General features: G+C 47.0%; 2 protein-coding genes across 2 annotated transcripts in view; one reads left to right on the top strand and one right to left on the bottom strand.

The window, feature by feature from the left end:
* LOC121833880 (P2X purinoceptor 7-like) overlaps positions 1 to 3,537 on the bottom strand; it is a 9,152-nt gene extending 5,615 nt beyond the window's left edge. Inside the window, exons 1-3 of the mRNA XM_042287591.1 lie at positions 3,019 to 3,537; positions 1,993 to 2,214; positions 1,469 to 1,634 (exon numbers count right to left, since the gene is read on the bottom strand). Of these exons, the coding sequence (XP_042143525.1) occupies positions 1,469 to 1,634; positions 1,993 to 2,214; positions 3,019 to 3,260 (630 nt within the window). The 5' untranslated portion in view covers positions 3,261 to 3,537. The remainder of the gene's footprint in view (positions 1 to 1,468; positions 1,635 to 1,992; positions 2,215 to 3,018) is intronic.
* Positions 3,538 to 19,169: 15,632 nt separating this feature from the next.
* On the top strand, positions 19,170 to 60,528 carry LOC120850343. The gene is made up of 3 exons (XM_040222809.1): positions 19,170 to 19,221; positions 20,141 to 23,103; positions 60,448 to 60,528. The coding sequence occupies exons 1-3, from the start codon at positions 19,170 to 19,172 to the stop codon at positions 60,526 to 60,528; spliced, it is 3,096 nt and encodes a 1,031-aa protein (XP_040078743.1).
* The last annotated feature ends 11,392 nt before the right edge of the window (positions 60,529 to 71,920 follow it).

The raw sequence follows: 71,920 nt of genomic DNA, 5'->3' as shown, positions 1-71,920 counted from the left end.
AAAGTCGTCCTCTTGTTCCTCTGACGTCCTTTCCCAGCTCTCGACTTCAACTCGAATAAATTTGAGTAGAGTCTGTAGAGCTCTTAGATGAACATTCTCTGTTGGAGACTCGGGACTGGTGCCCGTCACTGCGGTGGCGTTCTTGGTGTCCTCCAACGACATCTTCCGGTTGTAATCCAGGGACATGTCCTTCGGTAGTGCTCGCAGTAGGAGTGAGTAGAGCATGGCGCAGTAGGATTCCTCGCCCACACCCAGTGCTCCAAGTCCCCAGATGTGCGCCTGAAGACTGTCGTACAAACGACGCAGGGTTCGGGCATTGCCCTGTAGTTGTACCTTCTGGATGTCCATCAGACTTTCCATGTGGTTGTGTACCAGAGTCTCTTGCTTGCCGAACCGCTGCTGTTGAAGGTCGATCGTGTCCGCATAGCATTGAGCGGTTGGCTGTAGTTTCGGATGGCAGCTGATCCATCTCCGGTAAGCGCTGATCTCAGGTAATTGAACTTTTTCGATGGAGTCAGTTCCGGATCCTCGTGGATTGTGGTTTCACTCCCGGAATGCTTGCCAATTCTTCCGGTTGCCGTTGAACTTGATAAATTCTAATTTTGGAAGCTTGACTTTCTACGGCTGTTGCTCTCCAATCGTTCGAGGGACCACTTGCTCGTTGGCTGTTCTCCACGCCCTTCGCCTTCTTTCTGAGCTTCGTGAGGCATGTGACAATCTTGTCAGTATAATCTATGATTTGCGTGAACTCCATTTTCACGTCTCTTTCGGTAATCAAAGGCTCGATCGCGGCATCTACGTGGCCGAGTTGATCCCGAGAGAGGCTTATGCACTCAATCAAAATCTCTAGGTCATCGATGACTGCTGGAGTCAGCTGAAATAATTCTTTTGCCTCACTGAGGAGTTTAGTTACTTGTGTTTGCAGAGTCTTCCGTTTCTTCTTGAGGATGTCCATGATCTTTCAGTCTTGTCTCGATGGAACGTTGCTTCTGTCGTTCGATAGGTATTGCTTCGGTCTACCAGATTCCCTTCGTCGAATCGTTACGTAGCAGGTTTCCGCACAAAATGCATGAACTTCTGGTGGTCATTGTTGGTTACGTTGATGCAAACATTTATTTACACTATGCACAAGCAACAAAGCAGTTCGATCTGACGTGTCAATCTCATGTGTTCCGAGCACAAGCCCTGGGCCATGCGCTCCCAGGCCACTAGCTCCTTGCCATGAGCTCCTTTTCAAAACGTCTCTGGCCCATTTCCTCGTCTCCAGTCTGTGATCGTTGTTACACATTGTTTGTAAAGTAAAAAATTGGTTAGTTTGCAATAAACAGTGAGTTTCCTACATGTCAAATATTGATCTCTTCATTCTAACATTAATTATGTACTGCTCGTGCAAGCTGTTGCTCCCAAGTGCTTGGTAGGAAAAGATACATATTTAGGAGGTTTGAAGGTAGATAGCATGCAAACTTACTCAGCACTTTGACTGCTTGAAGCCCGTGTAGTCTGCAGGGTTCGGGGCGGGGAACTCTTTGCGGACCCTGGTCACCACGCAGCTGGGCAAGGTGACCCGGTTCTCCTTTCCGAGCCTTCCGTGTATCCACCAAACAAATTGGCAGTATGCCGTGTACCTGTACTTACTGCAATGATAACATAATAAAGTTATTTAGTTACACTGCCAGGTATCCACTTGGAACTAGAAGGCATTCATTGTTTTTAGTTCGATGGCCAGCAGCAAGACGCCACAAGCTGTAGTTTCATTAAAACATGCATATTCGAGCGAGCAAGCATGTAATGAATGGTTTGCTTCTAAATTTTGGGTATGTTTTTCAGGCCACCAATAAAAACCTGCCTGTGTCGGAAACTTCGATTGCCAACATTGAGGCACTGCCTTTTCTGGTTCATCTAATGCAAATCTCGCTTTGCATCCTCCCTTTATTTACAAAGCGGTGCACATGATAGTAAAAAAGTATAGTAATTTAGTTTCACTGTACGTACGCATTTATCTCCTTTATGTTTCTTGTGCTGAGAGGCCGGCAGACTCTCAGCTTCTTGTACTCTAGGTCCAGGATATCCCTGTCCAGGCAGTACAGCTCGAAGAGCCTGTGTGCCGTGATGCAGGGAAGGCTCCCAGCCTTCTCTTTGACCTTGCACTGCTCCTTGCAGCACACACTTTCCACTGGTGTGGACATGGTGCCACACCGGGATTCGCAGCAGCACCTGTTTCCCAAAGGTAGAAACATGAATTAGTGCATATGTCAACATTTCTGTAATGCTGTGTGGGCACTGGTGTGGCTACACACTTTGCCTCTTTCTTTTCTCAATCCAATTGTGTCACCCAAACACTGCTCAAGCCTCAGATGCCTTTTGGGAGTATCCACAACCACGATGCAGTCGCTATACAGCAGCTACATTTTTGCGTATAATAATATAGTAATACTTTATTCATATTCCGGAATCTTTGACCCAGGCATAGAGGGCCGCAAAAAAGCAGTGCTGCCCATGCCACAAAGGCCTGAGTGCCCAACCTGGGGCCCAGCATTGCGCAAACACGTGCATAATAAAAAAAACAACAAAAAAAAAAAACGTACAGCGCGCACGTGAGTACTTCGACGGTGTATCGGCACTACGTGCAGGTTCAAGCCCGCACGCAGCTGATGCATCTTCAATTTCTAACGCGCCTTCGCGGGACAGGTGCACGGGTAGCCCCTGCCTTAGCACTGACAGTTTCTAGCAAAAGGAGGCGCATCTTTCTGTAGCCCAAACGATGGAGCCGATAAGTTCAGGTTGGAGCTTACTCGCCGCCGCTCGGCGATACCAAGAGCATGTCAGTCACTAGTACACCTGATAACATAATATATAAAACCCCATTTATCATCGGTTCTTCGAGGCTACAAGTCAACTTCGCGCAACCCCAAAACAATCGGTTCTTCGAGGCTGCAAGTCAACTTCGCGCAACCCCAAAACAATCGCTCTCCCGGGCCTATGCAAGACATACGCTGCGCCATGTGCGCGTGTTCTTACCAGCGTGTGTTGAGTAGCCGCCGCCTGTCACTTCGCGGCAGAGCGTCTGGCGAGGACTCCGCTGCTGGCTCCGTTGGAGTTTCATTACTGTCCGACGTCGCGGACGGGTCGCAGGCGTAAGGCAGCACCTTACGCCTCTTCGCTGGCAGGTGCTCCCGCTCCTCATCCGACGGTACTGCGTCGCTCCCGCTGCAGCTACTGCTGCTGCTGCTGCCGCTCTTGGCGCACGCACGTGTCGCCATAACCACGCCACCGAGCTCGAGGTAAACGCGGCAGGTCACAGGTGACAGCAAACCAACAAAGTTGTGATTTTTCGCGTCTCCTGAGGCAGCTGCGCGAGGTCTCTGAGGTCTTTGACGTCACGAAGCGAGGTTCCGGAGACGCTCACCAGGGGCACCTTAAAATGCTTATTTTCCGGTTTATTAAAATTTACGTGGTATTTTCGCTTTACCAGCGCCAGTAAAAATTAAATGACGTGCCATTCTTGCGATTAAGACCAAAAACGTCGACCCGATTTCACAGTTCAGTATCCCTTTAAAGGGCTACTCCACCGATTTTATCATTGTCTCCGATTTGCTTGAAATTTTGCTAAACTAACCAACAAACATCGCGAAAATAGCATCCCAAATATTAGGTCAAAATATTGTTTTTTCACGAAGTTATTGAATTTACAGTTTTGGTCGTCACCGTGTTTTTTAAACTGAAAGTCTCTACTGGCAACAATGAAAAAGTGACGTCAGTGGAAGGCAGGAGTTCACTCTTTGGGCTGTAGATTTTGTTTTAAACTGATTCGAAGCAGTTTCATGGAGTCAAATGAATGCTTGGGAAGCTCGCTGCAGTACCCGCGCTCCAGCACGGAACAAATGATTGGCATATTCTATTTTTTGGCTGCTTGCTCGACTGGCAAGCCTGCCTGCCACTGACGTCACGGCCCTAAAAAGCGCGCGTATATTTGAATGTTTGTTTTTGCATCATTTTCATTTGCCGATTTCGCAATAATTATTATGAATTTCGCGATTCTAAATAGCATACCGGAGAGAGTAAAGGCCGGAGAGTCAGAAAATATAGTTAGTTGAGGTAGCTCAAAAAATCGGTGGAGTACCCCTTTAAGGGCTAGCAGGGCTAGCCATGTCCGTATGTCCGTCCGCCGTCGGGTGCACGTGCTCCTGCTCGTGAACTCACGCGCTCGCGTGCTCACGAGCACGTGAGCACGTGCTCCCGTGCTCGTGTAGGGCAAAAAAAGAACAAAAAAACAAACAAACAAACAAACAACTGTATCTCCAGGTGGTGAATGATGTTGATTGGGGCGAAGCTCTGGTGGTGCTTGTCTGCGTAGACGCTGAGCCGCAGCATGCCGAGCCTTTCGTTCGTTTTCATCCATGTCAGAAAGAGAAAGTGCGGTATGGAACGTGGTTATATACGCATTTGAGCATTTGACCGCAGCGTGACATGGATGAAAACGAACGAAAGGCTCGGTATGCTGCGGCTCAGCGTCTACGCAGACAAGCACCACCAGAGCTTCGCCCCAATCAACATAATTCATCACGTGGAGATGCGGTTCTTTTTTTTCTTTTTCTACGGACCATTTTTAGCGTTTGTTTATACAGCTATCCGAGTTATACGAGCACTGTCAACTGTAATTCAGCCAAGGGAAGTTGACTCAATCGCGATCGGCCAACTGTCATTGAGCCGCTAACAATCATTGAGTTGAACCGTAGTATAGGGAGTATTCACTGGCGGCCATATCCGTGTGCGCTGCTGCTTAGCGCGTGCTGTCGGCGAGCTTCCGCAGTCCTTTTGGAGCGTGCATTTAGCACCATCAAGGTTGCCGGTCTTAGCAGGCTATTAATGTGAGTTCGTTATGAGCATGCGCTCTAAACATCGCCCTCAAATATAGCGTCCAGTGAATACCTCCTATAGAGGAGGCTATGGTTGAACTGACCTCAGCTAACTGGTGGGGGTTCGCCTCAATAGAGGCAAAGATGGCGGCGCCCGCCGCATGGCTCCGATGACCGGCGCCAGTCCCTTACTATTGCTGCGAATTTGGGGCGGTATCTAGAATGTATCGTAGCAGCAAATATTGTCGAAAGAGACATGATTTGGGGCCAGAGCTGCCGCTAGAACGATCACGGTACGGCGCGAAAGCCCACGCTCGGCGAGCGCGGCCATTGTGATGTCGTTGCCGATAAGACTTTTCGTTATGTCTCTCTTGCTTAAACCTACGCTAAAAGTTCTGATTATCGTAATTTTTTACCCTCGAAATAAGAAAAAACAAAAACATTAATCTTATTTTTGTTAAACCTTTATAAAGAATTAAAAGTCTGCAAATAATTCGTAAAACCTTAAAAAAAAAACAAAAACAAAAAAAAACACGTAATGTGAAATTAGTTTCGGTTTTGTCTCGGGTTTAACTGAAATCAAAAGTTTGGGTCCTTAGGCTTAGGCTGTAGTTAGGCGTATGTGGAACACCTGGTAAGTTCAACTCGATAACAGCTGGTAAATGCCAACAATCGTTGGCTCAATTATCGTTGAAACAGCCTTGTGTACCAGGGGTATTAGTTGACTGTGTTTCATGTAACGGTTGACACTAGTTGATACCTTATTAAACTGAATATGTTTATATTCTATTTCTTGAAATTACTGCCTTCGTTCCTACCGCATATAAATAACCTTTAAAAATCTACGACGTTATACGCCTCTTTTATTGCAAAATTCAGACATGGGTCTTGAAATTTCAATACAGGTACCGACCTCGGCGAAAGCCAACACCAATTCAAAATGTATTGAATACAGAAGGCAAAAGTAGCTATCTATAGCCGGGGTCCCACTACTCACACCCCATCCTACAAAAAACAGTCTGCAAATACGAGTTCTCGGAATATCCGTGGTTCGAATGCCGCGTGCCAAGTTTCCTCCTTGAACTTAATGTCATGCGGCATTTGAAGCACGGATCTCACGTTGACTCCCGTTCGTATCGATATGCAGACTATACTTTTTGATAAATAAAAGAAAATGGCTTTTATGTATGTTTAAACAGCGTGAACTTAGTCTGCCTCAACGGGCGACTTGTGTTTCAGCTGTAGATGAGAACTTTTGCCAGTGCAGTACAGCCGCTATCCTTGGGTCTTCAATGTGCACCATGCAGTAGTGACACACGACAGCACGCAGGTACGATGCTCATCCAGATCAAAACGGGCAGAGGTGGGGATTGGACCCAGGATCCCCTGGGGGTTCAGCAGCGCTAGCTTTCGCCCCACGTGCTCCGAGCGGATGTGCCCTAGTCCACTCGGCCGCCGATCCTCCACTGTCTTTCGTATAGTATATAAGCAGTGCAACCCCGGGTCAAAGGCCCCAAGCGATATTATAATACCGCTGTATGTACGCCCATAGAGAGATGCAACGAGTGCCAGTACCACAAGGCGAAATCGTGCGTTCATTATTGGCTATCAAAAGGAGTAGTGAAACGTAGAATATACATTTTATTTCGGTAGAAAGGTTTGTATGCTTTGATTTCTCTTTCTCTTTAGATTTATCAAATGATTATTTATCTCGCGTATTATAAATAATCTTTATTTTGATTAACTTAATTATAAATTAAACAAAAAATGTTATTTGGCAAAATGCAAAAAAAAAATGTTCAATATGTTCAAGAATAAAATACTGTTAAATTGGTTCGACTTTGTAGATCGACACATAAGAATTTTGGCGGTTGGGGTTGTAGTTCAGGCACGTAGCCAGGGGGGGGGGGGGGGGGGGGGGGGGGGGGGGGGGGGGGGGGCATAGGGCCCGCCCCCTCCCCCCCCCCCCCCCTCCCCGAAACCTTCCATTTTGCTGGGACTTCCTCTCTCCCTCCCCCTCATACAGCATTTTGTCATGAGCGCCCCCCCCCCCCCACGAAACAAAATCCTGGCAAAATCGGATGGTATTGGTGACAATCAATTAGTTACACACTTCTATGTGACACCGAATAAAACGTCGTTCGTTTAATTGTCAGATGTAGTCCACCATTATCCTTTTAAACTTACGAACCACATTATGAGTAATCTTTGCCCCAAAACTTTCGGTAATTTTATTGATTTAATTTCCGTCCGGAGGCTGAGTATCTCTCTCTGATTTTCTTTCTACTTGGGCACTTCACAGGTAAGCCTGATGGTTGAACACTCCGGCCCCTTGCTGCGCACGATGTGTGTGAGGAGTGTGAATGCAGTATGCTGTCGTATCAGCCACAATACATTCAAACTTTGTTTCGCAGGATAGCTGTAAAATAAAAAGAAATACATAAATTATTGTCGTGTTTCATAACTAGCATGAGACGCTTCTCGTCGGTTACTCCACCAAAACCAGCTGCTAAACGCGTTTCCCACTCGTCTTTAAGCCTTTATATCCCCAACGTTCATGATTGTACCTGCTCATTTCAACTTCGTCGCCTTGATGGAGCGCGACTCCGGTGCAATACGTGGCTGACAATGGCTAGCCTGAGCAGCTTTACTCTTCGTATAGTTCGCACTTCAGTAAAACGTGACCTACCCAAGCGAACAAGTGCCGAAATATGCAGAGCGTCGTCGTGGCCGGGTTTAAAGCCAGCGGTGCTATCCAAAGCTATAACTATGCTTGACATCGGCAGCCTTGTTTAACACATGTGTCAATGGGTTTCATCAATTGAAAGGGAGCACGAACACTCGTAAACTTTGAATTGAATTGATGTAACTTTATTTACCACCGCAATGGGAATGGCGGGAGGGTGGGACAAAAGCCACAATGATGCGGCTTAGTTACGGCCCCCCCAACGAACAATATTTGTGGCAAAAAAAAAACACAGAAAGTGGAGGATGTTCTCTTTACCAAATAGCAGGCGCAACACAAAGAACAACAATTAAATCTGAACAACCAACCCCAAAAAAGGAAACAAGGCAGAAAAAAAAAAGATGTAGTGCTCACATATAAACACCTGAAATGGTGCGTGTAACTAAAAGACCCAAACGCGATAAAACACTAACAAAATATGGTAGGTATGGATTGGCGAGTCAGTAAATTGATGTCAATATCACGTGAAGAGACGCTGTTCAGTAGAGCTGTTGGCGTATGTTTCATTCTCTGCCATACGAAGTTAATTTGTGATGGTGGCGTAAGCCATGTTCGTATAATTAATGTGTATATAGTGTGATTTTCCGTGATGCAAGCGAGGTCAAGTAATATGTGATTTTTTTTCCTTTCACAGCATTGACGTAGTTTAAAGGGGCGATGCAACAAGTCTTGCACGTTGCCCAAATAGCGCTTAAAACGCTTGCCTGACTTTAATGATCTATAAAACACGCGGTCATTTTTCACTACACGCCACAGAAGCCGCATACGTAATTAAAGGGACCGTGAAACGATTTTGAAATCGAATTTCACCGATCGCACGTCGTAAAAGGTGTGAAAAGAAAATCAAAGCACAAAAATGGAGAACCAAACAAAATTTTCGGTATAGAACTTTTAAAAGAGAAGCGGCCTCTTTTAACCTTGTTTACATCGAAAGATCTCTGCCTTTTCACTGCAATGCATTCGCGGTGGCACGGCCCGTCAGCCAAATCCACGTCGTCTATTGAATAAGAACCTACTTCACCAGCACCGCGATCATAAACAATAAATATCAGGCGAATGTTTCTGAAAAGTTTTGTTAAAAATATTCTGATCCACAATTAGCGATGTGACGGAAATTCCTGTATTTTATATTGCTCGGAGCTACGTGCCATCTATCGTGTAGTAAACGAAGCAAAAGAAAGATAAGACTGCGCCTGCACTGTATCGCGATTCCTGCTTTCTGCTGAAAAACATGTCGTTGGCAGTGATTATTGACGTGGTCGGCGTGGTGGAAGCTCATCGTCTTCCGTATATCGAATTCTCGTCGCGCGTAGCGATGATAACCCAGCACGTCCTAGAAGGGATGATCCATCTACTCGTGCGGTGATGTCGTGGTGGCACCCTCAAGACAGCGGAAACGCTCGTGCTGTCGTCTTTGCTTACTTCGACTACAGTGGTGCTTTCTTAGCATTTGTCTCCTCGAATATCACGCGGTTTCTCATGTTTCGCATTGCATGCGTGTTCCAAAGTTCAAGCTATTACATGTGCCTACTGTATTTAAAGGCGTGTATGAAGGATTCGAATTTTGACGCGTTTACATCACCCGAGGAAAGTGATTAGTGTTAGCATTCCTTGAACGATCGCAACGTCTATGTGATCACGAAATCATATTTCTACTTTGCTATATCTCTGCTAACATTATATTTTCTTTTGAAATCGTAGAAAAGCCGTGTGGCGAGATTCGTACTATCAGTAAAGTCGTATTTTATAGTCGTGATCGCCCAAAATGGCGTACTGCATCGTTTTTTTTTTTTATCCAGTGTTTTTGCAAGCCTATTCTGACAAAATGAAAGTTAATAAAGCTTGAGCCCCAAAAAAACTGCGCATTTTCTGCTACGCCAGTGAGCGACAGCGCCTTCCCTTCGTTTTAGAGGTACCGAGGAAACGGCTGACAGCGGCGTAAAAGCAGCTGTCGTGCTGACGACCTGCTGCGCTTCGTACCGACGTATGGGACCAGTCCCACGTTGTCGCTGTAGCTGACCATATCTAATTGAATTTTGCTCAGCCGCGATATGTCCATGGCTACCGCGGTGATGAGAGGCCCGGGCCCGATTCAGAAAATATGCCGGTGGCATCGGCGCCACGGCGCCATCAGCGCAGTAACACCCTGTGGTAAAACGTACTGGCACACTGCCAGGTCGCCGCTAACGCGGCCATTCTCCTACTGCCCGGTGCCATTGTATGTCACGACCGTCAATAATACGCCGCGACTTGTTTCGCGGTGAGTTGGAGAGAAAGAAAAACTTGATATTTTAATATTTTTTTGTGTAGAAGTTCATAAACCGTAACGAAAACGGATTCATAATCGGCATTCAGTGAACATTGAAGGTTTAATGCAAAAGTTATCTGGCAAAAGTAAAAACGTCGTTTCAAGGTCCACTTAAAAGAAAAACGAGCGGCCTTCACCCCCTCAAATCGCAGCCAGAACAAGTGGCTCCTTGATCTGGCGCTGGTTGTATAATACCAATGTTGATCATAGCCAAGTGCTGGGGTTGTCAAAGCGCATGAATCGCGCTCAGGTCCAATCATTTTTGATGGTTGGGCTGTTGTCGTCATTGCAGTGATTGGACCACGGGCAATTACCCGAATACTTGTCGAGCTGTTCATTATCACGAGCCTAAATTGTGCTTAAAAAGCACACGTAATTCTCGCGTCAAATCTATGAGCCGCACTAAAATATCAGTATCGGGGGATACTGCAATCCTCCAGGTACGTCATTAAGTTTTGCGAAGGATAGATTGAAAGAAAACGCTTCTTTTTGTCCTTCCAATTACACCACAACAAAGCAGTTTCTTGGTTAGTGGCTTTGCGTGTGAGTATCCTTGAGTCCCACTAGTGCCAGTAAACTCGTGTAAAGTGAAGAACATTCCAAGCGAATATCATTGTAGGGCCTCTTTAAAGCAAGACGCTAGTTCTTGAAACAACATACCTTTCAAACAAGGGCCAAAAGGAATAAATATATGGAACATTAGCGATGATCTCAGCGCCTTTCTCTGAATCAGACTCAAGTGATTGATGTTAGTAATGCCAGGAATGCCCCATACTAATTGCTCGAAACATAAATGAGTATGAAAAAGAGATCTGTACCGCGGGGATTTGACATTGGAGGGTTAGCCGTATCTATGTTTATTCATTACGCCCACAATTCTGCAAAACATATTTCTCATGTATTGCACACGCTCATTCCAAGTCATGTTGCTCGAAAATGTTATGCCCAAATATAAGCATAAAATAAACGCGAATCAGTAACTGCGAGACTGTGATTGAGTAAATACAGAGTGGATGTGCACAAAGTTGGTGTTAATCTGCGCGTTCTAGTCTCCGTCAGGCGGCTCACGCGCCGTACAAAAGAGAGGGTTTACCGTACACCTCATGACAGAACTATGTGCGTGCGCGCATCAAGCATCTTCGCCAAATACATGTTGGCTTTGCACTCGTCCGTAGACAGTTTGTGGATGCCCAATGTGACGGAACTGTCGTAACTTGTGAGAAGTGCGGCCGCGGCTAAAAGAAGCACTCAAGTAGATTCTGAGATCATCTGTTTATGGTGATATGACTCCACCTACTGTCTTTCTGCATAAAAAAAAAAATCCGAAATTACATTTCTTATATTCCTAACGAGCGTGTTGGTACGATCCCCCCCACTAGCCCTCTCCGATAGAGAGATAGATTATCTGAGCCAAGAGCTGTCCGGGGTGATTAGACGACCTCGGTGAGCGGCCCGACCCCAACGAGTCCACGCACCCAGCCGCCTCTCCCACCCTCCCTTCCTTCCTCTTACTTCCCCCTCTGCCTCTGCCCTTTTCCCCCTCTGCCTAAGTCTGCGCAGGGGAACATACGTTCGCACCCCATGGAAATGAAAGAATGTACTCGTCTGTGTTTCGTCCTCTCTCTGTTTTATACTTTCTGTTATCTAGTACATTTCTTGAGGGCCGATTTTCCTATTAAAAATATAATCAAAGATGGTGATACGTCGCTGCTTCTGCGCCTCGGAGCAGACACAGGGAGGCGCCGTCGGATGGTGTTTTCAAACAATAATTTGACGTTTTTTTTTTCTGTTTCTTTTTTTGTCAAAATACAAGTTACGAAGCGCTTAAAGAGAGCAATAATAGTAACGTTCGGAATTTACGCGCAATTAACAATTTACAAAGTTCATGGAGGTGATCAGGACCCGAAAATGTCCCCCGCAAGAGAAAATAGTGCCCGCGTATTTCAATTGCTGTGAGTTTACTAAGATGTTCCCGTAGGTCTCGTTTCCTATCATAGTCCCCCGCGATCGCTGACGCGGCACTCGCATCCCATCAGCGACCGTGCGGGACCCCCAGACGTGACGTCATGTGATGTAACGCGCCGGCTTTAAAGCTGTCTAGGAGGTGTTGCATGTGCCCAGCTCATTCCCAGCATTCTGTGCATCCCTGTCTTTGTGAGCATATCAAGTTGTACTTGTTTTCATCTCAAGAACCGTAGTAAAAAAAAAAAAAGTCCGGTTTCTCGAGGAGTATTACTAATTTCGTCTTTGATATTGATAATTAAAGGGACCATGGAGTAATGTTTTTAACTTCGCCCTTCATAGCTTTCCTCCTCAACGTGGTCGGGATGTGCTTGGGCGCCGTTATGATGACTCCAAGCTTCCACCGTCCTTTTTAAGCGCAACGTGGAACTTCTCATTCGCAAGGTGATAATAAGTGCCGTCACGGCACTCACTGGCCACGAGCGCGAATTAAAATATTCGGCGACGGATTCATTTTTGACGAGCGCATATGTACGAGTGACGTAATGCTCGTGTCCAACGCGGGAGCTGCTGGGGTAGGCTGATGTGCTTTGGGGAAAACGCGGAAAGCTCTCGAAGAAAGAAGGGTACGAAATAGTCCGCTGTATTTTCGAACTTTTGTACCGAAAAGCCACTCTTTTGCCTTTCTACTCTTTTTCTTTTGGCCCACTAAACAATATGCGATTAGTTTGATTTCAATCTAAACTAATTTATCCTACACAAATATTCATTTCATTGCCACTTTAAGATATATGCAGGTACATTTCAGACTAGATATATGTTATCTTATCAAGACGTACGCGTTTCAAACGCTGAAAGTATCCCTCCATGCTCTGACAACCAAATCTTATAAGAACTAGTTCGCGCGGCGTATGATCTGCGTAAAACTTACTTTCTGTTTTTAAAGTAAAAACAAGTATAGTGTTTTTTATTGTTTTATTTTAGATATGGCTTCAATGAGGTTTTCGCAAATAACTTGTTATCAGAACAATATAACTTTGAGGACACAGGGGGCGGTTTCACCAATGCAGGGTGAATATTTATCGGAAGTTAATTATGCGTATTCAATCTCATAATGAACAACGTATTTCTATCCAGCGAGCACACCCCGTCGGAAGAAAAGCGAAAAAAGCAAAAACTCAAGCACTGCAACTCAGTCTCGTAATGAGAAGGAAATGACAGTACTCAAGTACCTCATTTCGAGAGCTGAACGAGCCCATTGGCAGAAGTATCGTGCGGGGCCATACAACTGGAGATGGAAGCTTTTCATCGACTTAACGGCCTGTTAAGAACAGGAAGAGGAAGGAACCTCGTTTATGACATCTCGTAAAATTCCACCAGTGGCAGTCTGCCAGCACCAAAGCTCACGTTTTACGTCAGGCAAAAAAAAAAAAAAAGTGCAAATAATAATTAAAAAAAGAAAATTGGACAAGGCCGTCTACTTTAGATAAATGGTGCTCGCAAAAAGGAGTAGCGTGGGATCTGGGGAAAACGAAAACCCCACACTGCACTAGCATGAATGCTCACAAAGTTAAGGAACAGCTTTAATATATACATATATATAAGAAAAATGTAAAATCTTATCGTAAAGAAATGCAGTCGAATTTTAGATTAAAAAATGTTTCTATAGCAACGCGATTAATGTTCTATGAACAGACAGAAAGTGAAACTCAAGGCGATGTAACGATTTATGTACTTGGCGTATATACCCCTTAGTACGAATCCCTCAATTTAATGAGCTACCGTACACGCGTTCGTTTTTCACCACACGCAATAGACATTGCGAAAAAAAAAATAATAAAGACGAACAGCGTTAACCCCCTCAACTCGCAGTCAGAGCAAGCAGTCACGTGATCTGGAGCCGATTATAGGCCGCCAATGTTGATCCTAGCCAGGCGCTGGAGTTGGCAAAGCACAGGACGCGCGCTGAGTTCCAGACATTGCTATGGTTCGGCTATTGTCGTCATTGCAGCCATCTGACACGGGCCACTACCCGAAGGCTTCTCGAGCCGTCGATTATCACGAGCCCACATCGAGTGCTCGCGCAATGCTCGGGTCCATTGTATGAGGCGCATTCAAATATTGTCACCGGGGGATAGTGAGACACCGCAGCTACGTCATCAAGTTTTGCGAAAGGGACATAGTAAGAAAACGCTCGTTTTTGTCCTTGAAATGGCGCCGCACGAAAGAGTTTCTTGGTGAGTGGCGTTGCGTGCAAGCATATACTTGGGTCCCACTAGTGCCAGTAACTTGCTCGTGTAGACTGAAACATATTCGAAGCGAATATCGTTGCACGGCCTCTTTAATACTGTGAAATAAACATAAATATTGCATAAACATGGGGTGTTTTTATTTTCGTATTTATTAGTTGTGGTGGGTCCAATCAGTATATCCTGAGGGTGTAGTGACATATCTAGAAAGGCGAATTGTTTTCTTGTTTCACGTAAAGGAACTACATCGCTGAATCCTGATGCACTCTGCGATTGCTGATCTAACTGTCAGATTAAGAAGCCAGAAATTTAAATTATTGAATTCAAAAGATGAAAACGTTTTTTTTTTTAAATGTACGGCAAGAATAATATTTTATTTTGTTTTGGTGCTATGTAAGCGCTAATCATCTTCATTTATTAGCAGTCTCCACAGGTCGCCATTTTCTTACATTTATTTCGCTTAATGTTAGGTTTCGTCTGCGCTTTAAACGTCACAGAGAGTGCACAGTCCAGTCTGTGTTCAGGAAACAATAGGCTGTCTCCTTTCTGCATACCCTCTGAAGGCCACGCACGCTTCCTGCAGAAAAGGACCGCAGCGCTGGTTCCGTTTTTTCGGTTTTTATTTTTTCGAAATTCGGCGTACTTTTTTGTTGTTTAGTTTAAAATTCAATTTTAGTCTTTCTACGGTGTATATTTATTCCCAAAAAAGGTTGACCGTTTTTTTTTTTTCGGTGAATATGAATTAAACACCATCGACACCGGATCAGTTCATCCCTGTAGCAGTAATATTTGTGATCACTCAAAGAATAACCACATATATACATAAGTGGCCTTCGCTGCAACTTCCGCCAGGACAACCTCAAAATCGCGGAATTTGCGGGCATAATCTTCAGCGTGCTTCTTTTCCCTTCCCATTCTGACGACGTGACCGCCTGAAATGATGACCGTACAAAAACCAGCGAAAAACACAATTCATTGTATTTTTGTCTTTAACCACAAGGAAGTTCGAGAGAGGGAGTTTAAGAAAGGTATTAACGGCTTTCCTTGATGTCCTCTGAAGTGCATGAAGCGAAAAACCTTGTACCAGGGGTGGCCAGGCTGACCTGGCCTAAGAGCCCCAAACAAAACCACCAAACTTCCAAGAGCCGCGGAAAAGGGGGGGGGGGGGGGGGGGGGGGAAGGGGGGGCAACTGCTGTCTAGAGCAATACACGAAACTCAAACTACTTTCAATCTATCCGAGTCAAAAGCAGTCCAACTGCACGTAAAATATCAGTAGCACAAGACTATATCGTTTCATCTTATGTTGTACCGCAGCGAAGGCTAGAAGCGCGAGCTCTTAGCGTTGGCAGCGGCTCTTAGAGCTTGTGCCGCCGAGATGTGCCCCATAGAAAGGAGCCTTTCCTGCGGTACATCATAAGGTGAAACAGAGTATACAAAACCGCAATTCTATTTTTCGATTTACAATGCGTTCCGTTTATCTTTTTGGGGAAGTGCTCGTGTGACCAGGAGGGAGGCGGAAGAGTGTGTGTGTTTGGGGGGGGGGGGGGGGGGAGGAGTAGGAGCCGCGAGCCGCACTTTAACACGCGAAGAGCCGCATGCGGCTCGCGAGCCGCAGCTTGGCCGCCCCTGCCTTATACTAGTCTATACACCACATCCCGAATTTTTTTTTAGGACCGGGAACTTGACACGTTAAGCCCGATCATAGAAACGACACAGATGTCCCGCGAAGGCCAACCCAAGACCTCCTTTGTTGCATGTTGAACTTTCGAAGAGGGTTATCACGAAGACGTCAAACAATGTCGAACCTTGGAAAGCCCTCTCTCCCTCTCTATCCCCCTCGCACCCCCCCCCCCCCCCCCACCCACCTTGACGCGGCCCTAAAACAGTGACCTTTTTCGGACAAAACTGAATTTTAAAAACGGATTAGACGTACTTTTATCGGTTTTTCACGGTTTAAAACGAAAACGCTGAACATACAAACTAGCCTTATTTGGTAAAAACCGAATTTCCGAAAATGAATTTGGCGTACTTTTATCGGTTTAAAGTGAAAACTCCGAACCCTACTCATTTCCTGCCTGAGCCCCGCAATGGCCTCCGATAGATGACGTAGCAGATCCAGCAGTAAGGCCGTGTTAGCTAGGCCGGCAATTCGCGCCATCTTGAGTGGTTTTCGGGCGTTTTCACGCACGGTGGGCTAACCGAACCCACGGGAATTGCCGTTTTGGAGACACCACTAAAAGCTCCCTGGACGCTCATCTTCCCATCGGACTCCTCCATCTCTTGCCGGGACAGACAGCCAAACAGCGCAAGCAGACAACTTCTGGGCCGGTGAGCTCATCAATGCGGCCCCTCTTCCGACGGCTAACTAACCCGCAAGAAAAATATTTTGAGGTCACGTGATCAACTCCGTGAGGACACGAAAATAAGGATACCTATAGGCAACCTGCAATGCTGTTTGGTTTGGCGCTATCAGCGGCTGAAGCAAGAAATATCGGGTATGCCTGAGAGTGGCGGCTGCGTTGTTCAAACGTGAGCTATTACTCTGGTGGCGGCGTTTATCCCAGTGTATGAAGCAAGAAATGCTGGGTAGTCTAGGAAGCCGTGATCGCGTAGCATGCCAGTAGGGCGGAAGCTACGGCCCTGGTGGGTCAATCGGAACGTGACTACGTATCACCGGAGTGCGCATTTACCGCGAACATTTATCAAGCTTTTCGCTGCTTCATGCTCCACTATGTGTGCTTTGCGCTTGTATACGTAGCGCATCTTGAAGCCATCGGCATGCAACGTGTATCAGAAGTGAGTTGCTTATTTCTCACGCGTACTCACAGAGAGACAAAGAAGATACTCGCAGATTGAAAAAGAAGCAATGGCGGTTGTATATGGATGCGAAAAGTTCCATCACTTCGTGTATGGGCGAAAGGTGATTTTCGATACCGATCACCACCCGCTGATAGCAATCTCGCTATAGGCAATTGGTGACATGCCGCCGCGACTGCAGCGGTTTTTCTTTTGTTTGCTGAAATACGATTTCCACCTCCAGTTTATTCCAGGAAAACAGCTGGTGTTGGCGGACATGTTGTCATGAGCTCCAGTCAGCAGGCCACAGTAAGACGAAACCAACGAGGACGTGGAAGTACATGCCATGAGGGTGGCGTCCTCACTCGTCAGTGAAGCGACTCGGGTACGGTTATCGCAAGAAACGAATAACAACAGTTATTTGAAGAGCGTCATGGAATGTCTAAAAGCCAACCGTCCGGTAGAGGGACAGCGTAGGCCCTTCTCACAGGAATTATCAGGGGTGAACAATGCGTTTTTTGAAGGTTGCAAAGCGGTGATACCAACCAGCATGCGTCCTGAGATACTGCGCAGAATACATGATGGGCACATGGGACTTAACAAGTGCAAATCACGAGCACTCCGTGTCGTCTTTTCGCCTGGTCTTAATGCAGACATTGACGACCTTGTGAGCAAGTGCGAAGTTTGCAGAAAGTACGCTTACAAGCAACCTAGTGAGCCTCTCATGATACGCCCTGTTCCTGAGTACGCGTGGTACAGATATGGTGTTGACATTTTTGAGTATGCCAGGAGGTCTTACCTGTGCGCGTACGACGCATTATCAAACTTCCCAGAAGTAGAATTGCTGCGCGACACATCATCCGCTACAGTCATCTATAAACTAAGAGCGATGTTCGCAAGGTATGGCATCCCAATAGAAGTGTACCTATGGCGGGCCGCAGTTTACGAGCCGAGAATTTGCTAGATTTGCAAAGAACTACGATTTCAAACACACCATTTCCAGCCCTAGGTTTCCTCGCTCGAACGGCCTAGCGGAAAAGGGGGTGCAGGTGGTTACAAGAATTCTTAAGTAAACTACCGAAGGAAAAACGATTTCTGGCTTGGACTGCTCAGTTAAAGGTCCAGTCCTTTGGAAGACGGCAAGTCCCCAGGAGAGCTGCTTCAAGGTCGGCAACTGCGGACGCCAATACAAGACTTCAACGAAACACCACGCACAGTGGTGGAAAAGCATCATCACACGCAGCCGAAGAGGAGCCGTCTTCCAGCATTGCAAGAAGGAAAAGTGGTCCGCATCAGGGGCGACACATGGGCAACGAAGGCGAAGGTAATCAACAGGACGCGGCCCAGGTCTTATTAGGTCGCCACAGAAAAGGGCAACGTTTTACGACGTAATCGCCAACATCTGCTAGCAACGAAAGAACAGTTCAACCGTTCCGAAGAATACTCGTTGGATGACGAAAACTCAAGCGACGAGACACCGGAACAACGTCAACGACCCGCAGGCAGCGTGGCCACGATAGCACCAGTGCTGAGAAGGTCCACACGCTCCTCCAGAGCGGCTAGGCTATAGCGAGAACTTCGTTCAAGGCTCATGACAAGTGTTCCCGCACCGAGTGTTGAGCTACTACGCCGTCGACATGCTGTACTTACCTTTGTTTTTCATTCCTTTAAAGAAAGGAAGATGTATCGTGTTTGCTGTGTCACGAGACACGCGCCGAACTTGGTATCAGCGCTCACACTCTGTTATCGTGACGCACGCTCTGTAGCAACTTCATCCTTTCCCTCTTCTTTACCTTCTTTCCATAACACCCTACAAATACGATAACTGAATAAACAAACGTCTTCTTATTCTTTCCGGAACTGGCTCGTTTGTGTCTTCAATCGAAACACAATGCAAGGCTTATCGTTCGCCCTTTGCCAAATTATAACGAGACAGGGTATAACTGTGTGCTATCATTCTGCTGGCGCCACCTGGCTGTTGACGGCTGGCAATGCACGCTTTCCACACGCGCCAGATTACTGACCGTATCATGTCTTACCGAGATGTCGAGCCACTGAAGCGGGCGTTGACGACCATGCACAAAAGCTGAAGCCGAAGAGAAAGACACTGATTAGAATCAAAAATGTCAATAACCTGTCTCGGTGCTCTAATCTGGACACTTGGCCAAAACGTCGGCGAGAAACCAGGCGGCCGTGATTGGCCGGCACTAAGTTCAAGCGCGGCGCCGGTCAATCATGGTCGCCGGTTGTCATGGTTTTGTGGAAGGAAGAACGTGAAGGACGAAGTGACGGGTGCGAAAAAGGTGCGTGAAGAGCACGAGCCGCGACGTTCGGCAGCTGCTTCAAGGATCTGACCGGCTGTGTCCCGGTATCGACGACCTGAACCAGAACCCGCCGCTACGCACGGTGTGAAGGGAACAGCGGAGGCACGGGCATCTACGCCACCTCAACACCGTCCCTGGGCTGAGCGTCTACAGAAGCCAGGAACCAAGCCTCGTCACGACATACGCCGGTGAATCTCTAGGACGATAGCCCCGTAGTTCGAACTGCGCATTTCTTTCTTGTGACTTTACTTGTATTCTTCTTACAGTTTTTTTTTCCTTCCATACTGATATTTCTTTTGTTTGTGCAAATATATGCCCTGTTTTTTTTTCTAACTCTCTGTCTCCCGACCCTTTTCTTACCAACCCCGGACGAGCTTGTGACAATTTGGCGAGCCTGCCAGGATGGCGCGGCCCATTACATCCTAGTTCGTTTTCCGGGAGGTGAGAGAGGAGACGGAGATTTGAGACTGGTGCATTACTATGGAGCTCGATAGAATAATCGCGGCAGCTAAGGAATTGGGGTATACTGGGGACGAGTTAAAAAAATGGGTTGATGAGGAAAGAGCGCGTAGTAGAGCTGAGAGAGCTCAAGAGCGCGATAACGCTAGGGAGGACCGTGAGGCGGCTCAAAGAATGTTAGCGGCCGAAAGCGCTAAGTTGGATAAGGAACGAGAGGTCCTGCAGTTGAGGATTGCGGCTCGTGAAGGGCGAGGTGAAGGTGCCGCAAATTCGGAAAGCGGCCGCGGGGAAGGGTCAGGCCAAGGGAGTCACGGAAGTCCCCACAAACTGATTCCACAGTTCAATGAACGAAGGGACGATCTAGATGCCTATTTGCAGCGCTTTGAGCGTACCGCAACAGGGCTGGGTTGGCCAGTGGAGAAGTGGGCCACGACTTTAGGCTTATGTTTGACCGGAGAGGCGCTGACGGTGGTCGGCCGACTGACACCTGAAGATGCTCTAGACTACGCCAAGGTCAAGCTGGCGCTGTTCCAGCGATTTCGTTACACTAAAGAAGGATACCGCGAGAGGTTTCGCGACGCCAAACCCGAGGACGGCGAAACGATGAGACAATTTGCTGCTCGACTCGCAGGGTACTTTGATAGATGGATCGAGATAGCGGGAGTTGAGAAAACGTTCGAATCACTGCGAGACATCATCCTAGTGGAACAATTTCTGTTGACATGCTCGAGCAAGCTGACGGTCTTCCTGAGAGAGCGCGACTGTCAGAGGTTGGATGACGTAGCAGCTAAAGCTGACCTCTTCTTGGAGGCCCAGGTGCAGCATAGCACGGGTAAGCAAAAGCGAGACGAGGCGACAAACAGGCAAGACGCTGGAAACGAAGATAAACACGCAAGGGGTGGTCTCCGAAAGAGTATCCGCTGCTTCCTTTGTGGGAAGATTGGGCACAAGGCAGAAAACTGCAGAAGTAACGGCCAAGCTATGAGGTCACTGACATGTTGGAATTGCGGCCGTAGTGGTCATAAGGCAGAGAACTGTAAGGGAAGGCAGAGCGAGAAACATCAGGCGTCGTGCTTGTACACGGTGCCAACAGATAATTGCGAAAACGCCGATGATTCCTATGTCACCCTGGATAATGGTGACAAGATCCCGGTAGTGAATGCGGTCATGGGGAGAGCCCCGAAATTTCTGTCAGAGAACATGCCGGTAGTGGAAGGACGACTGGGAGAACACAAGATAACGGTGTTAAGGGACACCGGCTGCAACACCGTGGTTGTTCGCAAAGAACTAGTCCCTCAAGAGAACCTAACTGGAAAGTCGAGTCCTGTGTTTTTATTAGATCGAACAGTTCGGTACCTGCCGGAGGCGGTTATTGTGATACAAACGCCCTACTACACGGGAAAGGTAACGGCGAAGTGCGTCAGTAACCCCCTATACGACTTGATACTGGGAAACATACCGCAAATGCGTGAGGCTAATGACCCTGACCCAGAATGGGAAAAGAACAATGAAGACAATCTCGGCGACTGCCTAGACAAGCCGAAGAAGAGATACGAAACGTGTTCGAACGCCATCGGAGTCAACGTGGGCTGTCGCAGTGCAATGGAAGCAACCAAGAGCATCGACGAGCTCCCGGATGAGAAACCAGCCGTAGCTGCGTCCGCGAGCGAGGGGAGAGAAGCTGGAAGTCCAATAAGAAAACTAGAACGCCCTCTGAAAGTCGCGCAGGTGTCAGTAACCGACACAACAGCCGAGGAACTCGGAAAGCAGCAGAAAGAGGACGCTACTCTTACGAAGTGTTTCAACGATGTAGGGAAGACAACGAAGAAACATAATTCCAGGACAAGGATTCAGTTTCTGCTGAAGAACGACCTGCTATACAGGAGCGTCGTATACTCATCCGGCAGAAGATCAGAACAACTGGTTCTCCCAAAAAGGTTCAGGGCCGCTGCTGTAACTATGGCACATGACAGCGTTATGTCCGGACACCAGGGGGCGAAGAACACCCTCAATCTGGTGGCGGAAGAATTCTTTTGGCCATGTATGCAAAGCGAAATCAAAAGGTACGTTCGTTCGTGTGACGTGTGCCAACGCACCGTACCCAAAGGCAAGGTGGGCAAGGCCCCCTTAGGAAGCATGCCAATCATCGAGACACCTTTTCAAAGAGTCGCGATAGATATCATCGGTCCTATAGTGCCTATCGCAAGCTCGGGGAATAGGTATATTCTTACAATGGTTGACATGGCCACGAGGTATCCTGACGCAGTAGCGTTGAAGAGCATTGGGTCCCAGCAGGTAGCCGAGGCGTTGGTTCAGATGTTCACGCGGTATGGAGTACCGGCAGAGATCCTTAGCGATCGCGGCACCAACTTTACCTCTGAGCTAATGGGAGAGGTGAGCCGGCTTCTATCGATGAAGCAACTCTTAACCACTCCCTATCATCCCATCAGCAACGGCCTGGTCGAGAGGTTTAATGGCACCATCAAGCAGATGCTAAGGAGGATGTGCAAAGAAAGACCAAAGGATTGGGATAGATATCTCCCAGCTTTGCTTTTCGCCTACAGAGAGGTGCCCCAGGCTAGCCTCAGGTTCTCGCGATTTGAACTGCTATACGGGAGAAGAGTACGAGGACCACTGGCCATCCTCAAGGAGTTGTGGTCGAACGAAGCCCTGAAGGAAGACATGAAGACGGCATATGGATACATCTTGGAACTAAGGGAAAAACTAGAGGAAACGTGCAAGCTGGCGCACGTATGCCTGCATGAAGCAGGGGAGAAGTATAAGAAATACTATGACAGGAAGAGCTGCAACCGAAATATGAAGCAAGGAGACCTGGCGCTCATTCTGCTCCCCACCGATCTGAACAAGATGATCATGCAATGGAAAGGTCCCTTCCCCGTAGTCGCAAGAAAGAATGATGTGGATTACGAGTTAGACGTAGGAGGCAAGAAAAAGGTGTTTCACATCAATATGCTTAAAAGATATGAAGAAAGAGAAGGAAGTCAACAAGGTAGACAACATTGCGGTATGGTAATGGATTCTCAAGAGAAAGATGAAGTCGCAAGCGAGCTAAGTTTTGAAGATACAGAGGGAATTCCTACGCCAAGCTGGACGAGGCAGCAAGGATGGGAAGACGTCAACATAAACGAACACTTGGAATCCCAAAAGCGTGATGAGGTACGAGAGCTGATTGAGGACTTCAAAGATATATTTTCGAACCTTCCAGGCAGGACGAGTCTGCTGACCTGTGACCTTCAACTGACTACGTCCCGACCAATACATGTGAAGCAGTACCCACTGCCGCTGTCGGTTCAGGAAACAGTCGAGCAAGAAATCGACGAGATGTTAGAGCTGGACGTGATTGAGAGATGTAACTCATCATACAACGCGCCAGTGGTAATGGTAAAGAAAAAAGACGGGTCAAACAGGTTTTGCATTGACTACAGGAGGCTCAATGACGTGACCAAGCCCGATGCGGAACCAATACCACGGATCGACGTCACGTTTGCTAAGGCGGGACAGAAGCGCTTCTTCTCGAAGCTTGATGTAGCAAAAGGGTACTGGCAGATACCTATGAAAGAAGAGGCCAAGGAAAAGACTGCCTTCTCTTCGACGAGTGGGCTTTACCAATTCAAGGTCATGCCCTTTGGTTTAAGAACGGCTTCTGCGACATTCACGAAACTGATGCGAAAATTGTTAGACGGCATCCCAGATGCACACCACTACATCGACGACATCCTGATCGCCACAAGCTCGTGGAGAGAGCACGTTGATACGCTTCGCTGCATTTTTAGGCGCCTGCGCGAGGCTAATATTACCGTAAAGCCAAAGAAATGTGAAGTGGGCTTTAAGGAGATCAGCTTTCTGGGACACGAGATCGGAATGGGAAGGATATCACCGGACCCTAAGATCATTGAACGGATTCAAGACGTACCAAGACCGCGAACGAAGCGACAAGTAAGATCGTTCCTTGGACTCACGGGGTTCTACCGCGAGTTCGTAGAGGACTATGCGGGTCTTGCCGCGCCGTTAGTAGACCTCACCAGAAAAGGAGCCCGCAATGAGGTTGAATGGGGGCCGGAGCAAGAGGAGGCCTTCAATGAACTAAAGACCAAGCTGGGACGTCCTCCCATCTTGCTGGCGCCAGACCCCGAGAAAGAGTTCGTGCTAAGGACAGACGCGTCTGACGCGAGTCTGGGTGCAGTGATGCTTCAAGAAAAGGATGGAATGCTACATCCCGTGGCGTACGCCAGTAGAAAGCTCAGCACCGCAGAAAGGAACTACGCAACGATAGAAAAGGAATGTCTGGCATTGGTATGGGCCGTTGCCAGATTTAGGTTGCTTCTGTACGGCAGAACTTTTCGAGTTCAGACCGACCACCAACCACTGGAATTCCTAAACAAAGCTAAGCATACAAATAGGCGAGTGATGAGGTGGAGTATGGCTTTGCAAGATCATAGCTTTCACGTGGAATACATAAAGAGCAGGGATAACGTGGGAGCAGACTTTCTTAGCCGCATTTAGACGTTTATTTTTCTTTTAAACTACGATTTTTGTTAGGGATAACTAGTCGAGACCCCGAAGAGGATGGGTTCCCTTAATGTATATATCTTTTTGTGTTGTATGTGCCAATGTCTTTTGTCAGACTTAAGACGGGGCCTTTGCATATGTGTGTGGCTACAGTGAGTTCTCACAAAAGAAATCCTCGATTTGAATGTGGATAAAGAGGGCCCTCCGGCCAAGTGTGGTGCGGTGCAACCGGACGTCGTGTTAAGGTCATCGAGAAGGTCGTGTCGTGAAAGTGTCTTGTAGGAGAATTGTGGGGGTGGCTTGTGCTCGGTGACGTCAAGATGGAGTTCTCGGAAGTACCAGGCATCAAGAAAGAAAAGTTTATCTTATAAACTTCTTGAAGTTGGGGGGTGTCATGGTTTTGTGGAAGGAAGAACGTGAAGGACGAAGTGACGGGTGCGAAAAAGGTGCGTGAAGAGCACGAGCCGCGACGTTCGGCAGCTGCTTCAAGGATCTGACCGGCTGTGTCCCGGTATCGACGACCTGAACCAGAACCCGCCGCTACGCACGGTGTGAAGGGAACAGCGGAGGCACGGGCATCTACGCCACCTCAACGCCGTCCCTGGGCTGAGCGTCTACAGAAGCCAGGAACCAAGCCTCGTCACGACATACGCCGGTGAATCTCTAGGACGATAGCCCCGTAGTTCGAACTGCGCATTTCTTTCTTGTGACTTTACTTGTATTCTTCTTACAGTTTTTTTTTCCTTCCATACTGATATTTCTTTTGTTTGTGCAAATATATGCCCTGTTTTTTTTTCTAACTCTCTGTCTCCCGACCCTTTTCTTACCAACCCCGGACGAGCCTGTGACACCGGTCTTCTCGCCGTCTTTTTTGCCAGGTGTCCAGATTTGAGCGGCCCGTTGTGGTAATGATAGTGTGAAGTTAACATAATAAGAGGAAACGAAAAGTGAGGGTCAGTTATGTCAGCGCCAATGCACAGTTGCCTCCAAAACTTTCTGTGGAATTTTGGATGAGATTATGTGTGCACGTGCAATGGTTCAGTCCACGCTTGAGCACGCGAAACCCTAATCTTGAAGGCATAGCCACACAATGTTTCCCGCGACTATTGTCGAAGCGCGCCCAAAAGCGTCGTTGTGATCAGCCTTCCATGGTTAGCCGAACGCTCACTATGACGTATTGAATAAGATTATTCCTGTTCTCATCAACGGAAATAAGAGCAACGTCAGACTCTCGAACCCGGATCATGGTGATTTGGGAACGTGACGCCTAGGCTTCCACCGCGCTTTTTATGCGCCATCAAACTTGTCCCTCTCTACTAATTATCTTGGTCGTACCATCAAGGGTAGGGCGCCACCGAAACATTTCGTCGACAGTAGCGTTCCATGCACATGGCTGCAGCAAGGTCCTCCTCTTTACAATTATGCGGAGTGCAAGTTCGTCTGCGTCTTGTGCATGGTGGCGGTGACGGCAGAACGCCGAGTTCCAATTGGTTCTGATTGGAAGGGTAGTGGGTAGGCCTCAAGGCCAGCTGCCTTGTCGTCTACCGACTATTCTTCAAATCGAGCCAGTCAGAGCTCGGCGTTCTGACGCAACCACAACCCGAGTGCAAGAAGCAGACGAACTTGCGCTGAACATAAAATTCGACTTTTCGAGCAGAAAAAAAATGGAAGAGGCTTGAAAGGTAAGTGAAATAAACTGCATTGGTGTAGTTTAGGAGCGACAAATAAAGTTATAGTTGGGAAAGGTTGTGTCAAGTGAGAATTGAAGAAAATGACAGGTAACAGTTACATCTGCTGAGCAGATTCGGTTTTAACACTAGATACTTTGTCCCCGCGTAGTATTGTGAAAGTCTACGACACACCCGTACCACGTTTACGAGAGCGGCGCGTGCCCCTGGCTCACGTCGACCAAAGCACGCTCTCGCACCGACCGGCGGCTCGTGCGGGAGCTTCGGAGAACTCGGCTCTCGAGACAACCTTTGTACAAGCTGGGTGTCCGTGTCTGTGTGTGCGTGTGGATGACTCTTCAGCGAGCGAGCCACCACGCCGAGAGACCGGCCACGAACTTCTTCGGCATTGGCTGGCCGTTGGCACACGCACTTCTTCCGCATTGGCTGGCCGCTGGCACACGCACTTCTTCCACATTGGCTGCCGAGGACCACGTAGGTCCCTGCGATTGGACAAGCCAGTGGACGGCGAGATGGCGAGGCGGATATAAAAAGAAAGGACACCCGTGAAGTTGTTGTGGTACGAACACTGAAAGGATGTTGTAATTAATGTAAATATAGTGTGTTCTGTTTTGCTGAGCTCGTCGCCTCTCGGCTCCTCGTTCCTGTCTCCTACCCGGCACAAAGTAGTGTCGCCGGGCTGGGAGCCTTCGTCGGAACGCTCAATCACGACAGTAGCCTGTTATGTTGCCTTGAAATTCCTCTTGTGGGTGAGTTAGACGCCGTGAAAGATTTTCGCAACGATCAGCGAACCGGGCCTAAAGAGTAAGCCCATTTCTAGCCTTCTTTGTGTGATGAAATATTGGGAAGCCGACCAAGAGTCCAAAGCAGGGAAGAATAAAAACTGAGCATCCGCAAGAAAAGGCTCACAAATAATTTTGCTGGGGGGCTTGGCACATCATTTCGAGTAGAGATGTAGCCTCACGGACGAAGAGTACATAGCGCGGAAGTGTTAACGCAAAAAAAAGCAATAACCGTTTTTTTTATATATATATATATATTTTTTTTTAGAATTGAAGGATTGTTTTTGAAACTGCTAGTCATTCGGAAAGTGCTTATTTGGGGCACAAAATTACTCCGTAAAACGTGATATTCGGCGACGCCCTTTTTACAAAAACAATCGATGCCACGTTTGCGCCACCAGCATCACGCAGTGTGCATCCAAAACAACGTGAACGCACGACCACGTGGTCTCACGCGACCTTTGATCACGTGACACCATAAAATAGTTTAGTCACCTGGCACTACACCACGGGACAACGGGACTGCAGTGAGAGAGATAGGTAGGCGTTATTTAAACAATGGTGTCAGCCAGCGCCTAGTGCTTGTTTGCTACATTGAGAAATGAACAGAAGCGAAAATCCTAACAGTAGAAGAGAGAAATGTAAACGGAAAATATAGAGAGAGAAAGCACACAAAACCAAAGTATTGAAAGATGAATAAAAACAAATTCATGAAAATGTTTACCGGAAAGTGTCATTGCCCCATTGCTGTTCATCTACTCCTGTACAGTTTCTTCTGTAAACGAGTAGCTGTTAGAAATTTCAGCAGAGCTTTCGTGGCTTATACCCTTCAGCAGCAGAAATCCATGGACCAAGCAGAATACTAATGCTTACGTCTTGTTCATTTTGTAGCCTCGGGTCTGTCTTCGTAAGCTTCCTTTCACGGCTGTACACCTTGCATTCACAGAATACATGTGCTTCGCTGAATGGATCCTTTGTTCATTGGAGTGTTCGGTAGGAGAAGCATTTTATTTTGTCACCGGCGGGTCTCATCAGAATGGCTCCTCCAAAACCAGACAAGTGTAAAGCCGGGGTAACACAAAAGTCACTGGATCCTAAGAAAGTAGAGCAAAGCTCCCCGTACGGTACCCATTTTGTCCCTTGAAATGAGCTGTTTCTCCTTGGTCTCTCCATCCTTGGCGAGCCAATGTAAATTCGCTGGTGACGGGTAGCTTTGTAACGATGTTTCTTGTATAAAGATATTTTGGTATCCACACACCGGCGAAACAAGCGTACACCTTCGTACCGCCACCACATGCGGTGTCGGTGCTTGGAGGCACTGAAAAATAATTTTCTTGTCTTGAACTATGCAAAAAGAACAATATCATTGTAAGAGATCTGTGGAAATCGGTATGATTGATAAGTTGATTGCATGCACAGTGCCAAAGACGTTTATATTGGCGAGGAACGCCTTCAGTGCGATGATGCTCCATGGCAATCTTGGTGTAGCTGGTTTAGAACGACCTTCGCGAAGCTTCGAAGATTTTGAACGGGCCGAAATGGCGATTGCCATGGCAGCGGACAGCGATCAGCCTTTCGAGGGTTTTGAATCGTCTGTATGTTAGCCTACATTTGTGTCTGGCTAGAAGGCAGGGAAGTCAATGGCACGTCTGCAAACACGAGTCGCCGGAATATCCGCGGGCCGAAAGCTGCGTGCCAAGTTTCCTCCTTGAACTCATTGCCATGCGGCATTCGAAGCCCGCATCTCGCGGTGATTCGCGTTTGAATTTGTATGCAAACTGTCGTTTGTTTGATGTATAAGCAGTGTGACTCCGGCTTTAGGCATTCACCGTGGTTGCATGGAAACCAAGCACGCGTATAGGTAGCGAGAAGTATCGCAGATGTTGAGGTATTGCTAGATCGTCTGCTATGGCATGAGGAAGATTTGAGGTTCGGAAGTGTTCAACGTCGCAGTCATTGTCTTGGCAATTATTTATGTAGATTGCTGTTCGAAAGACTGTGGAAAGAGGTAAGTTGACATCGACATATTTTCAACTGCTGTCTCATTGCCAGTTTTATTTACTTTTTACGTAGCAGGTGCTCCGGGAGAGGATTATACTTCGTGAGAACTTTTTGGGCTATGTTGATATGTATGCCTAGCTTCGCGAGCGCATGCAAATCAGATTGAAGAGCACGATACAAGAAACACATTTAGGTAATGACATCCACCGCTTTCACGAGGTAGAAGGAGTGGACGGAATGTGTTCTAAACTAGCCTAAAACCCCGACTGGTCTGCTTCATACCGACCTCCAGGGCGCAGCGACCAAGAGGCCCACAGTGAAATAGAGAAGATGCGAAAGAGTTCTACGTTCGCGAACGACGAACTGCGAACGGCGCGATGATGCGGCGAAGGTGAGCAGACCTCCCAGAAAGAAACTCTCGATGCTGATACAACGGGGAAGAAGCGGATCGACAGGTACTCTGATTCGTGCGAAATCTATCCGCGTTCAAGAGGAGCGCCAGGCGCTCTGAACATAATCTGGACGCTCAGTCGGATCGCGGGACACCAACTGAATGTGTTTCTTGCATCGTGTGGAGGACAAAGCACCGTTCTTTCGCAGCAGCGCGGGGTAGCAATACTATCGAATCTACGCGCTAGTCTTGACAATGTTCCACAATATAAGTTACGCCGAGTATAGGCACTTTCCGGAAATTCACAGAATTGTCACAAGTACACCTAATTTGACCGCCGTTGCGTTGCCCTTCAAATTTAGCGGATGATGGACGCGCGGTGTCATCGTCATGTTATCACGTGACCGCCGTTCGCCAATGCATGCGGGCGATGTCTAGCCCGCTAAATCTAGCTGATCTCGTTGACTTGGTATATTTCAAGATTTGGGAGTTGTTGCAATTGAGTTACCAACGCGCAAGGACTACCTCGTGGGTACCACCTGACACCCATTGGCTGGTGTAAGCGATAGTCTGGCCCCCCAAACAATTAATGGCGTTCTGGTTGGAAGTCCTGCCATAGACAAGATCTACTGGCCCAACATCTTGTGCGCATGTCGGCGTTTGCCGATTTTTTTTTCAGTTGTGACCAAACTACTGACTTAGTTTTTCAATAAGAAAGTCCGTAAAATGCGGATGTTTGCATTGTTGCCTTTCTGATCCACCTTTGTTGTATTAGAGTATTAGTGGGACGCAGAAAAATGTTAATGATGGGATCCTACTAACTCCAATATATTTAGTATGATGTTTGTTACTTTTGACGTATAAAAGTAAATGAACGAATCAGCTAATTGCGAATATTCCACTCAGGTATTTCTCTTTAATGATAAACGTGAAAGTTGCAGTCAGAACAACGTCTTATTTTTGCAGTTATCTACTGAATTTTCATATCAAAAATCTGTCTTGTTTTCTTCAGGGTAGGCAGGTGCTTGGATAGCCGTCCGATTATAGAGGCATGCTCCTCAAATAACACTCTTTAATTTGCCATAGACTCCTTCATTGATTTTTACTACTTTATGTTATACAACGCGGAAGGTATAAAGTCCCAATTTAACCTGCGAATGGGAAGCCCGGTGTAAGGCGCGTGAAACAGCTTAAATTCAGGTGGAAAATCCAACATGTTTCACAAAAGAGAAATAAAACAGTTTATAGACGGAAAATGCGCGTTCACCCGCACGGCCGAGCACACTGGGGAAAACAATCAGCTCCTAGGCGACGGCGACACAGCGCCTTCTGCATAAATCAGGTTCCGAAGGAAAAAAGCACAAAGGAGGCGGGGAAAAATCCCATTTCCCGGAAAAGCCACCCCAAAAGAAAAACAAAAAGTAAAAAAAAAACAAAGAAGCACCAAGGTAAGAAGCACGGATAAGCAAATCTCGTGATATGAGAACGAGGCTCTAAAAAAAGAAAGAAAAAAGGACGGACAGGAAAGACAAAAAGCTAGACCTAAAGTTGAATGATCAGCGAGGAAATGGGACCGGCGACTACAACTACAATCATGCAAAAGGTGGAAGGGATAGACAATTAAGAGGAGCAGACAATAGAGAGGAAAATACGTGGACAGCGAATCAAATAAAACGAATAGGAGAGAAATCTCGTGGTTCGCGGAGGCCAGGGACAAGAGAAAGAAGAAGGCGTAAAAAAAAAAAAAACACAAAAGGAGCAAACTTGTAAAACACGGAAATAAAAAAAAAAAAAAAAAAGAATTGAGGAGGCCAACGAACACGGAGGAGGGTGCAAGAAGAAAGAAGGATATGTGCGAACGATGCAAGAAAACGGATCAGGCTTGAACGGGCCAGAAATTGAGCGAGGACGGGATATCTCGCCTTCGTACAAAAGAGAAAAAGAAAAAAAGAAAGAAAAAGAAAGAGCAGCCGCGAGAAGAGGGACAGATGGCGACCTCCCCATCGTGCTGCACACGCCGTGGCCTCCCGACTCCATCTTCGTTTCGCCGAGAGTTGGCAAACAGGGAACGCTACTTGTCTCCACGAGCCACCCGGGGCGACTGAGAGGAGCACGTGATAACACTCTGTAGGACAACATGTTTCCACGTACCTCCCTCCGATGCGGTGATTGGCTGACTTGAACCGCAGGGTTCGTTGTTTGCTAAACTACAGCGAAGCGGAATGCGTGATCCTTTCAGCCCTAAGCTGAGAGTGCGCTCGAAGCTACGACCAGTCGTAAGTCAGTCTTCTGTCACGTTATCACTCTCCCGCTCGTAATCGCGCGGAGTGCGCCAGGTTAGGGGATGAATGGAAGGCGATTGATTGGTTCGGCGAGTGCGCAGCTCCCACCGCACTCTCAGCTTCGGGATGAACGGAGTATAACGAGCTCGCAGCTCCTTTTTATTTCTTAATCTTTTTTTTTTCTTCTTCGCGGATGAGATGACTGAAACACGAACCCTGAACAGGCAGAAGCCCTCGGAGCTGGCTGGTGGATCGTCGAGGCAAGCGGTGTGAGGGGGCAAGGCGCGCGCCAACGGAGTCCGATGGGGGGCGTGTGGCAAACGGCTGGAGGCACGTCTTTCGAACGGCGGATCTCCAGCACGCGTTTCACGCCTTGCGCCTTGGCATAGCCTCCTATATGCTGACAAAGCCTGGCAGATCGCCACGAGAAGCGGCCGCCGAAATTGAAAAGGTGGAGCGGCCAATAAGGGATGAGATGAGAGCCACGTGACTGACGCCCCGCTGCGGCGAGACGCCGAAACACACTTCTCCCGAGCAAAGAAGTGTGATTTCGGGTCCTCGCCGCTGCCAAGGCTGCGCGCTGACGTCCAGGCTTCCCGAGAAATGGATCTTCGATGCCCTGTGCTACCAGATCCTCGCGCTTCAAATCTGCGACCGTGCACTCTAATGGCTCCTTCGTCGAACTGCCGGGCTTCGTGAGTATAGAGGAGGATATGGCGTGATTTTGGCTGCGCGAACGCGCTTGATGTGCACGAGACCCCGAAGCGTCTTCGAGGATAGGAAAAGTTGGCCCTGGGCCTGGAGGCGAGACAACGGAAGCCCCTCCCCGCTGTTTTTCACCCTGTCAGCGACAATAGGAGAGTAAGTTGTACTTTATAGCGGTGTGAGCCTCGGAGAACGCATGCGCGTCGCGCTGCTCCACGCCGTCGAGCTTTCGTGCTTCGAAGAGAAAGAGGGCTTCCGCCGTGGCACATACAAAATTTGCGTAGACATCCGAGACCTGCTGTCTCGCGCTTCCTCTGACCGGGGCTTTCACGTCAATAGATAACAGCAGCTACCAGTCTTGATTCGAGAATTTACAACGACCATTATGATATGCACTAATTAAGAAGGGGTGGTTTAAACTTGTTTAGCATTAATTCACCAGTCGGTTAAGGGAGTGAAGGAGCTACAGTTTTTATAAATTTTCCGTGCAAAATCTAACAGGGAAACTGATCTGGTACACAGTTCACGTGATGTCAACGCTCCCGCTAAATGTAGCGGGGGAATCTGAATTGGTGTAACGGGTCACGTGACGTCAGGTCATGCGATATCAATTTCCTCGTCAAATTCAGCGGGAAACGGAATTGGTGTATAGGTGACGGGACTTCCATTTTTCCCCCTAGATTTAGCAGGGAAACCGACTTGGGGCTGTAGATGTCGTGAGGTCAGCTCACGTGAAATAATTTTTTTTTGTCCAATTTAGCGAGGAAACTGAATTGATGTATAGGTAACGTGACTCCACTTTTCCCACCAAATGTGGCGCGGAAACTGATCTGGTCTGTAGATCGCGTCACGCCAGGTCACGTGACATAAATTTTGCCACTAAATTTGGAGGCGGAACTGAATTCATGTATAGGGAGTATTCACTGGCGGCCATATCCGTGTGCGCTGCTGCTGAGCGCGTGCTGACGGCGAGCTTCCGCGGTCCTTTTGGAGCGTGCATTTAGCACCATCAAGGTTGCCGGTCTTAGCAGGCTATTAATGCGAGCTCGTTCTGAGCATGCGCTCTAAACATCGCCCTCAAATATGGCGTCCAGTGAATACCTGCTATAGGCGGTGTGACCTCAATTTTTCGCTAAATTTAGGATAAAACCCTATACATGGTTAAAATAAGCGAGCAACGTGAGGAAACTGTAGAAGAGAACAGGAGACAGGATAGACGCTGAGCTCACAACTCCATATTTCATCCAGAAGATAAGAAGAAAGAAAATTACATATAACCAACATGCACTTGCTCATGGCGCGCGAATTCTGGGGCGCGGGGCAATGACTTATGCACATGGAAGTGTTTAAAAACAAAACTTCCTTTTCAGATAAAGTAACAAACAGATGGCTCACGCAGTGCTGCCCCAGACGTACAATATACACCTCGTAAATTTGTATGGAGAGTTTTTCCTTATATCGACCTATGATAGCGGTGTTGGACAGATTTCGAGTATATGTACAGGCTTGACAAAGGCAGAGGCAAATGGTCCCCCACCGTCGACCTCATTGACAGGTTATGTTCACGTAGCCTATCCGGCAGTTTGATACTTTAGACCGATGTTACGGGTAAAAAAAACAGGACGCGGGATGGCCAAAAGAACATGCTTTTCGTGCAAGGCTCGTCAAATTATGAGGCGCTTGAGAAATGCAGCATTCTGCGTTAAGTCCTTATTTCGAACTCTTTTTGTTCGCCTTCCGCCCATTGAAAAGCATGCGGGAAGGGCCTTAGAACGCACCTGGTATCGCTGCGCCGCAGCGTTCTTCCGCGTCAAAAAGTTCGCCTGCTTTCCTCGCCGTCACCATGGCAACGAACGCCGAATGAATAGAAGCACGCACGGTACCGCCGCGTGAAGCCAGCAACAGCTGACGCCATTTTACGAACGCCGTCTGCTAGCCACAGCCGAACGCGGTGTGTCAGATCAACCGCCTCCGCCGGTGCGCCGCCAGCAAAGACAACGAGGCTAAGACACGCCGACGGCGATCGAGCAAGCAACAACACCGCGGGGCGACTGCAACGGCGGCATTTATTCGGATCAAAGGCCGCCTTCGCCGGTGCGGTGCTAGCAAAGACGACGAAGCTGAGGCACGCCGACGGCGAATGGGCGAGCAACAGCACCGCGGGACGACTGCAACTGCGGCATTTATTCGGATCAAAGGCGCGAAATAAGCAAGAACAATTTTTATTTGAATCATAACACCCGATATCCAAGTTGAGGACCACATATGTTTGCAGGGTCTTTCCTGTCAACTTTTTACAGAGACACGGGGTGCCGCATTCAAAACACAGCTCCATTTGCAAAATATGGGGCCCCTGAAAAGGACCGTTTAGACCGCTACCAGAACCTATAACTGACGTAACGAGCACTTGACGAGCGGTCGGCGTATAAGTCATCTTTATGCACGCAGGCGGGCGACGTGCTCAGCGCAGCGGATCACTCGAAGTCACCGGGGCCGTCCGAATCCTCGCCCTGTCTGCGTCGGGGCTCTAGATTTTGGCGGCCGCGGCGACGAACGACTGGAATCTATCAGTGTTTCCGCGCGCTTTGTCTCTCCTCCAAAATATGAACTTCGCAAGGTGACCATTGAAATGGTGGCTCTTGCGCCGTCCAGATGGAAGAGAGTATTTGACGTGGGCCCAGGTGCAATCCACCGTATTGGTGTGCGCACCAGTGTTCGCGTCGACAAAGTGCAGCTTGTGGTTGACGGTGAGGTGCGTGAAGCGAGCGTCATCTGCAAGCTTGCGATAGCCAGCCCAACAATCCGTGATTATTCTTGTTCCAGGGCGGACCCACTCGGCTATTCGCCCTTGCAGGGTTTTAGCGTCACGGGTCTCTACGGGAACAAGAAAGCAGCACCCGCTGCAACGCGCCACACCGCCGAAAACCCACTGGCCAGGCCTTAAATTCCCGCGATGGTACTTGTGCCGACCGAACATACTCTCGTCTAGTTCTACAGTCTCACGCCTTCGTCGCCAATCATGTCTGAATGCTTAAAGACGGCATTTACCACAATCTCCCGACAAAGGCTCGCCCAATCAGTTATTGTCTTACTTGCGATAGCAGCCTCCCGCTGAATGACGGCGCACGGTAGGTTCTGGCATCCGGAGGATGATTTACACGAGTTGGAGAAGTGTCAGGTGGCGATCCTTGGAAAAAGGAACCGCTCGGTACAGAGACCTCGCCCCGGCACTGAACTTTGACCGGCTTCCTCCTGGGCACCTCACGAGTCATCCACACACCGCACCTCCCCCCCCCCCCCCCCCCCCCCCCTGTAGCCATCCGCATGCAGATCTAGCGCGGACTTGCAGCTTGTCATCGCAGCTTCGCACTCTGGACACGCACGAAAACCCAGGAGCCAGGGGCAGGCCAAAGCGCTAAAGCAAATTAATTGCTTCAAGAGGGTCTCTCATGGCGCCATGAAGACGGCACAAGTTTAACGCCATGGCACTGCGTTGCTCGCCTCTGGAATAATAAAGCGCCGAGGGGAAACTGCGCGCTTCTTTGCATTTATTATTTTTATTTCATCCGCCATTTTATACCTCGTGACACAATTCTAACAAACTCATTGGTTGAACGGTCGGACCACACCATCGCGTGAAAAAACAAACGCCAAACCAGAGTCCTGCCAAACGTATGTCCACAGACGGCATCGTCACAGAAAAGGGAGCAGTCGAACCCAACAACAAAATAAAGTAACAAAGTTAATAAAAAGAAAAAAAAAATAAGAAAGGAGCCGTTGGAGTTTCGGACGGCGTCTTTGATGAGAGGAGCTGCTCTGGCCAGGGCGGCCAGAGCAGCCGTGCTGCTCTGGCTGCTCGGAATATTCCTTCATTTTTTTTTTCTTTTTTTACTCTGCAGGGTGCCACAACCCTTATTTGAAGCTGATTTGTTGAATTAATAACAAACAACGCGTTGGAACGGAGGAGGTAGAGAGTCGTGGCGTCAGAATTTGACGTGGTGGAAAAGAAAAGAAAAGAACGAATGCACAATACATACCGTATGCCAAGACCGTTATACTCTGCATGCACTTCGCGAGGCCTTTCGACGCCGCCGACGACCGTTAGGCTCTTTATTTTGTTTCTTCAGATTTTTATCGTGACGACTACTCCACTGTGCCTCGGAGTCTCCAGCGGAGATCTGGCAGTTTTTAATAATAATTGTTATTGTCGTTTGAAGGGCGCTCTTTCTATGCTGCTTCGTTCCTGACGCCATAAAAATATTCTTTATGTTTAGATTATAGGCGCGAAAAATCCTCACTGACTGGGGCCTGAGTAACAACTCTGCATTACTCAGGGTCTAGTCCGTGTGGATTTTTCGCGCCTACAATCTAAAAACAAATAATGGCTGTGGGGATTGTGATCCCTCAACATTCTGTCGCGTCAGCGTTTTGGCGCGCCGTGGCGGCCGCGCTGGCGTAGCGAGAGGCGGCGCTGCTTACCACTGTGAGTGGCTTCCTCCTCTCCCCCCTTGGGGCGATTTCCGGAACGAACCCCCGCACAAAGGAGATCGACGTGTCGCTCCTTGATTGGCCACTTCGCCCCCGCCGTTATCTTAAAACCAGCGGTCAACAGTTCTCCGCTCTCTTCTTCCTGGGATTCGGCGGCGGCGACAACGGGGAACCTTCCGGCGCACCGGTGAGCGTTTACCCCGTCCTTTGTACATTTGTGAACGACCGTTCGGCCGTGGGCGATCTCCACACCGACGGCGTTCACCAGCTTATAGCCGCTGTGTTGTTGTTATTTGTTTCTTTGTAAATAAACAGTTTATCACCGTTACCAACGTGACTGGTGTCTGCGCTCAACGAGCAGCATGCCACGCGAGTACGAACCCGCTTCGCGGTAGAGCGTCTCGCCGCGAACGTGGTACTCCCAAAGGCAGTGGCCCCAAGGAGAACCACATGGCATACACACACATCACAAGCGCACGCACTCAAAGTTGGTCCAGAAGTCCAGTGTCCCCGACGTGTTTTTGTATCGCTTTCAAAACGATACACTGATACCACCAAGTGTTCCCCGCCCAGGATTTTGGTGACATTAAATAGTCTACTTGTTGTCTCCCTTACTTCCTCCCTGTCTTGCGGCGCATTTTCTCAAAAGTGGTCTGTGGTCCAGCAGTTGCAGCGTTGTTCTCGTGTCTTCTCGTTGGGTGTTGTTTTTCACGCATGCTCATAAGAGATGCTAATAATGAAGCTAAATAATCGTATTAATCAATTTTTGGACTAATTTTATTGGACTAATTGTATCCACAAACCAATCCGACCATGAACTAAACTTTTTTTTTTTTTTTTTATACGTGGTGCAAAGTAATCCCGCCCCGTATTTTTATGGCGTCAGGAACGAAGCAGCATACGAAGAGTGCCCTTCAAACGACAATAATAATAATTATTTAAAACTGCTGGATCTCCGCTGGAGACTCCGAGGCACAGTGCAGTAGTCGTCACGATAAAAAATCTGAAGAAACAAAATAAATAGCCAAACGGTCGTCGGCGGCGTCATAAGGCCGCGCCAAGTGCGGAGTATAACGGTCTTGGCATACGGTATGTATTGTGCATTCGTTTTTTTTTTTTTTTTTTTTCTTTTCTGCCACGTCAAATTCTGACGCCACGACTCTCTACTTCCTCCGTTCCAACGCGTTGTTTGTTATTAATTTAACGAATCAGCTTCAAATAGGGGTTGTGGCACCCCTGTAAAGTAAAAAAAAAAAAGAAAAAAAGGAATATTCCGAGCAGCCGGAGCAGCTCCTCTCATCAAAGACGCCGTCCGAAACTCCAACGGCTCCTTTCTTATGTTTTTTTTTCTTTTTATTAACTTTGTTACTTCATTTTGTTGTTGGGTTCGACTGCTCCCTTCTCTGTGACGATGCCGTCTGTGGACATACGTTTGGCAGGACTCTGGTTTGGCGTTTGTTTTTTCACGCGATGGTGTGGTCCGACCGTTCAACCAATGAGTTTGTTAGAATTGTGTCACGCGGTATAAAATGGCGGATGAAATAAAAATAATAAATGCAAAGAAGCGCGCAGTTTCCCCTCGGCGCTTTATTATTCCAGAGGCGAGCAACGCAGTGTCATGGCGTTAAACTTGTGCCGTCTTCATGGCGCCATGAAAGACCCTCTTGAAGCAATTAATTTGCTTTAGCGCTTTGGCCTGCCCCTGGCTCCTGGGTTTTCGTGCGTGTCCAGAGTGCGAAGCTGCGATGACAAGCTGCAAGTCCGCGCTAGATCTGCATGCGGATGGCTACACGGGGGGGGGGGGGGGGGGGGGGGGGGGAGGCGCGGTGTGTGGATGACTCGTGAGGTGCCCAGGAGGAAGCCGGTCAAAGTTCAGTGCCGGGGCGATGTCTCGGTACGGAGCGGTTCCTTTTTCGAAGGATCGCACCTGACGCTTCTCCAACTCGTGTAAATCATCCTCCGGATGCCAGAACCTACCGTGCGCCGTCATTCAGCGGGAGGCTGATATCGCAAGTAAGACAATAAGTGATTGGGCGAGCCTTTGTCGGGAGATTGTGGTAAATGCCGTCTTTAAGCATTCAGACATGATTGGTGACGAAGGCGTGACTGTAAAACTAGACGAGAGTATGTTGGGTCGGCACAAGTACCATCGCGGGTACTTAAGGCCTGGCCAGTGGGTTCTCGGCGGTGTGGCGCGTTGAAGCGGATGCTGCTTTCTTGTTCCCGTGGAGACCCGTGACGCCGAGTGGGTCGGCCCTGGAACAAGAATAATCACTGATTGTTGGGCTGGCTATCACAAGCTTGCAGATGACGCTCGCTTCATGCACCTCACCGTCAACCGTCGACGCGAACACTGGTGCGCACACCAATACGGTGGGGGAGGCACTCACTTGATCGAATGACGTTTTAGCGAACGCCCACGTTTCATCGAACGACACTTTAGCGAATAGTCGGACGCCGCGAAGCGGCGTTTTCGGGTGGGCCAAGTGAGTTCATATTTTTGTAATGAGTTGCCGCAGACTGTCGCCGCGAAGCGGCGTAAAGCGCAGCGCGACGGATGGGTTAACGCGCGCCCCCGTTATTCGCTAAAAGGACCATTCGCTCAAATGTCGCCGTTCGCTAAAATGTCATTCGCTCTTGTGATATGGACCCATACGGTGGATTGCACCTGGGCCCACGTCAAATACTCTCTTCCATCTGGACGGCGCAAGAGCCACCATTTCAATGGTCACCTTGCAAAGTTCATATTTTGGAGGAGAGACATAGCGCGCGGAAACACTGATAGATTCCAGTCGTTCGTCGCCGCGGCCGCCAAAATCTAGAGCCCCGACGCAGACAGGGCGAGGATTCGGACGGCCCCGGTGACTTCGAGTGATCCGCTGCGCTGAGCACGTCGCTCGCCTGCGTGCATAAAGACGACTTATACGCCAACCGCTCGTCAAGTGCTCGTTACGTCAGTTATAGGTTCTGGTAGCGGTCTAAACGGTCCTTTTCAGGGGCCCCATATTTTGCAAATCGAGCTGTGTTTTGAATGCGGCACCCCGTGTCTCTCTAAAAAGTTGACAGGAAAGACCCTGCAAACATATGTGGTCCTCAACTTGGATATCGGGTGTTATGATTCAAATAAAAATTGTTCTTGCTTATTTCGCGCCTTTGATCCGAATAAATGCCGCAGTTGCAGTCGTCCCGCGGTGCTGTTGCTCGCCCATTCGCCGTCGGCGTGCCTCAGCTTCGTCGTCTTTGCTAGCACCGCACCGGCGAAGGCGGCCTTTGATCCGAATAAATGCCGCCGTTGCAGTCGCCCCGCGGTGTTGTTGCTTGCTCGATCGCCGTCGGCGTGTCTTAGCCTCGTTGTCTTTGCTGGCGGCGCACCGGCGGAGGCGGTTGATCTGACACACCGCGTTCGGCTGTGGCTAGCAGACGGCGTTCGTAAAATGGCGTCAGCTGTTGCTGGCTTCACGCGGCGGTACCGTGCGTGCTTCTATTCATTCGGCGTTCGTTGCCATGGTGACGGCGAGGAAAGCAGACGAACTTTTTGACGCGGAAGAACGCTGCGGCGCAGCGATACCAGGTGCGTTCTAAGGCCCTTCCCGCATGCTTTTCAATGGGCGGAAGGCGAACAAAAAGAGTTCGAAATAAGGACTTAACGCAGAATGCTGCATTTCTCCAGCGCCTCATTATTTGACGAGCCTTGCACGAAAAGCATGTTTTTAGACCGGAGTTTGGAGATAGTTTTTTTTACAACAACATGGGTCTAAAGTATCAATGTGCCGCCTATCCTTAATACATCTTATTGTCTGTCCCACGTACGTCCTACCACATGTTAGGGGAATGCTGTACACCACGCGCGAGGTACAGGACACAAACTGTATAGCATGTTTCTTTTTACATTTCATTCAAGCTACTTTGTCGAGCTTTAAGTGCACCTTGGAACAAATGAAATGTACTTTAAAATAAATGCAATGTAAGAAGAATATGCTATACAGTTTGAGCTCTGTGCCTCTCGCGTGGTATACAGAATTCCCGTAGCATGTGGTAGAAGGTACGTGGAACAGACAGGAAGATGTTTTGATGATAGGCTACGTGCACAAAACCTGTCTATGAGGTCGACGGTGGCCTCTTCAGCACCGCTATCATAGGTCGATATAAGGAAAAACTCTCCAGAAAAATTTACGAGGCGTATATTATACAAGGTCTGGGGCAGCACTGCGTGAGCCATCTGTTTGTTACTTTATCTGAAAAGGAAGTTTTGCTTTTAAACGCTTCGATGCGCTAAAGCCATTGCCCCGCGCCCTGGAGTTCTCATGCCACGAGCACGTGCCTGATGGTTATATGCCATCTTCTTTCTTCTTCTTTCGATGAAATATTGAGCTGTGAGTTCAGCGTCTATCATGTCTCCTGTCTTCTTCTACAGTTTCCTCACGTTGCTTGCTGACTTCAACCAAGTATAATACTTACCAACTATAGCCCAGCTCACCACCATTCTACAGTTCATTAGCTTGAAATGCACGAACGGAGGAACGGGCAACTCTTTAAAATTAAAGAGTGCCGATAAAAAAAATATGCACGCTTTAAGAGGAAAACGGCCGAGCACGTCCAGCCGTTCCGATTACGTACAGGCTGTCGGCACCAAGGTCGTTGAAGTTTCGCGGCGTAAGATGTATTTCCCTATTAGCGATGTGCGTGGCCAAAAGCGTCGCTGTGGGCAGCTTTCCACGATTGGCCAAACCATGGGCATATGAGCACTATCAAATTGTCAACTTTGACGGTGTTAGTTTCGGATCGCGATGGCTCCTAGCTTCTACTGTGCTTTTTAAACACACCATCAAACTCGTCGTCGCTCCCGATGGTAAGTAGCCAGAATGACAACTGGTGACGTCACGGCGAGGCAATCCCAGTCGTGACGTCTCGGAGGGAAACCATAAGAGGGCATCACCGAAACATTTTGGCGCTAATAGAGAGTATTCACTGGCGGCCATAGCCGTGTGCGCGACTGCTGAGCGCGTGCTCAGGACGAGCTTCCACAGTTCTTTTGCAACGTGCATTCCACACCATCAAGATTGCCGGTCGTATCGACCTAGAAATGTGAGTTCGTTCTGAGCATGCGCTCAGAACGAACTCAAATATGGGTTCGTTCTGAGCATGCGCTCAGAACGAACACAAATATGGCGTCCAGTGAATACTCCTTATTAGCCCCGTGCGCGACCGAAAGCGTCGCTGTGGTCGGCCTTCTACGATTGGCCGAACGCTGACTATGACGTAGGAAAGGGGATTTATCATCGACGGAAATAAGAGGAATGAAAGAACTTTAATTTTGACGGTGTTGGCAGTGTTGCTTTAAGAGCTCAATGATTTCAAGCTTCCACCGTGCTATTTACGAACACCATCGAACTTGTTTTAGCAAGGTAATGACGTAACAAGGGGGAACCATAGGAGGGCGCCACCAAAACATCTCGCCGCTAAGGACGCCATATTTTAGGGCGATGTTTAGAGCGCATGCCCAGAACAAGCTCACGTTAAAAGGCCGCTAAGACTGGCAATCTCGATGGTGCGGAATGCACCTGGCAAAGAAACTGTGGAAGCTCGTCGTCGGCACGCGCTCAGCAGTCGCGCACACAGCTATGGCCGCCAGTGAAGACAACTATTCACTCGCGGCCATAGCTGAGTGCATGGCTGCTGAGCGCGTGCTGACGGCGAGCTTCCGCAGTTCCTTTGCAACGTGCATTCCGCATGATCAAGTTTGCCGGTTTAGCGGCCGAATAATGTGAGCTTGTTCTGGGCATGCGCGCTATCAATCTCACCCTCAAGTGCGGCATTCTCATTGTGTCCTGACCCTGGAGTTCTTATTCTGTCAGTGACCAAAGTAAACTATTTGGTCGCGTATGGAGACGTGTTTGTTATCGAAGCGATGCTCCCAGAACCCTTAGAAAAATTATCAATGGGTTTCAAATGAGTTTTTAATGTGTTCCTATAGAGTCAACCGGAACTCGATATAAACTCCACGTCTAATGAGTTTGATCATAAGAAACTCAGTATCGATTTTGTTGAATTCACTCACTAGGAATGCAATCGAGTTTGGTCATTAGGAACTATGTTCGTTTCAATTTACTCCTTAAGAATGGAATATAGTTTGTCCGTGTAGAATGCAATATATATTATTTTGAATTTACTCATTCAGAATGCAATTGAGTTTGCTCATTATGAACGCAGTATATTGTCCTGAGTGGCAAATTATGAGGCGGCGAATTACTGAAGAAACTAAACGTTTATTGGGGCGAACTTGTGCCCAAAACAAGTTAGAAAAAGTTCAACGATCCAGGCGTAGGTGTCGGCGGTACAGCAGAGTCGAGCGCTGGGGCGAGACTGACTGCTGCTCGCCACGCGGAGCCCCTTTTGTACACGCGTGGGCTCCTGAAACAATCGGCGTAAAAGGTTCGGCACGGAGAGCATTCGGGCCTCGAACTAGCAACAGGGTTCTCGAATATACCAGAACGCGACATTAAGAAAAATGAGAAAACTTGTGCGTTTGCTACCAGGCATCGAGCGTCGGCTCGCTTTGCGCAGGAGCTAAGAGCGCTGCCGACTTGGCTAGCTGCGCACGCGGTAATATATTTTTGAATTCACTCATTAGAAATGCAAACGAGTCTTATCATCAAGAACTCAATGTTGATTATTTTGCATTTTCTTATTACATTTGCAAATGAGTTTCATTATTAAGAGCTCAATATTGATTATTTTAAGTTTACTCATTAAGTATATAAATGACTTATGTCATTCATTATTTTGAGCTTAGTCACTGGTCATGCATTTGAGTTTTATTCGTTGTCATACATTTCTTTATTTTCTCATTAGATACTCAAACGAATTTTTATAATTGAGTCGTTTACATTGGCTGGTCTCCGTCCTTTTCCGTTGAGGGCAGAGCTGCAAGATAACCATGAGTGCACTTATGTCTCTCAGAATAAATATATTTGCTCAGATTCATTTGTGCAAGAAATGGAATCCAAAACGTTTGACACCTTCGAGAGCAGAGCGTGCAACCTAATATCTCTAACGTCACTGACAAGGTGACAACAAGAGAGAGGAGCTCCGCTTGTCTACCCTCAAGCTTGAGTCTCCCCTTCTAAAATGCTCCAACGTCTGGCGCACATCAAGCGTGCGCGCGCGCTGTGAATGGATGGTGGAAGGCATGGAGCTCGTGCTGAAGGCCGGGTGTTTGAAAGACATGCCGTGCCCTTTTTACTCTGTCAGGGACTATAGTGAAATCATGGAGACTATTATACTAGTCACTTCGGAGAGAAAAGAAGCAATAAAATATTTTAAAACGAGCAACTACTGTGCCTCCTCTTGTACTGAGTGTAGTTATGCAGAGAAGCGATAACATACCTGCTAGGAATCGCTTTTGTGGATTTAATGACTGCACCGAACGGGTATTGATTGTAGCAATGTTGTTTTACTGAGGGATAGAGTCCAATGACGTCGAAACACTGTTTATCATTTATCAGACTTTTGAGTAGGGGGCATCATAATGGGAACCTTAATAAATGGAAAGGTGGTCACCCGCCAAATGAATAACTTTCATATATAGGTTATAAAATGCGGTAGGGTAGTCAGGGGGAATGATTAGTGTGTTGCGAGTGCTTTATGATGTTTATGTTCGTTTCCTTCGGGTGCTTAGTTTCTTCCATGCTCCACGACTTAAGCAATTATGAAATGAAAATTCCCAAGAAGTTGCAGGATTTCTTGTAACGCAAGTTGCGAAAAATTCTATGGAAACACAGCTGCAAAAAGTCATTTGAAACTAAATTACGAAAATTCTATTAAACTCAATTGAGAAAAATATGTTGAAACACTAGTTCCGAAAGTGCAATTCCCAAAAATGTTCTTAAAAGACGGTGGCCAATATCCTGCGACAATTCAATACGAACTCATAAGAAAAACCAATTGAGTTTCAACTGTGCACACTCAACGCGGCGTATTGAGTGAATCCTTAACACTTCCAATTAAAACTCGTTTTATTTCTGCTGTAGAAAAACAAACCAAGATATCTCTGCGTGCCTCTTTGCCTCGAAATTGTTTTAAAGGGGTACTCCACTGGTGTCTTTAGCTGCCCAAACCAATCTTAACAATCGGAATCTTCTTGGCATGTTACTCAGCACTTCTAAGTTCAGAATGGGCATTGAGAAATCAGAAAATAAAGATAATGCCAAAAAAACATTAAAATTTCGTGACGCTTTCCAGCATTGTGACATTACGCGTTAGAAAATTTGCAAGTCAAGAGACAGTTTAAAAAAAAAAAAAAGCTTTCTCCTGCTGATCTTATAGTGCTGCAGTGATCTACCACAGCATTCATTTAGCATAATTAAAAGTTATCGTAATCAGTTTAGAATAAGTTTCACTGTCCAAATAATACGCCTGTACTCACACCTGTAGTCACTTTTCATTTTCCATTTTTTTCAGTTTTGACGGGCTCGTTAGCGCGCTAGAACTTCATTCCTAGGATTAATGGTTTTCGGGTGTTCATAGTACGCTTTCATAAAGCACTTTAGAAGAAAAAAATCTAGCGAAGAGAAACTGAGGGAGAAACAGGAATCGTGCGTTTGACTCTCGGAGTCGCGCGCGTTCGACAAATACAGTGGCGACAAAGGTAGCCTTTGTCCCCACTGCACTCCTCCAACGCGTCAGAATGCGGAACGCCAGCGTCCGGCGTTTGGCTCTCGCATCCGAACGCCTTCGACGAGAGCAGTGGAGGATAAGGCAGCTAGCTTTAGGCCTACCCACTAATCATTCTAACCAGAGTTCGGCGTTCGGACGTCGCCGCTAGCTCTCGTCTCCTCCTTCCCCTCAATTTCTCGGCGCATATGCCGGGGGTCGTCGGTGGCCCTTTAAGGAGCTTGAGCTGATTGCCCGCCCCGGAGCAACTTTATGCCCTAACACTATGACGAGAAATATGCCCTCGAGCCCAGGCTGTAGGCGGCCGCCTACCAAACAAACAAACAAAAAAGAGAGCCAGGTTTGCCTTCACGCGCACCCCGTAACAAACGAGGTAACCCGGCGTTCCGCAAGACAAGGGAGGCTCGTCGGCAGGCGGTTGCTACAGAGACGACTTTCCTCTGCAACGTGGCTAATTGGAGCGTTTTTGTTTTTCCCCTGTGCTTATTTTGGGCCTCGAGTCGTGCTCTTGTCTCGAGTGAGCTCTGCCCCGATGTTAACGGGGATCGCCGCAAACACGTAGCGGAAATACAAAAAAAAAGTTAAAAAAAATAAAACAGCGTTGCTTAGTTTGCGAAATGGAATCGCATCCTTGCTTCAGTTTGGCCCCGCTAAGTTGGAAGCATCTATCAATACCGTATAGAAGAGAAGGCCTGCGCATGACGTCACCGATTCTACCGGGTGAAACAAGGAGACGGTAGGCTCTTTAAATTGACCGGAAAATTCGGTTTCTTAACCTATCGCGCTACGACTTTGTGCAGCGTCGCCCACAGATGGTGCATTTTTTTTTGTAAAATTTGCAAAGAGCGAACTTACCTGAGGAAAAAGTAAAGAAAGAAAAAGGCTTAGCTCCTATGGAAACGCAGCGACGTCACCGGTCTGCAATCAACACGGCGCCGTTTTGCATGGTAGACAAGAGATGGCGCAACGAACGCCGCCAACGAATGAGCATACGGCGCCGAGAGCCAGCGTTTTTAGCAGACGATCTTTTCGAATCAAAAGCGGCGCGCGTTCCGCAAACGGCGACAGTTGCAGAAACAAAAACAGGCGCGGTAACAACAAGCAACTGCAGTTCCTTGTCTGCTAAAAACGCCGGTTCTCGGCGTCGTCTGCTCGTTCGTTGGCAGCAGTTGGCGTCGCGACCGCTTGCGCCATCTCTTGTCTACCGTGCGAAACGGCGCCGTGTTGATTGCAGACCGGTGGCGTCGCTGAGTTTCCATAGGAGCTAAGCCTTTTTCTTTCTTTACTTTTTCCTCAGGTAAGTTCGCTCTTTGCAAATTTTACGAAAAAAATGCACCATCTGTGGGCAACGCTGCACAAAGTCGTAGCGCGATAGGTTAAGAAACCGAATTTTCCGGTCCATTTAAAGAGCCTACCGTCTCCTTGTTTCACCCGGTAGATCCTCGGCCCTCACCGAGCGGCAAAAACGCCGAGGCTCGACTCAGGTCGCCACAAAGCGGTAGGCCCCCGTATACCGTCTGGCTTCGCCGCGTGCTAGCGCCGCGATGGTTATGAGACGCTGCAAGACGAGCTCGCGGCGAAGCTGATCATAAGCTCCTCTATACTCACAAAGCCTGGCAGTTCGACGACGGAGCCATATAGTGCCCGTGGTCGCAGATTTGGAGCACGAGGATCTGGTAGCACAGAGCATCGAAGAGCCGTTTCTCGGGGAACCTGGACGTCAGCGCAGAGCTTTTGCAGCGGCGACGACCCGAAGCACACTTATTCACTCGGGAGAAGTGTTTTTCGGCGTCTGGCCGCAGCGGGGCGCCAGTGACGTGGCTCTCCTCTCATCCGTTGTCTGCCGCTCCACCTTTTTTTTTATCTCGGCGGCCGCTTCTCGTGGCGATCTGCCAGGCTTTGTCAGTATATAGGAGGCTTTGGCACTGCGTGGAGACGCCAGTGGGGAAGCTTGACGTTTGGGGCTGAGGCGCGGCCCTTGTCTTCTAGGTGGTATTGCGCCTATGCGGAGCGCAAGTTCGTCGGCATCATTTGCAGGGGTTGTGGGGACGTCGGAGCGCCGTGCTCTGATTGGCTCGGATTCAAGGATCGTGTGTGGACCAAGAGGCAGCTTGCTTTGAGGTGTACCTACTATTCTTCAATCAGGGCCAATCAGAGCTCGGCGTTCTAACGTCCCCAGAAGCCCTGCAGAAGAAACAGATAAACCTGCGCTCCGCGAACATATTATAGATGCCACATAAAAAAAAAAAAAAAAAAAAAAAAAAAAAAAACAGAAGTATAAACGGTTGCTTGATACTGACGACGGAGCTGAGGTGCGGGGCCATGTGCTTTTTTGTTTTCTTCTTTTTTACAGCTCGTTAAGTGTTAACACGGAAGGATTTTCCCGCTCTATTCTGTGGGGAAATAAAATGTTCCACTTTTTAGTTGCAATAGCTGGGGGACATTGTTTTACAACCTCAGTCTCTAGTCCAAAAAAAAAATAAGCCGCTAGTAAAAAAAAAAAAAAAACTACTAAAGCCGTTTTCGATAATTATACATATTCGGATCACATGACCAAAGTTGGCGCCCCTCTATGATATTTCCTGGGAGCAGTTCCAACGAACAGTTACCAGTGCATGCTTCCTTTTAAGCAAAAAAGTTGTAATCAAAACGACTAACGTGGTGGAATCTGATTACATTAAACCATAATTGACGTTAGAAAATGTTTTGCTCGATATTATTCTTTCCAAAATATCACCGATAGGTTTCACGCTTAAAAGGGTACTCCGGTGATATTCGAGTTTTCCAAACAAACTTTATTTTTTGAACACAGGCCCTTTACTTTTCGTGAGTGCTTTTTAGTACCTCTGAGTTCAGTTATTGTGAAATTGGCAAAAGAAGGCGATACGAAAAGCAATATTCAAATATACTCCCGCTCTTCAGTGGAATGAGGTCGCTAGCAGGTAGGATTGCAGATCATAAAGCGCAAAAAGAGTATGACATGCATTTGTTTCGTGCTGCTGCGAAGGCTAAAACGAACTTCCAAAGCGTTCATTTGACACACATCTTGTAATCAGTGAGGAAGAGATTCTACAGCCCAAAAAGACTCGAGGTACACCTAAGCACTTGTTATGAGTTGTGAATGCGAAAGCATGGAAGCCGCGCGTTCGCTCCCTTTTTCGTCTGCTGCCTACTCTTCGTCGGCGGTCAGCGCGCACGCTCTCCTGGGCGCGCTGACCTTGGACGCTTCGTGATAACGGCGCGCTGACGGACACGCAGCGCCATGGGGTGAGGGGTCGTTGAAACTGACGCGCAGCGGCCCTTGGGAGCCTCGTCGACGCGCGCCAGCCAATGCATTGGTACCGAAGCGGAGAAACTAGGTGCCGGTGCTGTCGTCAGGTTTTTCGCGTGGTTTCATAGCTGGGAGCTGGCTGCACTTGGAGAAAGGATTTAAGGGGCCATTTGAAGTGTGATGACGTCGGCTCGCTCCATATGACCACTTAATGCTTTCGCATTAAAAAAAATGAACACATGTCTGCCGCTGGGGTCACATTATCATTGTTGACTGTTTAAACTCGTTTTAAAAAAATATGAGGACCAAAATTAAAAATGTATTAAATCAGTTCGTAAATTATTTTTGTAGGATATTTAGCCTACTGTGTTAGCAATGCGTGTTGGTGCGATAAGTATATCTTGAGGAAAATTGGGTATATAAAAACAAGTCGACCTGCCGTACAAGCGTGGTCAAGGCTGTGGTAACACTGAATGGAATGTGTTAGTGTAAAGAAGGCGTGAAAACAACTGATCTGTATTGCAGTAGGCTAAATCGACAACAGGGAGCCCGACGGTGGAACCACCGGCAGCTATCGCTCGACTCCAGGCACATGCAAGTCTATGGGAGGAACGAAAAAAATGAAGTTTTTGAAGTATGTTTAAAGGGTCTTACAAAGGCATTTTTATAAGGTTTTGCAGGAATAGCAAGACAGAATTTGCAGTCGTCACTAACTGCTGAGAGGGTTATTAAATTACACAGAGTGCCAATCTCTGTCGTCTGCTGCCATCGACGCCATCCGTCTGCTCGACTGTTCCGAATCGTTGTCGTCATGCTTCAAAACCCCCGTTTTTGCTTAAAATAACTCGCAACACGAACACACTTTCTTATAAAAATGTTTAAAAGAGAAGTTCCTTTAGCGAGCACGAGTTGATTTTTTCATTTATTTATTTATTTACTTTGATGCCCTCAGGGCCCAGGGGTGTTAAAAGAGGGTTCGGTACAAGATGTTTACAAAATGCACAAAAAGTAGAATATTCAAACAACAACAGCAAGCACGCACGCACGCACGCACGCACACACACGCGCGCACACACACACGCACACACACACATACACACACGCGCGCGCGCACGCACGCACGTTTGCGCGCACACACACGCACGCACGAACGTTTGCGCACACGCACACGAACACGCACACACACGCACACAAACACACACATACACACACACACAGTTCCACTCTAAACTGGTCTTCGAACGATATGAAAAGAGTCCATGTTGCAATGATGAGTTATAGAAGAAAATTATTTGAAAAGAGAAAGACGGGAAGTATTTTTTTCGCTATTGGGATTCGTCAGCCCAAGATTAGATTTTGTTAGTGAAAAGTTAATTAGACATCGATTGTTTTAATTTAAAAACAAAAATGATGCTGCAAACGCAATCCACAACCCTTCGTAAGTAAAAATATAAAATTAAGCACGGCATCGAATCATACCTTTCCGGCTGCTTGCATGACGGCGTGGCTCCCACTGGCTGCTCGTGGGGTACGTGGAGCAAGTCAACGGAATATTTAAAAAAATCATTATTTCATTTAAAACTTCGGAGTAGGAAGTATTGACATCACAATACCAACATGTCTCACCATTTCCAGAAAACGTGGTTGAAGTTTGGACGTCCAAACTATAATGCAATTACCAGAAAGCTCACTTTATTACGTTTTTCCTGAAGGGCTCAGTACATTTGCTGGCGTCAAGTAATGGCCGCCGGTCGTGATACTCGACCCCAGCAAAACAAGCCTCGATCCGTGATCCAGCCTACCTCAACAGACAGAAGTGGTGAGCGCTGCGTGGATGTCTTTTACTTGACCTGGTGCAGCGTGAGACGCAATAGGCGGATCTTGCGGATAACATAACAATTGGAACGCGGCAAGGCCGAGCAGAGGCCTGGCATGAGCTCGCGGCAAAAGCGAACCAAACGCTGAAAACTACCTCAATCCGTTGCAGCAAAGGAATGAGCCTCTTTTTTTCCTCTCCGCTTTCTGTAGTTTTTTTCTTCCGTTTTCTCTTTGTGGTAGGAGCGCGCTCCTTTCAGGGAGCAGAGGGCCGCTGTATATCTGGATGCGTGATGTTTTACCTCCGCCGGGAATAACACGGCAGCACTCGTGGAAGAAGTCTGGATGGCACTTTTGTCCAATCAGTGAGAAGACGAAGTTTGAGCGTTTCGCTTGTCAGTCTGCCTGTCGACTTCCGTTGCTGGCAACGAATCGGCTATGGTTAGCAGTTAACCTCATACATCCCTTCTGCACTAAAAGAAAAAAAAAAAAAGAAAGAAACAACGCAGGAGCAGATTTTCATGACAAGAGAGCCGCGTCAACGTGCGGTGTAAACTTCGGTCGAACAACGCGAAACGTTGAACAAATTCTATAATGGCGATAGCCAATGTTTGTAGAGAGATTGTTTTCGTAAAGGGGCGTGCTAGTTGGTCTGCATCTTGCGCACCTTGTGCGTTTGTTTACCCCCCCCCCCCCCCCCTAAGAAAAAAAAGAAAAGAGCGCCACGTGTTTTTGTTTGCCCCCTACCTGAACGCAATTACGTCGCACGCTTATGGCTGCCTCGTTATCGCGTGTTCCCCGAGGCCTTCTTTATGTTGCCCTTTAATTGGCGTGCTCCTGCTTGCACTCAGATGCGCCGAGGACGCATTTTGGAACACTTGCTCGTCGTATTGTCGAGCGCCCAGCATTGTCGCCGCTTTATTGCAATGACAACTTTTTTTTTTTTTTTTTTTTTTTTTTGCGTTTTAGCGAAGTAAATATGTTCGTTGCTGCAACTCTTATCTCTGGATGATCGTCCGCGTGCTCTTGGCTCGGAAAATTTACGGGGGTTGCCAAAAGTGCGTCGTCATGATGCTAGACACTCGGTCTTTAATTCTTGTGGGCGTGCTATTACCGAAGAAAGTAATCACGCACGGGGAGCGTGCCGCGATTCTTGCCTTTTTCTATGCGTGATTAGTTTAGCCGGTAATAGAAAACGCATAAAGACAACAAGTGCCGTGACGATACACTTTTGACGCTGCTTCGCTCCATCGGGACGTAAAGTAAAAAAAATAAAAATATATATATATAGAATGTAAAACCTGCTCTGTATTTTTAAGGAAAATTAAAGATTCGCTATCCTTTGGCGCACACAAATGAGCCGAAACAAAAAATATACCTTCACTGAAATACTTGTAGTCTTCGGTCATAAAGGGGGAGGAGAGGTAAGGTGACAGTTATGCTCTCCACTGGAAACACAAAGCTTCCTCCCAAGGGCTGTTTTTTTATTTTTTTTCCTGCAGACACATTGGTGTCTTTTCGCTTAGTCTATTTCGATCGTCGCAGGGGGCTCTAAGCCGATCATAATAGAACTGATAAAGTCCAGCCTTCAATCCGACTCACCAAACGAGAGTTCGAAGGGATCAAGCTGGATGTCTACTCATCTCGGATAGCCCACTCAAGATACACTATTTTGGCACTGCCGAAAGAAATGTTATCGCGTGAAAGAAATTACGTCGAGAATGAATGAATAAATAACTATTACGAAAAGTCACACTAAGCTTCCTTGACTTCGGTCATCTTGGTCGAACTGTTGTCTATCAACTTCCTCAACACTGGCTTATCACCAAGTTCTAACCCATCCGTTGCAGTTCCTAGCGGCACTGAAGGCTCAAACAAACTCCATGGAGCGAATATTCGGCAAAGAGCCGACGAACTTCGCCTCGGTGCGCGTTCGATTGGCGCGTGGTGCTACATCCACTCTTCTGACACCACGCGCTGAAGGAACACCACCGGACAAAATTCGTCGCTTTTTTTTGCTCCATAAAATTCAGTCTTAAATGGGTACGGAGCCGCAATTGTTCACTCTCATTTATTTGTTTAGATGTGGTCTATATTGTGGCGGCAGCACACAAAGACTAGTCTAGACTAGTGTTCCTGGGCTGCCAACAAGAAAGTTAAGAATAAAAAAAAAGAATAAATTTCAAGATTGCGCCTAAAGGCGGTCTGTTACGTTCCGTTCAAATGCCGCCGCGTCATCGGCCTCTAAAAGCAGCGCCAGGTCTCTGCAGTGCGGCTCGCTTGTAGAGTTGCTTAGTCCCGAATGTGATTTGACGGATAACGCTGACGCGTTTACTACGTGGAACATGTTAAAGCTTCCACAGTGCTTTCGCAACGTGCATTCCACACTATCAAGATCATCGTTTTTTGAAGACGTTAGGTAGGAGCTTGATCTGAGAATGCGGGAACCTCTGCCAGGCCAAACATACTCTCCCCCCCACACACACGCACACACCTTGGAATGCGCTGCAAATAACGCGCTCAAGTATGGCACCCAGTGACTGCCGCATATACATAGCTTGCGGGTGTCGCCATTGCTAGCTACTGACGGTTCTTTTTACATGCTGGTTCATTCGAGCTGCTGCGTGAAACTAACTCGGTGAACCGAACACTCGTGTCACATAAAACACCGGCATGGCCGAAAATGACTTTACGGGGAAGCTATGTATAGGGCCTAGAGCGTACAGTCCTCGGATGTTACCGCTTGGCGAGATGGTTAAAGCCCCTCTATCCTAGGAAAAGTTGCGCCATTCATTGTTGTAGAAATGCTCAAGGCACGTGCCGCGCGCCACTTCTGGGAAATTCATGGCGTCAGAAATCCAGCTCAGTGCTGCGCTGTGCCGCCATGATCTTCCCAAGGGCTGCACGTTGCACGTTCCTCGTTCATCGACGAACCTTACGCTACCTTTAGAGATGGTTAGAGTTCCTGTATAAGCTCCCTACGGGAGCCAGAGTTGCGCGTTCATGCATTTCATGTGGATACAGCGGGGAACGTACGCCGGGGCGCGTGGAACGTCTACTTTGCTCCACGACACTTGATACGGCTCCTCACGTGATCCGATCTCGGCGAATAGCGGCAAGGGCGGCACGCGGCACGTGGAATCAAACGCGCAACTCTGGCTCCCGTAGGGAGCCTATACAGGAACTCTAGAGATGGTCACCCGTTGACGTCACCAAGCGGCAACGCTCGCAAACTACAGTACCCTTGGCCGTGCAGAGGCCCTTGACGTCACGAGCGCAATACGCATTGCGCTTCTCGCTGGCCGATTTTAAAGCGAGAGGGACAGAGCTTGTGGCCACGTCATTTTGTTTCCATCCCCTTTGAAGAAACGAACAACACGGTGCCTGCAACGCATATTCTTCTGGTGTGTTTACCGTCCTATTCCTTCCATGCACCAATATGGTCCCGAAGTAGGAACGAACTGCCTGAGAGGGGCCGGCGCGCGCTGTTGAATGTCGCGATTCTGGCAGTTGGTTTCAGAAGCGCTGGCGAGAAAGGCGAGCGAACGCGAAGGGCGCTGTCGCCGCGGCGTTCCAACTTGTACTTTTTTGGTTTCCGTCCACTGTCCGGCTGCAGGGCGACCCGCAGCAGAACAGGCGTGCGCGGCACACACCTCGGCCGCTGTAACGCAACAAGGATCGCGGCCCGCGACAGCATGACATAATGTCAACAGGCGGAAATCGAGGGACTAACGTTTGAGGACGCCGGTAAACACACTAGTCGGAGACGCACCCAAAGCACGCAGTATAAGGATATACCGCTGAATGAGAGGCGCCCGTCATCCCGGCGACGATGGCGGCGTATCGAACGGTGCATAGAAGTCTCCGAGTGCACAGTACCGCCCGGACTGGCGGGAGGCTCAACGACCGGCCGTCTCTAGAAGGGAGCACCTAGTACTCGCTCCGTCGATTTACTAACGACCCCGTTTTTGGCGGCGCATCCAAGGTTTCCTTGTGGGCGTCTGCTGGGGCCTTACGGTGGCGAACACAAAGCGTACAAAGTGGAATCCGGCAGAAAAACCACCAATCGTTCAAATCAAGCGCATTTCGATAGACGTCTTCGAATAAACTTTTGAGGGTGCTCTTCCGAAAAAGAATTGAATGAGTTTGAGGGGCTGTATAATGGTGCTAGTCCGAAGCCGCACTTTCAAATTAATCCAAGCACTAAAAGCGCTTCCACCCTTAATTATTGAAAAAAGGTGTTCGAGAATGTTACACGCACGGCTACACCTTTTTCAACACTTTTTTTTTGAATATATCATTTATAATTCGAAAGAAGGGCACTGTTTTATGGAGTACCCTTCTTTTGTTGAAAAGTGTAAAAAGGTGTGTAAAGAGGTGCGCTAGGACGCGGAGGAAACTTTAGCGATTACATCAAATTATTACTGTGCCAATGATTTTTGCTAATATACTGCTTGGACCTCAATAAAATATATAGTAAATGCAATATATATGTAAATAAGACAGCGTTTCTATTACTTCATTAATAATTAAGCACTCACCGGCGTTATGATTGCTTTTCAGTTGCAAGTGTGTAAGGCGGAGGAGCAAGCGGTCAACATGGGTCTCGTGCGTGCTCCGATCAATTCTGGTTGTCGTGTTTGTGCGAGGGACTTGTGTATGTCATGTGCAAAGCGTAGACATGTGACATATGTATGTCACACCTGTGTGTGGTGCGTATTGTTTGTAAACATGCTATCTTAAGAAAGAAACAAGAACTCTAGGACGCCGCTAGGATCGTCAGTCATTTTTATTATGCTCGCCAGCACCCCAAGCGTGCTGCTGTAGCACCCTTGGTGTCTTGGCCCTGGGTCAGGTTGATATACAGGCTTAAGGTTGTAAAAATGCTTAGTCTGCATATGTCATCCTGCCTGTAAAAAACAATTTCTATTCAGGTGTGTGATTCAGGATTCCGGAAATATTTTACAACCAAAAGGCAAGGTGTTACAAGTACAACCGATGCTCTATACATCTAAATTACAAATAGCGCCGAAAGTTCACATTTGTACATTGAGACTTTAAACATTTACGTTACCTTATTTCGAACTGTTTATCGCAAGTTAAACTCAATATAATTACGTCCAATCCACCATAACGCGGGTTACATTTTGAACCGAATACCTCGGCCTCATCGAAGTCGTTTTAATTAAAACTCCCTCCGATGTGAACATAGCGGTCAGGTCTCCTTATTGTCTTCAGCCTTTTCTGTCTTCACCTTCATGTCAACGAACTGTTGACGACAGAGATCAACGCGAACTGTGGTGCCCTGCAATATGGTGACACATGAATTGCAAAAGTTTGTATTTAATACTCGACTCAGAATGGCTGGTAGGCTCCCCTAATATAGAGGGCTGTCGAAGTGCAGTCCTTCAGCGTGAACATGCGTACTGAAGGTCTGCTTTTCCTTGTGCCTTGTTTCACTGGTGTCTTTCCCACCCTGGGGCAGCCGTGGAGGACATCCCAGATAGCACAATACTTGGAGCAAAAATTTGAATTTTGTCCTAGGTATTAGGCATTGAAAAGAGCCTGAACAAAAAAGTTGACCTTTTTTGTTCAAACTTCTTGGTATATTTGCTCTAAATCGCCAAAGCAATGCCAATGTTAAGCTTCTGTCTTGGTTGTTCGGTTTTGATATGCCAACTTTGGGACAAAATGGACAAAAACGTGCCAGAATTATGTTTCACTGCTCATTGTTCAGTTCAGTGGTTTTCAAATGGGGGTCAGCGGAGCCTGTGCGGTCCGCGAAGTCATTCTAGGGGTCCGCGAAGCCCTGCCTCCCCAGTCAAACCCAGCAATAAAAGTCGTCTTTTTTCAGATAGAGAACTTTTTTTTTTTTTTTCAATTTTCGGGCTATTTTTGTTTTTTGTGTGTATGTCAATAAGAGAAGCTTAGTTCACACTATCCTTTAGTTATATCTATTATTATATCATTATTTTATTTAACCTTGTGGGGTTTGTCAGCCCACCTCTCGTCGACAACCGGACGCCGGCGCCTGAAAACTCGTTTTCGGATGTCGCCGTGGCGGAGGCGGCGCCTTTTAAGCTTGGTGCCCGAGAACCTCCTGCCTCGGGACCCATCTGGAAGACGTTGGCGGCGTTGGCGGTGGACATCCAGGACCCCCCCTCCCGGACAGCGTCGGCGCCCGAGGCCCTGCACGTGCTACGGCAGAGCCAGACGAGGAGCTCCAGCGAGAGACCGCCCAAGATGGGAAACAAGAGCTAGGCCCCCGCCGGTCTGGTGCGCGGCGACGGCGGGAACGGGGGAAGCTCGGACGACGGCAAATAGGAAAGGGACTCTTGCGCGGGAAACGGGCCACGACGGACGTGCGCGGTGGTGGCGACCGCGACGTCGGCTCGGGCGACGGCCCGGTGACATGGTCCGGATTTAGACTCCGGATTCGACCCTCGACGGCGACGTCCACAGGATGTGGTGTAGACTAGCACCGCACGGACGATCGGCATGCAGCATACAGTGGCGGCGCACCCCCTCAAGGCTTCCTCGATCGCCTGTCCCAATCCCGAAACCCCCCAGCAGAATGTGACTGGAATAAACCCCTTCTGCCGAGAGCTATGCGTTGCTGTGTCACGTTCATCCGGAGACAGGGGCCCGGGGAATCGGACGAGAACCCAACAACCTATACCTTTTCTCTCCCCTCGCCACGAACGGGATCCTCCATCATCTCGGCAGATCCACAAGGGGTCCGCGAAACATCGATGATTGAGAACCACTGGTTCAGTTTATACGTGGCATCTGTGGCTCAAAGACCAATGAAAGCCACAGCAAAGTAAAGAAAAAGTACTTTGGCACTATCAATCATCTTGGAGCAAAACCTTATTGGGTTTCACTCCAAGGGCAAGGGAAAGTACTTTTGCACTATCAATCCCCTTAGAACAAAACCTTATTGGGTTTTTCTCCAAGGTCAAAGAAAGTCAAGAAAAGTACTTTGGCACTATCATTCACCTTGGAGCAAAACCTTGTTAGGTTTTGCTCCATGGGGATTAATAGTGCCAAAGTACTTTTTCTTAACCTTTCTGTGGCTTTTATTAGTCCTTGAGTCAGAGATGCCACGTATCAAGTGAACAGCCAGCAGTGAAAACAAATTCTGGCACGTTTTTGGACATTTTGACACGAAGTGGGCGCATAATAATTTGGCCCGAAATAGACATTTGCCGAATTCAGGCCAAGTAAGTCGTTTCTCTAGCATACTGCCTGAGATACCTTGATGATTACGACTGAATGAAACATACACCCAGGTCTTCAGAACCTTTACAAAGGTTTACTTTCCTGTGCAATATATTACATATGTATTGGGCCTCTGCGAGCGTTGTTCTTTTCAGCCTTCACCGAGTTGGCTATAACAGAAACAAGAGCAATGATATACGAGATATACACAAAATCTAGATATCTACTGTAGCTATTTTCCTCGTGACCACCCCGCCACGTAGCAGGAAGTTTTTTTTTTTTTTTTCCACTCCTAAAAGAAGGTTGCAAGCGGAGTTCTCAATCTTTTTGAAACGATGGGCTGCGTTCATTATTTTTGAACAACCGTTTTCCCCTAAAAGTAGAACGTGTCAGGGACTTTAATATCTTTCGACCGCCGAACGTTGTCAGGACGGACACCGGTCTTAGCATACCTGAAGCTTTGGTGGTGAATCCACACTAAGAGATTTTACATCCTTAAGGTGGCAAATTAGCTTGTCATTGGGCTAACACCTTAAGTCCTAGCGCCAAGAGCCTTAGGATATGCTGTTGAAGAAACTAAAAGTAGAATGGTACTGCTCTTACCAGCATTCTAAGGATATTTTCCCTTGCAAAAAGTCTACAAGACACAGGCAACACCTGCAGTTCTCACACGTACGGAAACAGGAAATACTGAAGGAATAAACTTTATAGGATAAAGCATTTTTACACCCTTAAGCGAACAAATTGTATTAGTTTTTGTTCCCTTAAACGCTGCTCTCGGTGTTGTGTGGTTTTGTCACGCGCATCTTGACAACGAGAAACTTCCAGCTGAATAAACTAAATTAATACTCTTAATTCTCCTCAATTTGCAGATGTCTCGGCTAATTAACTTAAGTACAAAAAAAAATGAATTTTCAAATCAACGAGTTGCCTGAGAACAAGCCAGCCAATTCAATTAGATGAATGATTACAAGCCCTTTATTGTTCGGTTTAACCAACTTAGCAAGTCGGGAAATGAGGACCGAACTGGGAATTTGTTCTCACACCACGAGGAGCGTGCCTCGTAAGCAAGTTACTTAGGATTTCCGGGTCGAACTAGGGACGAGAACCTAGTCAAATTACAGGAGGTTCTCGAACGCCATACAGCAGTAGAAAAAAAAACGCATAGATAAGAAAAAGAACGGAGTACGACAGAATTTTTAATAGAGGTGTTTATGGGTAGTGCATGCATTCATACACTCACATTTGGTGATTATGGAGTTTCGTGAAAAAAATGCGAGACAAGAGAAACTAGCCATTCCTATATGCAAAAAAGAAAAAAAAACGGGTAGTGGCCTTCTGGATGACGCAGCTGCTTACTAAAGGCACTTTGCGATACAAAACAAAAATGTATTTTTCGAACGATTAGATGACATATTTGAAGCAGTCGTACTGTACCCACTGATAAAACGTTTAGTTACTGAAAGTTTCTTCCAGGTAAAAATCGATTTGATCGAGTGCTGTACCATCGGTGAGGAGAAGTGTCAACCAATGATATGTTTCCATTTATTCTCCCTCTGGCTAGTTATAACACCTTTTCTCTGATTGCATCCTTTCCTAGAGACCTACACTTAAAAAAAAAATCTAATCAATGCCCCTCCTGAAGACATTTTCGCCAAAACTTTGATTGGACACTGTTCATTGGCCTATTTATAAGGTTTTCTTTACGGCTGAATAGTGCTTGAGGACACCGTCTAGTGTCGTTACTGCATAGTGAAGGCGAATAATCTTGCAGCTTTCTCAAATTCGATTATGAATTTGTATCAACGCGCATAATTGGAATCCATGATTACGTTTGAATGCTCCATCGAAAAACAGAAAAAAAAAAATGAACGAGGGGAGACACCACTGTGGTAAACTGAAAGAGGCAATGTAAATTACGCATGCGGAGGCGGACGGCACAATTTATTACCTACAGACACATCGTAAGTTCAGATTTATGGCAGGCGGCAGTTGCATAAGCGACAGTTGGTTTAGTGTATGAATCTTAACATTGAAAAATTTTCCTCGTTTCGGGTAAAAAATAACGATACTTATGAAACTTCCTGACACGTGAAGGTTACATTTCTCGGCTACTCAGATTCATCAAACTTGCCATTGAGGAAAAAGAAGTATACATCTGTATACTACCGAGTCCCACGCCTTATGAATTCACTAATTTTTCACAATATTGATATTGATAAATTGAGTTTAAATGAATTACGTACTGCCATGTATAGTTTTGATATGGTGTACTTATATTTGGTTTTCTATACACTTGGACGTTATAGCTGTATGTTCTCGGTTAAGTTGTTAATGTGGCAATTCCTCCTCATGTGCATGTATTTGTCTTTAGTATGTAAGCGTAAATCTGGTGTATTTATATTGCTTTGAAAATTGACAGGGTAATCGATATCGGTTTTATGTGCCTGTTCTTTAATTGAATACCTTTGTGTTTTATTTGAATGTTCCCTGTGACTGCTGCAGAACGTCACCGGGGCCGAGAGCTTGTCGAGCAATCTGCCGCGGCTTTTATTCTCGGCCCCATCATTACCTGTAAGGGGAAATGATAATAAAGTGCATTATTATTATTAAAATTATTATTATTTGGAAGATATATATCTTGAAATAGCACCATCTTTCTAAACGGTGTCTGTCAAAACAAAAAAGAAATATTTACAAGGAGCAATATATCTTGAAGAATAAGCTTAGAGAATTTTTTTATTAGGTGGAGAAAGAAATGTGATTAGGAGAGCGTCTCTATTTATTTAAATTTAAGTAATTCAAACTATGCTTAACCATGTTAAATCAATTTTGGGGCTGGGAGAACCTAATAGTAATTTCAGCGACCCTAATAACGGCCTGCCACGCCCACTTGCAGGTTGCAAAATACAGTTATGAAAACTACTGTGGTTGGAATGTCAATGTTGCGGCTACAATAGACGATATGCAGAGAGCCTAGACTTTAGAGAGGGTTCACCTCAAACCATGGGGTGCGTTTGCAACCTAATGGCGGACGCCTCCCACGCCGATTGGCCTTAAATGCGCATGCGCTGCGTCGTCGCGTTGCGAGGAGGAAAGCAGGCATAAAGGCACAAACGCTCGAAGACGATCGACGCGTTCGTCACCTATATACTCGCAGCTCATATCGCGAACGCGCCCCATAAACCATGTGACCCCCATCGAGCGGTTGGACACTCTCTGTTATACAGGCTCTCTAACGATATATACAAATTGTAGAGCGCCATCTAGTAGCGCGCCGAGAACTACGTCCGCCATTTTGGTAGCGGCGAGAAAACGACCGGAGAACTGGCAAGCGGCCATGCTTCTTGCAAAAAGCGTGACCGCTTGCCATTTTTTTTTGCTGTTCTTATTTCTTAACAAGTAGCTTTTGAGAGTAACAATTGGTAACAATGGTAAGACACATCCGGACGCCCTTGCACGGCGCAAACTCATTTACAACTATTGAAGTGAGCCCTAATTTTTCACGAAGTTTTAGCAGATTTGTTTCTGAATTCATATATGTCCTCTTGTGAAGCTTTGTGGTGTCGCGCTACGATTGCCTGGATGTGAAAGCAGCTCAATGTATGTCGACAAAGCCAAAACTGTGAAACGAAGCTAAAGAAAAAGTAGTAAAGCTTTCAATAACTACTTTGCAACCATATAATCGAAGACGCGTATGAATGACAGTGAACAACAAAAGCCGAAAGCACCACAAAGTACCTAATTTGAAATCAAGGTATTAATAAAAAATATTACTTAGGAAGCTAAGAACTGAGGACTTAGAAAACTATCTCACTGCAAAGCGATTCCGATGCACTTGATCTGGTGTCGGTAATTGACGTTTGTAAAACGAATACAAAACTAAGATGGGGAGATTTTTTTTTTTTATAAAGTATTACTGAAATTTCAGAACGCGGATATGCAGAATAGAAAACATAACGGACACTGTCAGCGTGTTTGTTCGCTCTGAACGCTCTTACAGAGACTGGATTTTGTTGTCTTTTGAGTGGAACGCCATGCTCGATTCCATCGTGCTTGGGTTCATCGCAGTAGTTAAAACTCTTTTACCGGCAGCGGCTAAAATAACTCCTCACACATCGACGACGTCAACATCAACTTCACTTCAGGGAATTTCGTTTTTCTAGCGGAGAGTGAAATTTTGTTTAGTGCGAAGGAACTCGGCGGGTATTTTTGGAAGGTTTTGTTTTACAAAATAATGACCGCAATGCAGTCATTCTGAAAGGGTTTAACAAATCCTCTTTTACCGGCGTGACATCCGTCAACTGTGCTTGAGGTCGACGCTATCCTAAACTAATTTAAGCTATTTGCAACGCCTGCAAAATAATACCCAGGCCAGAGTTTGCTTTAGAGGAACTCGGAGCTTCACACTGACTGAAGCTTTTGCCATTAGCGGTTCGAAAAAACAAACAAAAAAACTCTTACATTGAGTTGCATGCAGTGGGGTAGTGTTAGCGTGGCGGGCGATATCGTCTGCCACTAAACAGTACGACTTCTTGCGCCTTCGCGTCAAAAATACGAGTAGAATTGGAGGTGTCCTTTGAGATGAAGGGAACCATTGCCTAGACCTTCGCCCAGTCGGAAAATCACGAAGCCACTTCAGAATCAGAATCAGAATCAGAACATGAAGCCACTTCAGAATCAGAACGTCAGAATCATTTACAGAAAGCCACTACCCTTGAACTGCTAGAAAGTGAAACTCGAGAAACTTGCATCTACTAAATTAATCGCGCGCATAGTGTTACCAGACCACCAAGCAGTTTCGAACATCGTCTAATGCGGTGCAATCAAAAACAAGCGGCAGTAAATTATAGGAACGATGAACGTACTAGCAGATAGACACCATGCAACTGAACAGCCTACCAGCTGATCTTGCAACAGAAGCTCAACAAAGGCAGCGGGAGCGGCCAAGAAAAAATGTCGCAAGGTCGCACCAGGACCTTCTCGGTTCTCACTATAATACTCAGGTTTACTTTACGAGTGGCGCCACGAGGCGTCGGAATCAGTCAGCCAATACCCCCGGACAGAGGCAAGGCTTACACATGACGTCATCGTTGGTGGAACCCGCCTTGCCCCAAGCGGCAAACACGCTGCAAACGCTCGACGAGAGCACGCCACGAAGTGGAAGGAGCGTGCGTCAGGCGTCGCCGCGCTCCAGCAGGTATATCGCGACTCCAGCGAAATCGACGCCGCGCAGCGGCAGCCCCGAGAATCTCAGGAAAGGAGGTCGCTTTGACTCTGCCGTCTGCTATCGCTGCTTGGTTCTCGTAGGTAGTATAGAAACAAACATCGTTTCCAGTAATTATTTTTATGATTCTGCCGTGTCAATGCTACGCACTAGCTAGAAGAAGGTTTCTATCGTCGAAAAATCGCTTTGCTATCAAATGTAACGCTGATTTTACGCTGCAGTGCAGGAATTTGTGGTGGTCCGCGTACTGAACGACGAAAATGACCTCCTTTCGTCCGCCATTTTGCCTGAACAGCGCGCCCTCTATAGTTCGCTGGAGTCGCGAATACTTTCAGAGCGCTGGATTGGCCGGGTTAGCTCGATAGCGTCTGCTTCCGTTCATCGTAACGCTGAAACGAAATGCAGAGAGGCGTCTGCCCCGTTCGACGCGCACACGGTATGCGTCCTCCTCTCGTATGCTTCAACCGAGCAGAGCAAACGCGCGGTGGCGGTTTCGATCAGTTTCGATTTTCGCTCGGCGTCAGATCCGCCGGCAAAGTATCGCCGCCGCGAGCTGCGCTTTCCTCCCGATGCAGATTTTCTTTTTCTTTCTTCGGAGCTCGTAAATTTGTTAAGTAACGTGTCGTGTTCGCGAAAGACAGAGTGCGGGGGCCTCTCGAATACTGCAGGTTTAAATTTGGCTGGACATTGGTAGCCCGGTTCAGCATGGCCGCTCGGGGATCCTATAGGGTGAACCGCAGCAGACACCAGGCACCAGCAAAGCCCATCGAATGCAGCGTGTGCGTCACGTGACCTTAGGGAGGGGTGAGGCGACGTGTTGGGCGCCCTGTCACGTGACGCGTTCGCGGTGGTGGATTGGCTGGGATGGCTGGTAGCGCCCCACGGCGGTTGATCGTAAGGTAAAATGGAGTCCGTGCGATCGGGACGCGCGCTTTTGCCGCATCTGCGCTTCGGCGGTGTATGCGAACGTAGGTCTGTCCTGGACGTCACGCGAGACATGTTTTGTTAGTATTTCATAATGTGACGAGTACCGAAATATGCTTAGGTATTTAAAGCATACACTCTTAATCTGGTTCTACGCAGTTTCCAGTTAAATAAGAGTTGCATTTATTTTATGTGGAACCATCATTTTCTTTCGTGGATCGGGGATTATACGTTGGACGCCGTTATTTTTCGCTTTATATTTGATTTTCTTACCAGGAACACGTTCGTGCTACTTGAATTCTTGTTCCCCTTACATGTCGCTCCATTTCCTTTGTTCCACTTAAGCCTACTCTGTTCCAGCTAAAAATTTCCGAGTTTTCTGTTTACATGTATTGTTTACGAACGCTGCGACGTATGATTAACGAAGTATTTGCAACACTAATCTATATGAACTGCGAAGCGTACGGAACACGGTCACTCATGGCTGAGCGGAACATTGTTTCCAGAAAAAAGTTCCGTTTATAACCGGGACCGAAGTGGAACAAGATTAAAAACATCTTATTATTTCTCCGCACCCGATGAGATCGCAGTATTTGCAGATACGAACTCCGAATGGCGATTCACGAAGCAAATAAGCGGGAAGAATATAAGCCCTGCCTCGCATTTCTGATTTCGTAAACTGTCAACGACTATAGACGGCACGAAAGCACAAGGGCACATACGAAACGCAGAAGGACAAGGCGCGTGTCCTTCACTTGAATGGTTTAGCCGATGTACGTGTCAGTTGTGGCGTTATTTCGTTTAGCAGCCGAACGGACGCGTAGCGAGTTGCACATGAAGTTACTTTAAATTTTACTAACATACGTATTACGTAAATACTGTTAACAATGCGTATGGGGTTAAGTTGAACTAATAGGTTCCTCACGTAGTTGGTGATGACAGCTCCAGCCTGTACTTGAATACACATAATGAAGGAGCGGGCTTATTCACTCCTGTGTACGCGTTGCACCAACACGGAGAGTAATGAGACTTAATGGGAAGGGTTCATACTGCAGTCACGGGTAGAATTAGAACGGTGGTAAGGAGGTCCTTCGGTTCCCGCTGAAGGAGAGCAGTCTTGTACACGTTACTAAAAAAAAGTAATCGATTACAATTACTATTACTCTTGGCTAAAAAGTATTCGATTAGATTACTTGATTACTCGACGGCAAAAGTAATTGGACATTACTTAAAGAAGTAATCCTTACTTTTCCGATTACTTTGTTGTGTGAGACACATCTTTAGCGCTCATAACAATGAACTACTTCCAACCTATATTTCACATTCGCACAAGTATTGAAGAAGAAAAACTGGCTCCCTCTTCGTGGTTGTTGCACCTTCACAATGCGGACATAAGCATAGAATTCGTTTGAAGACGTTTAATGATTTGGGCGTTCGGCAGTGTGTGTGTGTGTGGGGGGGGGGGGGGGGGGGGGGGGAGCGGAGTGGGTTCTAGATTTTGTTAAGCTTGAGCACGGGTTGTCGCTCAAAGTTTGCGTCACTCATTTTATTATTCACATGTGGGTGAGCTCGCATGTTATACAAAAGAGCAGCAGCTCCTAGATTTGAAACGGATCATGTGTAGTGTCCATTAGCGGAAGAGATCGCCCCGACCACTTCTCAACTCGAAGCATTGCTTGTCACAAAGACCACGTAGGGGAAATGGGGAAATTTTTCAACTGCCTTTGTTATATTTTGCATCCGCTTTAGGCATTCTTTGGTTCTGGTTCTCCTACGGGCTGCGAGTAGGTACCCTAAACAGGATTTTTTTATTTTTTTATTTCTGTGCGTGTGTGCGTGAGGGGGCTAGTTTGAACGAAGGACTCACAAAGCTACATTCTACTTCCTCAAACTTTGCCCTGAATGGCCTTTGTCACGCACTGGGGCTTTCCTGGGGCTTCCCACTCCCAGTCCCAACTCGAAAAAAAAAGAAAAAAACGGATATTTTACAAACACTGTACATAGAAAGATATTGACCTCGTTTCCTGCAGCTCCGCAAAAATCTTTATTTTTCCTTTTGAAAAAAAATGCATTTCCTTTTTGTCATTTTATTAAAAAAAGGCGTGTGCCGGGGGGGGGGGGGGGGGGGGCGGGGTCCCGTGGACAAATTGTAACGGTTACAAGTAATTTTATTACTTCAAAAAGTAATCAGATTACTCTTGTGATTACTGCCTAATAAAATTAATCAACTGAATACAAAAGTACTCCAAAAAGTAATCGATTACAAGTAATCTGATTACTTGTAACGCGTACGGTACTAGTCTGGAGGAGAGACATAGCCCTAGCCTCCTCTATACCCAGATTCTCGCGCTGGTAGCGCGAGGATCTGGTAGCACAGATCATGAAAGGGTCATTTCTCGGGGAATCTAGACGTCAGTGCTCAGGGTTTGCAGCGGCGAGGACCCAAAACATACTTGTTCGCTCGGGAGAAGTGTGTTTCGGCGTCTCGCCGCAGTGGGGCGCCAGTCACGTGGCTTTCCTCTCATCCGTGACCTGCCGCTCCATTCTTTTTTTTCATTTCGGCGGCAACTTGTCGTTGCGATCTGCCAGGGTTTGCCACCCCGTGAATCTGGAGCGAGCACGCGCAGTCAAAATGCGGCGGAACAAAAACCGCGCAGTGCGTACTGGAGGCCGGGCACCGGAAAGACACGACCTGCCGTCCTGTTGGCGGGGTGGCGCCCGTGACCGGAATAAAATACCGAATCAGCGTTACTTGCTAATTGGTAAAAAAAAATATTAAAAAAACACCTAACCCCGTTACTGATATTCGTTCCGGTGCTGCAAAGGTAACTTATACCGCACCCGTTACATAAAAAAACGAGTGTAATTTTTGTTGTTTGTTTGAATTTCAGCATGCATTATTTTGCAGCGATAAGAAGCAGATACGAACTCTGATAGCGACCAAAATGTCACGTAATCATTTTGTATATTTTGTCTTTAGTTTATCAAATTTCTTGAATACAACCAGGTCCCGAAGTCGCATTGGCCCGTTAAAAGGAGTTAAAAATGTGACTAATTCTAATTAAAAGTAACGAATAACATAATTTTATACGATACAATTTTTTATATCGTTAGTTTTTAAAAACTTTATATCTTTAGTATTGTATAATTTTGTACACGATGGTAAATTGTAATGCGTAAAGTCACTAAGTTACTGTACTCGTTAGCCATTTTGGAAATGTAACAAGTACGCACATGTTACCGAAAAAAGAACTCGTTACCAGTAAGGTCGTTACTTCTAACGCATTACTTCCAACGCTGCCTTTTAGTGTATATAATCGGCTGAGGCGCGAATGCTTACTTCTCCTTACCTCTGCCATCTCTATCCCGCAAGACATACAAAGATAAAAGAAGGAGATAAAACGAGCTACACTAGAAATAAAATAAGCTCTCTCTTACAAAGCTATTGCATCGCATTTCACGTGTCTCCTTTCCTCTCAAATCTAAAGAGCTTATCTTGCTCTATTCACGTATAAACCATTTTTTTTTACCACAATGGGTTTTGTGCGTCTAAGATAAACCCTCGGGTTCGCCTGCACAGCAAGTGCCGGTTGAGTAGGAGCATCCTTAAAAAGCTCCTGGTCTTGCAAGAAGGTATAGAGGAAAGCAAACGTTCCGAGGTAGGGATTGCTTTACATTTGTTCCCTGATCCCAGAATGGAAAGAGGTTCGTGAAGTGATGCTTCGGGGCTTTCGAGTACGAGGTACGTTTCAAAACTCCCAATTTCTTCCTTTAAACTTCTTTTTTTTTTTTTAGGCAGCGGTAGCTTTAGTCTAAGTTTATGCGGGCATCCTCAGCGGGCTGTTGCGAATAAGTCGTTGACTTACAAAGGCTTGAATAGAATTTGCTCGCGAGTTTCAAGCGTGTGAATAATTTAAATCAAGCGCTGTCATACGATTTTGCGCAAGGAAGAAATTTTTTTCTAATTAATTACTTTTAAATTAAGTGTGTATTGAGCCCTCTACAGTTTCTGGGCAGTAAGAGAGAGGGGAATTAAACTACAAATTTCCTGTGAGCAAGTGGTTAGATTATAAGCTATGTTTTTGTCATATTAAAACAAAATAGACAATTAGAAAAAATGATATCCCCCCTGCGGTGGCGGGTTCCCGCTTAGCAATGGGTGCTTAACTTTCTCGTTGCGTATTAGAGCGGAGCTGTTAAGGGCTAGTTTCCCCGGTTTCATGTCCATGGACCACTAAATCTAGACGTAACCTTCTAGAAACTACCGCCATCTATAACCGACGGCGGAAACCAGACAACCGGCTTGAGGTTGTCTGATTGCCACCGTCGCTCATAAATGGCGGCACATTGTACAGCTCCGCTGCTCTTCCTTCTTGACCAGGGTGGAAAGGTTGAAGTTTTTTTGTTTTTTTTTTTACAATTCGTGAACATTTTTGTTTATATCTGTGTTTTTCTTGCGTGTTTTTTTCTGTAAGTCTCTGCTGACCATTGGAAGGTTAGGAGTCGTGGACTCATCAAGCTGTGTTTGTGCAGCTTCTTTCCTCGGTCTCCCTCTGGTCCAACTGTTTTACGGTAAAAAAAAAACACACACACAAGAAGAAAACATTCTGCTTCTTTTATTATTATTATTATTGCATGGCGAAGTATATACGTAAAAAAAGGCATCCCAACAAAAATATCCCTCGTGGTTTTCAGCAGAGCTGGCGAAGAACCTAAAAAGGAAGAATAACGTTCATAAAATGTACGCTAAAAGAGGGTTGTTTTCTTGGTACGAGGAGTTTAGTCGATTAAGGAAACTCATCAAGGCTCTGCTGAAGGTGGATCGACGCAGGCACTCCGACAATGTGGAGCCTAGTCTCTGGCGGAACCCAAAGGAAGTTTGGCATTACGTAAATGGCAGGTCTGGACAAAAAGAAAAGTCCAAAATATATTTAATTCAAAGCGAGCGACTTATTACTGCTCTAGGGAATGCCGCAAACATGCGTGCAGCTCATTTTAGTTCCGTTTACAAATGCTACAGTAAGCGGGAGTACCATGATGAAGGGGATATCTCCCTCGATGTCTTTTTTGAGTTCGATATTACGGTGTCAGATGCCCTGGTTGCCATGAAGAAGCTCCGGTAATTCAATGTCGGTGGTTCCTGACAATATTCCTGGTCCCATTGTTAGGGCCTACGCGGAGCTTTTAGCACGTACCCTGGCAACTGTCTTTAATACGTCAGTAAGATCTGGTGTGTTTCCAAAACTATGGGAGACATCTAACGTTCTACCTGTTTATAAATCTGGGAAAACGTCGGAGGCCTCAAACTACCGACCTGTGTCTTTACTTTGTGTGTTTTTGAAGGTTTTTGAAGCTCTGGGGCACTTATATATGTCTTAACTTTTTTTAAAACATCATTGTTGCATGTCAGCACGGCTTTATGCCGGGTGCGTCCGCAGTAACCAATTTAACGTATTTTATGAATATCGCTGTGCCCATTGTGAGTAATCGTAGTCCGATGATGGAATTTATTTTGACCTGAGCAAGGCATTTAATTTAGTAGACCATAATCTTCTCTTGAATAAATCGCAGCGAATGGGAGTGAGAGGATGAATGCTTGCTTCGTTCTCTTGTTGCTTAAGAGGCCGCCAGAATAGAGTTAAAATTGAGTGCGTGCACTCTTCTTCATATCACACCAGTTCTTGTGTCCCCCAAGGCTCGGCTCTGGGACCCCTCTATTTCACATTGTCAATGATATACAGTCATGCCCTATCCTACTCATCCGTTCTTCAGTTTGCGGATTACATGAAGAAAGTTCGAGGAATCCGGTCAGAAAGTAAGTGCCACAAGCTGCAGGGAGATATAGACAGAATTGGAGACTGGTGCTCGGTGAATAATTTAGTGCTCAATAGAACAAAAACTAAAGTTCTCACCTACAGCCACAAAACCAGACAAATTATGTTCCCCTACAAAAATGAGTCCGAGAGAATTGCGCGTACTGAAACCATTCGAGATCTGGGCGTTTACGCCGACCCAAATCTCAAGTTTCGGTCTCATGTAGACACAACATTTGTTACTGCTATGAGAACGCTAGGAGTGATCAGCTTATAACGAGTGAATTCTTGCATCCTTTTGCATTTATCACACTCTCTAAAAGTCTTTGTCGATCCAGCTTGGAATTTGCATCTGTAATCTGGAGCGGGTCGGCGAAATCAATGAAGTTTTACCTGACCGCGTTCAGAAGAAATTCGCCTACATTCTTAGCTACCGCTACTTGCAAAACAAGCCATACAGTTATTGCAGTGTCTGTAGCTACTACAACATCAAAACTCTGTATCATTGCAGGCTCTCTGCTGACATTTTATATCTCTTCAAATGTTTACAAGGCAAGATTGATTCTCCTGAGAGTTTATCCTCAATATCGTTGCGTGTGCCCCACTACAGCACTGCGACTGGTAGCGCATTTTATTCCCCTGCGGCAAAAATCTTGATTCCTGTCCCCCGCATGCAACTGAAATACATTGACTTCGCCGAAAAACTAGACATATTCAACGACAGCATTTCAGGTCTTCGCGAGTCATTACGGCTATTGCAAGGCAATTGATGGTGCTTTTGATTTTATTTTGTTGCCACGGTTGCTCCTCGAGCGAATTGGTGGAAGTAATCCTGTGGATTAATTAATTGGGTATTTATCTACATTAATGTTCCTCTTCACTCATATTGTATTATTGTCTTCGTGTCCCTTTTATGCCTCTTTAGGCATGGATTTCCCTGTCTTTGTTTTTTCTTTCTCTCAATGTTTCCCTCGTGTTTCAAACAAAAAGGCTTCAGGCTGTTGTTGAACACGCAATAACCATTATTATTATTAATATTATTATTGCTATTATTATATTTTATATGTCCAAAAACACCGATTTCAATGCTGTTTATGGACATAGTGCGCAAGCTATGGCCAATATCTTCAACAACTTCTTCGCCTCATTCTCGGGCAGAACTCGCTCAAATACAACATTGTGTTCTTTTTCAAACTCGAACTCAGCTTCCGCATTTGTGTTTCAAATGTCTTTCTATAAATGACTTAGAGTCGATAATATCAGGACTCAAGACTAACAAAGCTCCAGGTTACGATAATATTTGTCTTATAAATCTACGCAAAACTTTAAGGTACATACAAAACACCGGTTGATATAACGACTGCCATTGTAAAACCGCTTTTCAAGGAAGGGCAACGAGACAGAGTAGAAAACTATCGCAAACAAGGTTGAAAATTAATCTTGATATTCGTGATGCTGCCGAGTGAAGGCGATTTAAGTGTTTTTCCTCGAACACAAAACCGCTTCAGTTAATCTTTAAGGCTTGAAAGTGTGGATAAGAGTAAGAAATAAAGTTAATGAGAAACGAGCAGCTCGATATTAAACTGGACGCTTAAGAAGTTTAGAAGTACAAAGTAAAACACATGTGCGCGATGACAGTAAAAGAAGCTCGGCCGTTTTTCCGACAGATTAAATCCCGCGTTCCCCGGGTTGCGCAAGAACTTCCACCGCAGAAAAAGGAAAAAAAAAAAAAAAAAAAAAAGAAGCGCGAAGAGAAAGCCAGTTTCTCGAAACAAACACTCAAGCACTAGGCAGAGATGCCGGAAGTGGGGGGGACGAGTCAATGAGAGATTACAGCGGAGGGGCGGCGGGAACGGTTCAAAGGTAGAAATAGCGAGGCCTGCCAAGCGTGCCCGGGTCGCGTTGCGGGCCCGTGTCTCGCCCTGTCTCCGGGCCAAATGAGAAGGCGGGTGGAAGGCGAGCCCAGGCGCACGCCAGAAATACGATGGACACCGAGCCGCTGCTCGCTTCGCGCGACCTTGCGCGAGCGGCCAAGGAGCAACTCGGAAACTTCCCAAGAGGAAGACGGCTGCGGCACGTTCGGTCAGCTGCCAAGAGCACCGTTGGCACTGCAGTTTCGTTGTTTCATTGAGGAGTAAAAAGACTGTGAAATAATGTTGGACTCCTTAGCTTTTATCCTCAACTCAAAAGCAAAATGAGAAATCACGCTGACGTGACGTGCTTAGGCACCGGATGCAATGACTCAGAGCTTTCAGCGCGCTTTTTAAGCGCACCATAAAACACGTCGTTCACTAGGTGGTGACAGGCGCCGTGACGGTACTTATTGGTCACACACGGGAATTCAAACATTCGTTGACGGATTGATGGTTGACGAGCGGATACGTCCGAGGGGCCCAGTGTCTGTTTCC

Source organism: Ixodes scapularis, unplaced genomic scaffold (genome assembly GCF_016920785.2).
Source record: "Ixodes scapularis isolate PalLabHiFi unplaced genomic scaffold, ASM1692078v2 PGA_scaffold10__122_contigs__length_95168666, whole genome shotgun sequence".
Taxonomy (NCBI): Eukaryota; Metazoa; Arthropoda; class Arachnida; order Ixodida; family Ixodidae; genus Ixodes; species Ixodes scapularis.
The sequence above is the reverse complement of the archived record's forward strand: the minus strand, read 5'-3'. Positions and strand labels throughout refer to the sequence as shown.

Excerpts from the sequence above, each read along its gene's own strand:
- LOC120850343 (XM_040222809.1), top strand. The coding sequence starts at position 19,170 with ATGGTTTTGTGGAAGGAAGAACGTGAAGGACGAAGTGACGGGTGCGAA. Across the intron at positions 19,222-20,140 it reads AAGTGACGGGTGCGAAAAAG|GCTTATGTTTGACCGGAGAG; the intron begins GTGCGTGAAGAG and ends CCACGACTTTAG. Across the intron at positions 23,104-60,447 it reads ACAACGCGCCAGTGGTAATG|GTTGCAAAATACAGTTATGA; the intron begins GTAAAGAAAAAA and ends GCCCACTTGCAG.